Source organism: Poeciliopsis prolifica, unplaced genomic scaffold (assembly GCF_027474105.1).
Source record: "Poeciliopsis prolifica strain line A6 unplaced genomic scaffold, Auburn_PproV2 SCAFFOLD002, whole genome shotgun sequence".
Lineage (NCBI taxonomy): Eukaryota > Metazoa > Chordata > Actinopteri > Cyprinodontiformes > Poeciliidae > Poeciliopsis > Poeciliopsis prolifica.
The window spans coordinates 17,125,751-17,181,732 of NW_026562377.1; the positions used below are offsets into that span (position 1 = coordinate 17,125,751).

General features: G+C 38.5%; 3 protein-coding genes across 6 annotated transcripts; 1 reads left to right on the top strand and 2 right to left on the bottom strand.

The window, feature by feature from the left end:
- Positions 1–1,665: 1,665 nt before the first annotated feature.
- st6galnac5b (ST6 (alpha-N-acetyl-neuraminyl-2,3-beta-galactosyl-1,3)-N-acetylgalactosaminide alpha-2,6-sialyltransferase 5b) lies at positions 1,666–13,508 on the bottom strand. 2 transcript variants are annotated; one of them, XM_055052829.1, is made up of 5 exons: positions 13,277–13,508; positions 12,566–12,760; positions 4,227–4,636; positions 3,649–3,756; positions 1,666–2,556 (listed from the first exon to the last, which is right to left on the bottom strand). In XM_055052829.1, the coding sequence occupies exons 1-5, from the start codon at positions 13,337–13,339 to the stop codon at positions 2,313–2,315; spliced, it is 1,020 nt and encodes a 339-aa protein (XP_054908804.1). In that variant the 5' UTR covers positions 13,340–13,508; the 3' UTR covers positions 1,666–2,312. The 2 variants fall into 2 exon arrangements, with proteins under 2 accessions (XP_054908804.1, XP_054908812.1); XM_055052837.1 differs by having other exon boundaries at positions 13,211–13,504.
- A 4,142-nt stretch (positions 13,509–17,650) lies between these two features.
- slc44a5b (solute carrier family 44 member 5b) lies at positions 17,651–46,446 on the top strand. Of its 2 annotated transcripts, none has more exons than XM_055052514.1 (22): positions 17,651–17,908; positions 29,203–29,251; positions 33,182–33,255; positions 35,272–35,356; positions 35,643–35,727; positions 35,833–35,946; positions 36,587–36,647; positions 37,223–37,346; positions 38,153–38,236; positions 38,487–38,599; positions 38,699–38,830; positions 38,937–39,036; positions 39,115–39,207; positions 39,366–39,453; positions 39,695–39,957; positions 40,247–40,341; positions 40,431–40,534; positions 40,648–40,721; positions 41,191–41,261; positions 42,186–42,274; positions 42,763–42,847; positions 44,462–46,446. In XM_055052514.1, exons 1-22 carry the CDS (start codon positions 17,866–17,868, stop codon positions 44,608–44,610), a joined length of 2,175 nt encoding a protein of 724 aa, XP_054908489.1. In that variant the 5' UTR covers positions 17,651–17,865; the 3' UTR covers positions 44,611–46,446. The 2 variants fall into 2 exon arrangements, with proteins under 2 accessions (XP_054908489.1, XP_054908499.1); XM_055052524.1 differs by lacking the exon at positions 44,462–46,446 and adding an exon at positions 43,087–44,399.
- Positions 46,447–46,488: 42 nt separating this feature from the next.
- Positions 46,489–53,252, bottom strand: LOC129374351 (LIM/homeobox protein Lhx8). Of its 2 annotated transcripts, XM_055052743.1 has the most exons (9): positions 52,943–53,252; positions 52,123–52,200; positions 51,801–51,926; positions 51,521–51,642; positions 50,742–50,962; positions 50,467–50,570; positions 49,254–49,349; positions 48,609–48,798; positions 46,489–47,039 (listed from the first exon to the last, which is right to left on the bottom strand). In XM_055052743.1, the coding sequence occupies exons 1-9, from the start codon at positions 53,021–53,023 to the stop codon at positions 46,963–46,965; spliced, it is 1,095 nt and encodes a 364-aa protein (XP_054908718.1). In that variant the 5' UTR covers positions 53,024–53,252; the 3' UTR covers positions 46,489–46,962. The 2 variants fall into 2 exon arrangements, with proteins under 2 accessions (XP_054908718.1, XP_054908720.1); XM_055052745.1 differs by lacking the exon at positions 52,123–52,200 and having other exon boundaries at positions 52,943–53,250.
- Positions 53,253–55,982: the final 2,730 nt, after the last annotated feature.

The following is a 55,982-nucleotide window of genomic DNA, read 5'->3' on the forward strand; positions in this document are numbered from 1 at the left end:
GATTCCACCCGAGTGCAAGCAGTTGTGGTAAATGTGAATGAACAGGCGGCAGCCAGAGTGTTTGTCCCCAATTCGCCGTGCTCCTCCCCTTCCTCTTTTTTTGCAGGGCGACACATCATGAATGCTGCTAGACAGATTGTACCTGTGTGAGGAAATGTGGTTGGAGAACGACACACGACTCTGTAATAACAGCAAGCTCCCCTCTTTCCCACAGTCCTACACACTGAGACAGGATTATGGGTCTGGACTGAGGAGGCTGCTGGAGATGAGTTGATGTCATTTTGTTTTATCTCAGCAGCAGCTCTGTTTTTAACTGGAACAAAAGTCTCTGAGGACGTGTTCTGATATTTGGCTTTAATTACAGTGGTTTGGAATATGAGACACAATCTGCCAAGAAGAATCAATGGATACAAAACACGGGAACAAAAGACAGCAATTTTTATATTGATTAACAAATTGCACTGAAATGGGGCTGTTGGTGTTATTGCCGATCAGCAAGGACTTTGCAGAACTTGCTCATGTGTGGGTTCTCTCTGGATACTCCAGCTTCCTCCCACACTGCAATACTATGATTCTAAGGAGAAAAGCCATTGATAACCTTTTTTAAAATATCTTCTTCAGTGGTTATTATTTTTGTTTCGAGTGTTTGTGAACCACCAGCAATAAAATCACTGTGTCCCTGATAGTGGAGTAATATTCAATCAAAATCTTTGCCTTTGATTGCTTGCTGGGGGAACAACCAGTTTGTCCTCCTGTCCTGTTTCTCACTGCTCAAGTTATTTTAAAAAGTGTTTAAATGATGGCCTCACTTTATTCTTAAGCACAAAATTATTCAGTCCACCTGCAAATGTATTTTTAAAGTAATTGTTAAATTTACCAATAGGTTTCCTCTAGTAGGATGCAACTTAAAAGATTTCCAGCCTCAGTCTATAGAGGGAGCATAAGATTAATTTGGGGTTAGTAGGCCCCCAAATATAAATGAAGACTTTTATTTATTCTCCTTTTACACTCTTGTATTCTTTGACATAAATATTTTATTTGAATAAAAATAGTTTAAAATATAAAGCCAGCAGAGGTGTAAATATTTTACTGAAACGTAGCATCACAGGGATGTCTGCGCTTTAGTTCTGACTGCTGAAACACAAAGCTGTGCTTTACTAAAATGATTCCATTATGATATTCATCCTTGCATAGTTACAGTACGCTGCTGTTGTGACCCCATTCTGTCATGCTGCTACAGTCAGCCAGCAGGTAAAAGCAGCTTCTTCCAGCATTTAGTCATTTCCCGAGCCAGGTCAAGGCAGAAGTGAACTAAACCACAGCCTCGGGTCACTAGTCCATTACGGTGCCGACTGGAGCCGTTGGATTATCAAACAGAGCTGCAAATAGTGCAGTGAACAAGTATTTCACCCCGTACTCTTTAAGGAAAATCCACCTGAGGTAACCTGGGGCAGTCTCAGCAGCAACATCTGCCATAGCGTATTTCTGATAACTGTCTTTTTCTGTAAGGATGGTATTCTTTTTCTGAAATATTATTTTACTCGTTTACCCTCTAAAAAGTTTCACTTTTGTCCCATCAGTGCATTGAACATTATCACAAAAAAACATATATCTTTAAGATTTTTTTCCATTTTACTTTATTTTATCTAACAATGTTAGTCTGGCCTTTGCGGTCTTTTCGGTCAGAGGCGGTTTAGGCCTCTCATCGGTGTGACATCTGCCCAAGATTTTTCTTATTGTTGCATCATAAAAAACAACTTTAGCAGAGGCAAGTGAATCCTGCTTTGCTTTAGATATTGGAAATAAGTTGCTTCTCGCAGTGATCGGCCTTTCCAGGCCGATAACATGCCTATGAATTTTTTGCATTCCTGTTTGGTTTATTCACAATGAGTCCTGATGTGTCACTTTTTGCCTCAGAAATTTGCAGCACTGTTTCAAAAATACATAAAAAAGAACTGAATGTTATTTGACATTTCATTTACTAAAGAAATATTTACCTGATGTTTTGATAATTGTGCCATTTTTATCACATTTCACACACAGTAACAGTTTGCAAATAAGTCTAAAACAGAACCGAATAATTTTCAGTATATGATTGTAAGGAATTTATTTACAGATTACAGGTAATTTATCCTAAAATGTTTTTTTTTTCAACACATAAAAAGTCTAGTACTGTAGTATGATCCTATTTGAATGTGATGTCAAAAACCTAGTCCGGTTCAACCTTGGGCCAGCCCTGGTTGATCTGAGGGGGAATATTCTCCCTGGAAACTGGAAACTCTCTCCTGCAGGGATCGTCTGTGGAGACAGATTCAGGATCCGGCTGGACTCGGAGCTCGTGAGTTGTTCACATGTGTGAAGACGGGCGTGGGCTTCCAGTCCGGCTGGTAAAAGTGGATGTTCAGAGTTTGAGCCCAGTTTGAAAACACAGTCTTCTCCGTGATGAACCGGTGGTGGCTTCCTTTCCGACTCCTCTCGTGAAGGAGGTACATGGCGCACTCGTCTGGCCCCGATGGCTCGTAGTAGTGATACGGGACCGTGGGATGTAAAGAGGATCTTCGTGGGGGGAAGAGGGAGAGAGGGACGAGTTAGACTTGAAAGTGAAAGCGCGAGGAAGGAATGCGAAAACAGTGCGGGGATAATTATGAGATGCTGGGGTGGAGAGGGGGAGCAGAAGAGAGTCACAGCGGGGGATAAAGAAGGAGACAGGAACAAAGAGAAAACAGAGACATCAGAAGAATCTGAGCTCAAAGAGGCATTCATTATGCGCTGTCATCTTCCCCTGATGCCCTCAGTCAGATCAAGCCTGGTGGAGGAGCTCGGTGTGACACATGGGCGTCGATGCAATCTGCCCTACATATTTCAATTCGTCTCTTGTGCCCTTGTAACTTAATGTGAGAGCTGTAGTCGCAAACATTTTGTTGGCCCTGTATGTGACAAAGCCAAAGTAAACTCTGCTTAAAACTGAAAATGGTGGCTAAAAGATATGCTTTTTATATTAAAATTATTCAGTCTATATAAGTTAGAGGCATAATTAAAGATTTCCTTATACTTAAATGCAGATGTAAATGTCAGGAAACCGAGCTGGAAAAGAAGAGACACTTGAGCTTCATGTAATGCTTGGCCCATTTTTTTTTTCAAAGAGACTGCGACAGACTAAACCCACTGAGAAACGCGCCTATCATGAGGCTCAGTTATTCCCACCATCCTGGGAAAGCAGTGCAGCGAGCCGCCAAAATAGTAGTCATTAAATTTTATGACGTTCAAAGCAGAGCGCAAGGTTTATGAAGCTGGAGAACCATTTCTTTATCTTTGTATAATTCACTTGCTATGAATTGAAATATGTCACAACCTTAATTGTCAGTGAGTCCTAACTCATTGCGGGAGAAACATGCCAACAACATTACCCAGCACTTGTAACAACTCAGAACCTCTTTTTATTGTTGATATTTGTAGGTTTCAGAGTTTTTTTAGATCAATTTTATTTTTTTATTTATTTTTTTGCTTAATCCTTATGGTAGTAAGCCTGTTGAATGCAAAGGTATCCTACAAAATGTGCTTGTCATATTGCTAACAATTCTGGGTGAAAAGCTAAAACAAACTGCTTGGGAACCCAGCTTCCTGTTTAAATAAGATTTAGACACTGACCTACAGAAATCGGGGGGCACCATGCCGAACACGTCAATCCTGTCGCACAGCTCCAGGGCCATAGACATGGTGAACCAGCCGGTGCTCAGCCAGGAGTTGGAGCTCTTTCTGGAATAAAGACAAGCGAGGATTGTCATGTCTCAGTGAACACAGACGCGCAGCGTGCCTGCTTTTACAAACAAAGCGCAGCTGTTCCTCAGATTTTCTCTGCACTGTGCAGAACAGACAAAGGACATGAAGAAATGTGACACATTTGCTCTGACTGACTGGATTCTCAATCTAATGCACTGAGCTTCTCAACCTGGGGATTCGTTGTTTACTGCACATGCAAATGAGTTCATATGAATAGCTGAGTTCACATCAGTCAAATGCCTTTATCTATTTATTCCACTTTTTATAATGTTCATATTCAGCCGGTGCTTTTCCACAGTAGAACTGCCTATAATCTATATACAAAAATAAACCTGAGTATTATAAATCTTATTTTGTATTTTGTGAGCTGGTGTGCTCGCAAGTACTTCCTGGGTCCCACAGTTTCCATAGCTTGCAAATAACAGCATAATCTTGTGAACATTTACCTATCAATGCCTGTTTCCTTCTTGAATAACTCATCAAATTTCAGCATCTTGGACCGGGAGATCGTGTACACTTTAAGTTTGGGCAGTAGGTGTTTTAACAGTCTGAGGTTGTTGTACACATGGCCTCTACCGTCCCGTCTCATGCAGCTGCTTGGACCCCAGAAGATGAACACTGTGTCCTGGCTCCCGTTGAGCAGTTCCTGTCTGCCCCGGAGCACCCTCTGCAGGCTGGAGTGAGCCACGACGCGGAGACTCGTGCGCCTTCCCACGTCCAGGTGATGCCCTGCGCAGGGAGCGTCGTTCATTCGAATGACGCAGTCCGAGCGATCGATTTCCTCGCCCCTGTTGCCGCCAGTCAGGTGGCCAGAGCTGGTCACCAGGGCGCACGTCCTGCAGTGCATCTTCAGAGGCTGCAGGGAATAAATCGAAAGGAGATGAACAGAAGCAGGAGAGCGCTGATATTTAAAAAATTATTTTGGACTGTTGTCACTCAGGAGTATAGCACCTTCCCAAAATATTTACATCTGTAGAACATATTACATGAAGTCGCATTTCATGTAGTATTTAGCTGGTAGAACAGTCTCATGGCAGCAAATCTTCACACTGGACTTAAATGGCGCTGTCCAAAATGTTGAAGGTCACATAGTGATGGACATAGAGAGAATACCATGCAACCCCATAACTGGCTGTATGTTTGTGGTTGTTGTTCTGCTTTAAGGTGAATCTCTGCCCTCGTCTCAAGTTTGATTCAGCCTTCAAAATGTTTCCCTCCAGGACTGTCCGGTAATTAGCTTCCTTTTCAGTCTGACATCTTCCACGTTCCTGCTACAATAAAGTATTCCCACAAAATGTTGCCATCACCATGTTTTAATATGAGGAGGATTTATTCAGGGAAGCGTAGTGTTAGTTTTTCTTGTTTTTCTTGTAGGTCATCAGGTATATTTTTAGTCTCAGTTGACTAGAGAAGTTTCTTGCTCATTTTTCTATTTGGTGTCTTATGTCTTCACATCACAGTTTCACTCTTCCCTATTCCTACCCTCAGGGCAGACTCCTGACTCCTCCAGTATTTCCAGTGGTTTGTAATTTTGTCACAATGATTTAGTGATGGTGTCCAATGCTTTTTGTGTTAGCAGTACTACTACCCTAAAATGTAGTCTTTTGATTGCGGGGCATAGCATAATGAGGACTTTACTCAAGGCTCTATTTATTCCAGAATAACCACAGATCTCCTACCTTAATATAATAACCCACACCGAATCAAAAGTATTCTCTCACACTGCATTATCATCGCATATTCAAGTAGTCTTTCACCCAAAGTGTCCTTCACACTGATAAAAATGTAGTTATAGGAGAGCATTATCAGCATTGTGGAGAAAAGGTGAAAAAGTTGTAACACAGGCTTCAACTCTGTTGAAGAGAGGCTGAGTTTTTTTTTTTGTGTGTCCAAACAAGGTCTTCTGAGTTGGAAAAAGAAGCGGTCGGATGGTGAATGATCCGACAGCAAACACCCAAAGACTCCCCACATGAATTATTCCCAACCTTAATGGAGAGCTCCATCAGAATTCTGAACCGGGCCCCGAGCTTCACACTCCACCAGTTCACGAGGTGCAGATAGATGGGGGAGTCTGTCTGTCTGCATACACACGGGTGAGATTACAAGCGGCGCAGGTGCTGCCGCTCCGGCCGCTGTGTCTACAACACCGAACTGCTATCCAGGTGACTCATGCACTGAATGATTTTGTGTGGTGTGAGTGTGTGTCATGCGTTTCCCGGTGAAAACTTTAAGTGTGGTCGCAAAAAAAATGAAGTGGCTAAGATCCAGCAATTTATGATGTCTTCTGTAAAAATAAACAACATAATAGATAAAAATAACAAACAAATATCCAACCGCAGTCAAGCCGGACTTCCTCTCCAACCCATCTCTCCACAGGAACTATCTCATCAGGATGTGTGCTGTTCTGTGTGAGCAGACCTAATTCCTGAATACCAGGTAGGTTGGAACAAATTACACACCTCGCTGCACAAACCCGCCTATCCTCTCTCCAGCTGGGAGAAGTCCTGTTCATGTTTGTTCTTTTCTTTTCTACCAACAAAAGATAGAGGCTCCTTTTCCCTAATCACTGTCTTCCCAAATCGTTCCGAAGCATTTGACAATTTCAATAACTGGGAAAACTGGGACCAGCAAGCAAAAGCCAGTTGCTTGCTGGTCCGTACTGCTTCAGTTTGAGTCAAAAGAGTCCGTTGGAAACAAAAAAGTGTCCTTGAACGTGACTCTGCAGCTCCTTCTTCCTGAGCTCCTGACAGCTTGATAATTCCACATCAAAGGAAAAAGACCTTTCAAAATCAAGTGGAAAACCTGGAGATGCAACTCACAGACTGTTGAATAAATAAATGCTGGCTGTGCAGCAGCGCACTGTGGGGAAAACAAATATTCAAAGTTAACTTGAACATAGATAAAAATTTAAGAAGTGAATGCTTATAGAGTTATCGGCATTTATCGATACTCGCATCATTGTGTTAAAACCAGCTTAATGTTAGGAGGCCATAGAGATCAATATGGTTACGAGGAGAAACGGAAAAATAAGAAAGTTGGAGGATAGCTCTGGTTCCCATTTCAATCAACAACTCTCAGACTGACTCTACACATCTCCATCATCCCAAATACACATCATGACAGCAAACAAGAGGAAAACTCAACTGTCAGTATCACTGCACAGGAACCCGCACTGAGTCACAGTGAAACGCTAGTCAATTCAAAGAGGATGCTTGATGACATAACATTGCAAAAACAGTCTCCCTAATATAGGCTTTTGTGGAGATCAGAAATCAGACTAAAATGGAGCCTTTTTTATGACAACTCGATAAGACTCAAAACAAATCTTGTTGTTTTATTGTAAAAAATAATTGTGTGCTAAAGCAAAATGCTGAAAAACCATTAGTTTTCAAAAATCCTCCGAGACAAAATATGAAAAGAGACAAGTAGAACCAGCAACATTTCCTTTGAATGACCTCTAAATTTATTCTAGCCTCATTCCTCCCAGTTGTCAGTAGGATGTGTGTACAGCTTTGACACTGTGAAGCTGCACTATAAGAATGATTATCTAAATGTTTTTCTTTTAATAAGGTTTTTCTTCTAGTATTGCTGAAGACAACTCTGACAAATTCTTTTTCATCTTACGATCCATTTTCCAAAAATCTACATTGGATTGAAGTTTCTCTATAGATGCATTTTTTATAAGAAGCTCTTTCACAGTCAAGGCTTCTTATACAGCTGAGCTTAAAAATGAGGATGATTTTTTTTTTTCAGGTGGAAGAGGCACAATGATTATCTCTGCAAGAGCTTGTCAGAGTGCAGATATCTCATTTCATTTAATGCTGGTTTCGAAAACATCTTCAAGTGCTGATGTTCCTGCTTTCTGATTTTCTTGATGGATGGATGGATGGATGGATGGATGGATGGATGGATGATGGATGGATGGATGGATGGATGGATGGATGGATGGATGGATGGATGGATGGATGGATGGATGGATGGATTTTTGCAGAAAAAAAGCACAATGTTTGTTTTGGGATTGTACAAAAATGGTGCAAATGTGAAAAAGACAAAGATTTTCATTAATTATTTTATAAATGTGTCAAAAGTTGAGTAGTTTTGGCAGTTTAAATGAAAATGCATTACAAAACAAACTCTTAAAATTGTTTGTTATCTAAAGATTGCAACAATGTAGAATTGTCAAACAACCCATAAAAACGGGTACAAGTCTTTCATGATTTATTTTTTTTTTATCTTTTTGATCTTCAAGGACAATTAGATATTTATGACAATGGAATAAACTTTTCTGCAGCCCATAATCTATGCTCACCCATTTGTTTTTGGTTATAGAGTAAATTCAGCCTCATCCCAAACCTCTTAAAGACGTACTTTCACCCTCACTGCCCTCATCTTCTTCCTGAGTCTCGCTCTCATTCTCATCACTCTCACTTTCTCTCGGCAAGTATTCACGCCGCTCGTCATCTTCATTTTTAATTAATTTTAATTTGTCTTCACAATCCTCAGCTGGAACTATGATTTCCACCCTCTACTTGAAGGTGTGTAAAATGAGATGAATATGTCAAATTAGCCGCAGTAATAAAGAACTACGGAATTGTCATTTCCTGAACTTAACTTTACCTCAACAAACATTTATCATTAACTATAAGTTATTATAATGAAATTTCTGAACCTAACATCAAAACTAAACTAAACTATTAAGCTCTTGCTATCAACACACTTTCAGTTTCTATCCCTCCACTTCCAAATGTAAACGGTAATCTGGGCAAAAGAAACATTCTCTGTTGTTTTCCTTTTTGTCATGTCAAACTCGGTTAGAAACGGACAAGAGTGTTCAAAAGCTATTATGACCTTACTGATGTTCATTATATTCTTTAAAATTTCTCATCTAATGTTATAGTATGTCCTATTATCAAGATAAATTAATAAGAAAGTAGATTTCAAGTTGTTTTTGAGTAAGACAGCTAAGACCCACTTTTAAGTGGATTTAAAATGTGAACATCATGGGAATAAATCAAAGGAGCAAACTCAGTGCAGGGTTGGTAAATATTTATAAGTTCCTGCTTAAAAAAAATTGTCTTATGAGCTATTTCTGCACACTCAGAGATTGCTTTAAAGTGTAGATAGAAGAGGTTTCCTGATTTCATTCTGTACATTAGAATAACAACGGAAGAATAGACTCATCACAAAGCTTCACCTTCTTGCTCTAGCACAAGATGTGTGATTACCAGCGTTTCCTAAGGCCGGCGTAGATTGACTCTGATAACAGTAATTCACAGCTCGATACCTGTTTCCTACGATCGCTAAAACGTAGAAGAAAAGGTGAGGAGTGGAAGAGAGGACTCTAACAAATGTGTGTCAGGGAGTTCAAACTCCAGCGTGAGAGTAGGCACCCATTTGGAAGCATCTGGATGCTTGTGCTTATCTCTACAGCTCCTATTACCGCAGCTTGTCAAAAAGAAGACAGTCGGGTGGAACATCCTTCAAAAACCTGCAGACACTGCACAAGGCAGGGAGAGATCCAGTGCACAGTGTGTTGTTGGAGGGGGAAAAAAGCATTACATTTTGCTGCTAGGAAGTAAAACAGCTATAATCTACTAAATTTTAACTGATTTGATGTAAAAATAATTCATCATCTTTTGCAGTGTCATTGAAGAAAGCTTTGTACCTAATAAACTTTTGCACATCTTGTCATGTTGAAACCACAAACTCATATGGCATTTATATTGGATTATATGTGACTGGCCAACAAAGAGGTGTACATAACTAATCAGGAAGCAGAAGTTCACCTTCCCATAGGATGATGGCCATAAACAGTCATATTATAATCAGGATGGTCTACATCAATCACATAAAGTACACATACTTTAAGTGCAAATGTACAACATATGGAAATACTGTGCAGTTATCAAAAACTGATAATTTGTTTTTCTCTTTAGAGTTATCGACTACTTTATAAAGCCGAGAAATACATTGAAGTTAACTGTTGTAATGTGACAATGTGGAAAGAGGATGTATATACTTTTGAAAGGCTTTCTCGTCATGACCTATTCAAGCAACGCACGCTCATGAGTTGATTTAGAGCATTAAACTGGTCTAGACAGTGCACTAAACAGACCTCATTTTCAAGCATGAGCTTTGAAATTTTAATACTGTTGGAGCATTTGCATGGAGTTGTCTGCATTAGTGTTCTAGTGATACGGGAATGTGTGCATGAGAGTGTGTCTGTGCACTTGTGTCAAAGCCAAGAGTCCCTCAAGCAGCAGAAGCCCTCAGATGACACCGAGGGGAACCGCTCAGACGGATGGACCCACTTCAGAGCACTGGCCTTTCTGCATTCCAGAAAGACAGAGACAGCAGCAGCAGAAACTAAAAAAACTATCATAAGATAGAAGGAGAACGTCTTATAATATCTACAAAACTCCAAACATCATTCTAAACGAAGCAACAGAGAATTGAGCAGCTGAAACAAAGCTCCACCCAAATCAGCGGCAACCTCACGATCTCGTCTCGTTGTTCATTAGGCAGTCGGCAGCGTTAGCCAAACAAGTGCTCTCCTTCTAAATCCTCTCCTGCTTCAATGCTGTCTGAGCAACACTTCAGGGTCTAACTGTATATTTTTCTCTCTGAGGGGGAGGCAGGATGTGTGAAGACTTGGTAACAATGCACTGGGTGTGAGTGATAGGTTTGTGCATTCACGAGGCAGACATGAAGAACACAGCAGACATGTAGCATATTTAAAAGGAATTCCACTGGATCCATCCAGTTTTTGTGCTTTTGTTACTAAATAATGGATGGTGAACACATTAATTATGAATTGTGAAGGGGAGTAAAGCACAGGATGAATTTAGGGCTGGAAAATTCTACTTTTTACTGTAGATCTTAAGATAGGGGCTGAACTCTTAAAGAATGTTTTATCTCAGAAGGTTGTATTGAGAAATCTTTTTAGTATAATAAATTCCACTGGTTTTATTCGAAAATGTTGGAAATCAAGAACCTATAAAGTCACTTGCAAATGTATTCATTCCCTTTGAAATTGTCCATGCTATGACCACCAACCTCAGTGTATCCATTTGGAGAACACAACTTGTCTCTTATATGACCGTAAAAACATGTACTTTTGCATTCAGCCCTCTTTCCCCTGATTCACAGAAATAAGACAAAATCCAATCTGCCTGGATATAAATGCACATCAAACTTCTCAAATAATTGTCTGGAAAACACTGTGACAACCATCATTCAATGCAGTTTCAAAGTAGTAATTAGTTAATCTACAGTCATAATTGTGGCTGTAATGCAACACAGTATGAAAAGGTTCAAAGGGTATAAATACTTTTGCAGGATCATATCAAAATAAACTAGTGCAACAGAATTCGGTTTTACAGAAGTTTAATATTAGATATATTAGTCTTTTTGGCAACTAAACCGTTTATTCTTTGTTTGTTTTGCTTTTTAATAAAAAGTTGTATCTTAGTATGTTAGTATAAGCCATTTGAGTTGCTTTGTGCTTCATGTGCTACATAAATAAAGTTTCCTCGCCTTGAGGGATCCTGACTCAATCTTCAGTTTCTAATTTCTCATTCTTGCATGTTCAATTTAACAACCATTATATGACTTTGACCTGATTTGGCTTTAGGTCACAGGTTAACTGAGGTGAGCATCCACACATAAACATTGAACACAAATGTGTACAACTAAAAGCGGAAAAATAATTAGATATTTCAAATATGCAATAGTTTTTAAATTTGCTTCATAGCTACATTTTAATGCACCCATCAACATGAAAAATTTAAATACATACTAAATTAAATAAGATGTTGATTGAAGAAAACAAAACTTTCCCATTATGGCAGAGACAAACAGAGCCAATGTTTAAATGCAGATGATTTTTTTTTTGCACATTTTCTGTGCAGCACCAATCTGATCCATCAGTTGGTTTGCAAATGTTTCTCATTTATCTATACATCATTTTTAAGATATAACATGAGATATGAGAATACAAAACTTAAAAAATCTAAGGACAGATGTAAGATCAACATAAAAAAAATCTATATTATTAGTGACTGAGAAGGAAGACTACTTGTTGGTTTCTGTCAGAGGTGAAAAGAGTCAAAGTGTAGGAAAAGATTGCAGGCATAGATGGAAGTACAGAAAAAGAGAGGTTGGTTAGCACAGAGTAGATCAGTGTAGGAGAGGCTCTCTGAGGAGCCGGAGTTCACGAAGACTGACAGAAAATCACCGGTTCTGGTGGAGTTCCAGCAACGGTCCCCTCAAGGTGTACGACCGTATTTTCTTGAAAGGAATTACTTGCTTCCAATTCCGTGCAAAAAAGGAATAGATGCAATTTGTGGCACAACAGATTTGACTTTTTCACTGTGACCCTCACTAACATACACCCTGAGCAAAAAGCAGTAATTCCATTATCAACACAATGCAACTTGCCTTGTCTGCAGTGGTGGTCCTCGCATAAAAGGCGCCCTGAGACAGCCTCTCCGTTTGCGATGCAGTCCCACAAAAAGCACATAAAGTAGCAATACTCTCCACAAATCGCATGTGTCTAAGAACAGACGATAACTTGCTTACGATGCAACCTACAAATCATTATGCTTTTTAACTGTGTAAAACAACACCAACACTGTTTGCTAAAATTTGGACACTCTGTCATTTAAATTTTCTTTATCGCAAGAGATGGTTATACTTCAAAAGAATATCTCAAGGTGTATGTGAATCAGGTACTGTTGTGTGAAATTAATCAGATTTTCACTCTGCACGTGTGATGCATGTTTACCTTCAGGTCAGTGATACCTGCAACCCCTTCCAGAGTGGAAACTTGCACACTCTGCTTTCTCTTTGTGGCTGGAGCATCCTCGTGGTGGGAGTGCAGTGATCTGGACGCAGAGGAAGGCCGTCTCCCACAAGAGCTGCTGTTGTACACGACAATAAATCCTGTAACCATGGTAACGATGATGATGCCACCGACCCCCTGACATTTATGGGGGAAAGAAAAGGAGAGGGAGGGAGAAATAAATCAATAATCTCTTGATATTAACAGGAAGATTAGAAGACATTGAAACGACAGACATGGTAATTATGACAACCGCACATTAAAAGCTGCAAAAGAAACGTCAGCTGTGCCTCTCAGATGCGCTCGCCATGCTCTTGGAACAGGAAGCGTGTTTCAGACTGCTCAGTTCTAATGTGCTACAGGCTGATTATATCTTCACTCAACAACAACAACAACAAAAAAGTTCACAAGGATGAGCTCTTATAGGATTATCCTTCATGAATATTAGAAATGTGTTGCTGGACAGTACAATTAAGTAACAGTGGACAGAGAACAGTCTGCAACTCGAGTGGCACAGACGACACTAAGGCTTCACGCAAAGCAAAAAAGAATCCTTCAAGACACTTTCCCTCCCCCGGTCTGAATTACCACTCTCATCTTCATCTTGATTCCCTCCCTCATTGCTTCAGCGCACACAGCGAGTCTTCATCCTACCGGGACCGGGCGTGAGGGAGGGGTGCTCCTCGGCATGCGCAACGCCGGAGCGGTCGGCAGCATCACCGGGATCCGCGAACTGCAACCGAGAGCGACGCTCCAATAACTCCGCTGCCCGGCCCAGTCTCCTTCTGCAAAGCGCTCCTCATGGTCCTAAGCGCATCACACTCCCAGAATGCTCCTGGTTTCTGGTTTGACACATGGTGCTTTTTGCTTTCATTACAGACACGTCTCTGCTCCAGGAGCTCCAGGAGCTCCACGGTGAGTGTCTTCTGCATCAGGACTCTTCAATCATCTCAATGTGAAAGTATGCAGAGGACTGTAAGCATTTGTAAAGTAGAACACACAATCTATTATTATTATTATTATTATTTTTTTTTTTTTTATCAATTGCACTGATTGAGTCGGTCGTGTATGGGAGCATTTTTCGTCTAAATTGAATAATTTCGTGAAAACACGCACGCAAACCATTACAGGTAAATAAATAACAAAGCAGTGAAAAATATTTTCAGATTTTTTTTTTTCTTTTTTTTTGAGAGCGCAATAATCACACTGAAACATTTGTCTCATTTCTTCAACAGTGAGACGTGGACAGGTTTTTTCTTCTCCTTTGCCATGTTTGACATCATGTCTGCATATTTTGATGCTGATCATGCCGAGATCTTTGGAGGAGAAGGGATGCTCCCCGGGAACAAAATAATTTTAAAAAAAGTTAAAAACTCTGCTTTTGCAAAAACACCTGATTTAAGGCACTCTCGGAGGAAATGGCATTATTCACATGGGTCTATTTGGATTAAACTTCTCACTTGGAAAATTTCATGCAACCTTGGAAGATATTTAATGAGTCTCTGATGGTTGCTTCACATGCGTGGGGTCTGAGAAGCATAAACATGCAGCATCAACAGCAGAGAAAGTTATGTGAGCATACCAAACCATGAATATTTGATTTCTGCAGCAGTTTTTTTAAGAAATGACAGTGCTTCTCACACGCAACACAGATGCTCTTCTGAAAGCCCAGAGATAGATTCTGTCCCTCTGAATTTATTCCAATAACGCAGCTAAAGTAGGAAAAGGCAATAAAATCTTAATGCCATTCCTTATTTTAGCTGGATGTAAGTATAGCTCAGCATCTTAGTCTTTTCTAAAAAATAAATAAATAGTAATAATAATAAATAAAAAGATTACATTTGATTCTGTGTGCAGCCATGAAAACTGTCTATGTAGACCTGATCTTGTGAGGCCAAGACAACTGCAATCAAATGTTGGCTTCACATGAGTGTTAATTTCAGTCTTGCACAACTGCTATAGTCGGAGAGCAACTTAGCGACTCACTGCACTCACGTATGACTCATACTGAGCTTGCTTTACATGAAGAAATCTTCAAAAATAAAGAGAAATACCAAATTCACCTTTTTTTATGCTTCCTACCTCTCTCTATCATCCAATGGCAACATCATAAATGCAATCATCAGATTGCCTGCATCAGAAGCGATGAAAACATCCAGAATCTTCTGGTCGTTGTAAACTGGCAGAAATCGGTAGCTTTCAGTCAGTTGTTTTATAATTCAAGGAGTCCCTGAGGTCTAAAATGCATCTTAAAGCACAGCTCCAGAGGGAAGAAAGCCAGTAAGCTACAAGGCAAATGGCTAAGAACAAAAGCTTTTTTTTAATTAACTCCAACCTCTTATCAACAGAGGCACCAGTCAGCAGCTTGCTTTTGCTGAGCCAAATACAACACATGAATATGGTGAGCTGTTAGGCTTGTGCATTGCATTTGGAACAAGAAAACCTTGTTGTTACCTATTGCGTTGTTCATACAGAACATCAACCTGAACAAAACAAACAACAAAAGTAATAATCAAGAAGCTAATAGTATGTTGTCCCAAATAGTATCAGCCTTGCTGATACTATTTGAATATATGTCTAAATTTGCAAACAGGCCAAATAAAGTTGAACTTGCCTAGACAAGTGTAATGAGATTTAGAAGACAGGAAAATTCTCATTGTGAAGTTAATTAAAAAAAAGACATTCAAACTTAGAGACTTATCTAAAATTATGAAGACATGTTCTTTGGTCCACTGTTATATTTCAAGGAAAATTGGGGAAGCTTGTCAACCTCGGGTCATAAGGCAAAGTTCAAAGAATGGAGCTGGAAGCATCGTGTTGCTGGGGGTGTCTAGCACTAGCACGGACTGGGGCACTTTACTAAATCATTGGCATCGTGAGTGAAATACAAAGTTTTAAAATGTGAAGTGATGTGTCAAGCTATAAGATGATAAGTTAAAACAGTGTTGGCAAAATGGTCAATAATCCACCCACAAAATTGTCAGTGATGGTCCTCAAAAAGCCTCTTTTGTGAGCAGAGTTGAACAGGTGTGTAGAAGCAAGACAGTCTTCAAACATCTCTCAGTTACACCAGTTCTGCCAGGAGGAATGGGTCAAAATCCCAGAAACCACTGTATGTATGAAGTTAATCTCAGTACATTCAAAGTAACCAAGCCATGTAGTTTAAAAGGTCATTCTACCAAGTACAAAAAAAATTTATAAGAAGCTCTATATTTAATGAAATGGTCTTTTCTTATACCTGTGTAACCAATAAACATATTTTTGCAAATTTCTTTACAGACAGACATGGCTGGCAATTGCACTAGTTATGGATGCAATTTTCTAGGACTTGCTGAGTGTTCATTGTTTCTCAGATTTGCTGAGCATATCCAATTGGCAAAGAAAGAAAAGACTTTCAATGAACCTGTTTCATTTATACCCAGTCATTTAATTCCTTTTGGCCAAACAGAGCAGAGAAAATTGAATTTGAAGCTCCTATAACCTGATTTCAACAGAAAAGAAGATAGTGATCAGAATATTTTTGTTGGCAAACATGTCCACAGGTCCAGAAATTGAAACTTAATGCTTGAGCTCAGTAATACATCTGTAAGTGAAAAGTTTTTTTTAAAATCTGGCAGATAATACTGTATATTCCCAAACTCTATCATTTTTGTTTACTGATCTGTTTTTGGAGTCTGGAGCACAAAAAGTAATTTTACCCATAAAATGAAAGGGTGCATGTAGCAGTGGTATCCTTCTTTTTATACTATCAAAAAGAAGGTCATAGGGATAAACCAGCTAAAGAAAAAGTTCAAAAATAGAATAAATTACTTGAAAATGCCAGCATTTCAAATTCTACTTCATGTTGCCTGTACCCTTCAGGGCATTTATCTTTTCATATTTTACTGCCTTTCATACACACCAGATTTCTGCATTCTTAACTTAAGGTAGTAGAAATTCATTGTGGTCTGGAAACATCACATCTTCAACGAGAAGAGTTTTCTCTGCACTTAGCAAAAATATGACTGTGACTCCGTCTGTTTGCCATTGGCAGTGATCGTGCTACATCACCATCTGATTTAACTCTGGAAAGCACAGCCGCTCTACATGACCATCCTTTGGCAACTTGCACTTTCATCACAGTGCTCTGTTCCGCCCACTGACGGGGCACAGAGTGGGGCTCCTTGTTTTGAAATTAAACTTGGATGCGTATGAGCTCAAAACTGCCTGTACCCCACATTCTTTTACATCCCAACTCACAAAAAGGTGCGGCTATGTAGACGCTCTGACCCATTCACTCTCAAACTCATGTACATCTGGACTTTTGCCTGTCTGTCCTGTATCTGACACATCAACATTGTCAGATACAATGTTAATGTATTAACATGTTGCCGTATTGGACAGGTGCCACAGTGAAAAGATTCTGATCTTCTGGTCGCATTGTCATGCCTGATTGGCGCTGATATTCTCTTATGTCTGAAAACAGTGCAAATACATAAACAAATCTGAGGCATTCTATAAATGACGACTGTGAGTGTTTGCGATTCAGACTTTAGTCAGACTGTGTCATACAATATTTTTTGTAGATTAGTTTATTTTCTTTTGTTTGACTTTATTCATTAATACAAAGTCTTTCACTATGTATCAATGCATGGAAAGGGCAATATTTTTTAAATAAACAGGCATTAAAGAGGTAGGTATGAAATCTATTTTGGGGTTTGATAGGATTTGAGGGGGAGGCAAAGACAAAGAGACAAAGAAAACGATGCAATATCATAGGAATCCCGACTGAGGTCAGTGTTTCTCACTTCAGTTCACTCAGTTTCGGATAGTTGTCCGTGCCTTAAATGTTGTAATATGACATGTCTTCAGTCATTCCGAGAAAGACTCACAACATGTATTCAAAAGTCGGCTGTGGGTCGCATTTAACAAGCGAGCACTTCTCGTCCATTTTGGAAGATTACCGAGTCTCGTTCAGCAACAAAGAAGCACGGAGGGTGCAGCGGCCCCTTTAACGCCGTTTTTGGAATAATTAATGACGTCGCGCTGTAAACACGACCGACGCTCAGCTGCGTGGATGAAGCATCCTCAGAGCATCCAACAGCGCGAGACCGTGCAGGCTGCCTTTGTTTATTTCACGACGGGACTGCTGTCCCTGCTTCTGCTGCTGCTGCGACGGGATAAAATAACTGACCCTCACCTCGACTCTCATATGCAGTCTCCAACACCAACACGGCGGTGGTGTGCTTGTTCTACTAACTGCCATGGCTAGAAACACGGACACCCCATCTCCTTACCCTTATCATGGTGAGTTGGTTCGTCTTTGTTGTGAACGCTGTGGACGTGGGGGGGGAGGTTTTACTGTGGAACGCTGAAACAGCGGGACGCAACGAGATCTTTTTCTTTTTTTTTACGCCTGAACTGCAATTGAATGTTACCTGCGCTTTTTACGTGACGTTAGCTTATGTTATCAAATGCTAATTAAGAGATTGTAACGGCTGACATCTACTACGTAACGGCAGAATAACGTTTAAAACGCGGATAGTTTCATTGAAGGGAGACAAGTCGCGTCTCCTCTCTGTTGTCTGTTTAAATTAAGCGTTAAAAAAAAAATTAACAACCGCGTCGTTTTTCGCTCCAGTTTTGCACATTTATTCCTTTGCTGTGGTGTAAATTGTCTTGGAAAATATCACTTTTTGCGAAATTACTGCGTACATTACTTTGGGGGGGGGGAATCAGTTGGTTATGAACGTCTGTAGTTGTGAGACTCATTGATCACTCGATTGCAAATAAGCGGAAAAAACATTGACTCACTAGTTAACTTTGGTGCAGCAGCCACACCGCTTTGCTTCCCTGCGTTAAACCAGGGCTGTTATTTACGTGACTGGCATGGTGGCTTACCGAGGTTAAACATCCAGTTCAGTCGTGTTGATTTCTGTGAAGTGATTTTATGTAGTGCACAACAACTATAATGTCAAAGCACGACAGATTCGATTAATATTAATTTGTAGAGAAATATATTGCAGTTTTATAAATACACTGAAATTCAGTTATCTACTGTCCGATTTGATTGTAGAACTAATATAATGCAATCCACTTCTGTAGAAAATTTAACTTTTGGTATTTGTCAATAACAGTTACATCCAGGTAGTGAGTTTGCAGCAATTTCACATTCCCGGCACTGATGACAGTGGAAAGGAACAACTCTTTTAGTAGGAGAAAAAAATTTCAGCAGGGCATGTTTGGGTATAAATAAATAAAATATATTGATAAAACAAACAGGGATGTGCTTAAAAACATTTTCTCTATTAAGGGATAAATCGCCTTGAACAGTGAAGTACTAAGTGCACATAATTCAACCCCACAATGGCAGCCTCAATTCTCGGCCACCAATGAGTTTTTATTTAAGTAATCTATTTTGATTTCCTGGCTTTTTTTTTTTTTCCATAAATGCATACAATTTTTAGTTTGTTTTACATCTCAGTAACATAAAATAATAACCGACTGTACTTTACTGGATCATTTAAATGAATGAATGACCACAACGATTATGTATTCAGGGATAAAATGAAAGGCTTCTGAAGGGGGTTTTGTGTTCACCACAAATCAGTATATGTTTAAAAATCATCTTTGTCCCATCCTGAAGTGTTTTGTCAAAACGTTTTCTGCTTGAGCTATTTGTAGTCACATCAGCCATGTGTCCTCATGCTTTGGGCCCTAAATTGCCCTAAATTCAAGATTTGAATTGTTTCATGATCCTTGCGGAGTCCTGTGCTTCCTATGGAAACGTATTGCATTAAGAAACGTGTTCTTTTAGGCAGAGTGTAAATACCTCCACTTCAGCTGTTTGCTTTCATGGAGTTTGCCCACATTTTCTAGTTGCAAACGCTGTGATGAAAAGGATATCGCTTTTTTTAAAAATTTTTACAGAGGTCACACTTCCATCCAGCTTATTCCCATTAGAAAGTTCAAAAGAACAATCCATTCTTTGGCCAATGATTTTTCAATGGTTCAATATGTTACATCATCAATCATACATGGAATTGCGTCATGGAAGTTTTGAAGGGCTAACTCAAAAGATCCCTTTTCAGTCAGAGGTGTGCATTTTAAAATCACTTAGGCTATCTAGTTAAAAATATTGAACTATTGACAGACAGATTCTAATATATGTATATTTTTTTTCACATTTGATTTAAAATAAAATGTAGCCCTTCTCGATCTAAATTTAATCTCCAAGTGATGGTACTTGGCTGTTATCTTTTCATCTCGTAGATCTCAAAATGCTAAAAATATATTGTTTTTCTAAGGATGATGAGTGGTGAGGTGCTATTGCTCTGTTTCTCAGCACCTCAATACTATTGTACCCATTTACCTCCTCCATAATGTTTTAATGTAATCTCAGTTTTGTTTTCGCATCAGAGCAGTAATATTACCAGCCATGTGTCCTGTTTGGATTATTTTCATTTTTTTCTTGTCTTAGCACTGCTATCTGAAATTGATGGACAAAAGTGTTGCTTTTTTTTTTTTTTTTTTTTCAAATATTCAAAAACAAAGGATTTATAATCTCTGTAAGTCTGCATTTGCAACTCTTAGCTCACAACGATAGATTTAGATATATTTAGGCCTTATGCAGATTTTCTCTCCATTAACCCACTTTCATAATTACCCAAACAATGCAATATTTTATCTTTAGGCAGTAGTATCTTTTTAATGAAACAAAGCCAGAATAATGATTTTTTTCCCCCCGTAGCTGGTTTTCATTAAGTCCCCCTAGTTATGCTTAGATGTGTCTCACGTACAGCAATAGATAATATAAGATCAGCACAGTCATCTAGAGCAGTAATTGCTAAATGATTATTTTCTTTCACATTGTTTTGGTTCATAATGTAATGCTTCTTAGATTGTTGCTGGAATTTTATAATGTTTTATTGTCTGTGATGACTGTTTGGGTGTGAAAGGTTTGTGATAAACATGTCTTATCATGCCAGACATGTTTAAAGTATAGAGTTCAGAATCAACTACAGAAGCTCATGCAGAATGAAAAACCTGTGATTTAGAATATGAATTTATTTGGTTACTTCACTTAAGAAACGGAAACTAAGTTCATAGATATCCTATCCTTTGACACCACCGATCCTGTTGAATGTTTTTTTTTTTAATTCTATAATGCAACATATATTTGTACATTATTCATAGCAGTGGAAATGAACATGCCAGAATGAGTACGGTTTCTTTGAGGTCATATACTTGATCCTACAAGTATACGATCCGGAAAAGTTTAGGGCCGGCTATCACAAAAACTGCAAATTTAACAGAGGCATTGTCAAATCGCCCTCTGACGGATCCCCAGATGGGGATCGCTTCTGTGTCTTCCTGGCACCCACCCCCCAAATCCTGACACAGTTATACCCCTTAGAGCTCATGACTCCAGCAATCTGCCAGTCAAGACTGCAGCCTGTCAGCTGCAGTTGATCCTCTCTGTTCTCTGCAGACGAGCAGCTCACCATGGGGAATGTCGGGCTCTGTCTCTCCTCTTTCACAAGTTCAGCCTCATTCTCTATAATCTACAATAGATTTGACATTGGAGAACATTAGGTAAACTGTAGATAAAATAAGACATTTTTAATTCTGTCACATTGAATAATTTGGGGGCATGAAGGACATATTATGCCATTGGATCTCAATTAAATTTAAATCTGTTTTATTTTATTTTTCTCATTAGTTTTTTTTTTTTAATTCTGAGAAATTCAGAGATGGGCTTGCTTGAGATCAGTCCCCTGCTGCACAGCTCAAGTGAACTTGTGTTCCAAATGCCTTTTACATCAGTATTTTTTGCTTGACAGGTGAATGCATGGCTCCATCAATAAGTTGTCTTGGTCCTGAAGCAGCGCTGTGGTTCACAAGAGTCCCCAAACATAAGAATGGTTGGCCTTTGTAACACTTTCCACAACGATAGGTGTCAATGACTTGGTTTCTCATCACGTCTTTAGATCAAATAATATACTGCTTGTTGAGCCTACTTCCGATTGTCTGTTTATGAATAAATAATAAATGAGCAATAAATAATACAACATACTTTCAGTTTATTTTTATTAGACCTTTACTTATACAAGTTAAAATAGTGTTATAATTACTTTTGTTGCTTTTATGATAATGATGTCTACACATACCTGAACAAATACATTGTTTAAACATTATATTATGTTGCAATATAATTCCCTAATCAAAAACACATACCTGGAGAATTGTAGTGTCAGAAAGAGAAGGAGCTTTTTAAAGAGACGCAGGCTAATATCAATGGATCGAATAACGCAAAATCTGATACATTTTTATAACAACTGAAGGTAACATATGTACTTGACTATGCTATAAAAGGGGTCTATGTGTATATAATACCGCTTATAGATTGTCATCTGTAGTTTTAAAACAGTTTTGTTTTAGGACCAGACACTTTGTCTGTAGCCTTTTATCACCCAGCTGCATGTCAGGGAGGAGCATGGCAGTGTCACTCAAAACTTCATAAAACCAGACTAAATTCTGATCACTCTGGCACTTTTCTGGAAATGGCAAGAGCAAAAGTTTTAAATAATACTTCAATACTTGTAACTGGCCCTGTTGTGGATTCTCCGAAGGTCTTAGAAGAGGATATAGAACCGAAGTTGTCTCAACTGCTTTAAGATTTAAGAAAATACTAGGGATAAGATTTTACTGGTGAAATAAACATTAATTTTTTATTAATTAAACATAGAAAATATTATGGTACGGTAATTTGATTTTAAGGAATTCATTTCCCCTGCTTTCTTGAGATGAAAACTAGAATGTTCACTACAAAGAGTTAACTTTTTAATTGTGGTAAATGTGGGTTATTGCTGCGGAATGATTAGAAAAACCAAAAATAATAATTAGGAGGGCGTCATAGGGAAGAAAACCAAAAAATATGAACAGTGTATCATAACTTAGGAAAGTAGCTGCTAGCCTGTTATTCATATTCCACCATCATCCACTCCACATCCAGATTTAAATGTACCCCGGAGGGCAGTGTGTTATATAATGTTTCTAACTTTGTAGCGAGGGCCCTGTGTGCATATATTGTGCTGGTGGAAATGCTCAGCCAGTCAGAAAAGTAGGAAAGTAGCTTATAATCATTCTGTGGCAGTTTTGTAAATGACAATGGAGATATGAGATCCATTCACCATAGAAGTGTTGAGTTGGGCACCCTGTTAATTAACAAATTTCCCGCATGGGTAGCTTCCCTAAACACTGCATTTTTATAGTCTTGACAGGGCCCTGAGAGCAATGGTTTGGTATCACTGCATTCTTAGTCTGTTACTATGAGCTGCAGTTTTAAAACCTGGTGGCTTGATTCCTAGTTTGCAGGCAGAAATAAGTATTGTTGTTCCCTCCCTTCAATGCTACCGTCTCCTGCAAAACTCTTTTTCAGCTAAACTTCGCCGTGACAGTGACAAGCTAGTTTAGATGGTAATATGACAGTAATATCATGTAGTTGTGGATTGGCTGCGTCACCTGCTGGCACACAACAAACAGGTAAACGGTATTCTCTCCTAATCATCATCATCACACCTGCATTTCAATGTAACACATAAGGATATGAGTAGTTTGGTATTTACCCCTTTACTTTTGGCATATTTCAATGTAAATATCATTGTTGGTTTTAGTCGTAATAAATCCTGATTTGAGCCATATGAGCCTGTCACTGATCTACTACCGAAGTAGTGGGCCTCGCTTTACAAAAACGCAGCGCTATCACTTGCATGCCTGAAGGTTCCCACTGAAGTAACCAAGGTCACAAAGCCCCAGCCACAAAACTACTCTTTCTCAGCTCAGAGCAGTTGCCTTGTTGTCAGCATTTGACACTGATGGTAATTCCACACTAGGGAGCTGAATCCCAGCCAAGATCCAGCAGTCTTGTTATGTGAGGGAACGTCAGTTAACTCTGTATCATTAGCACTCTCAGAAGACACGCACAGTAAAAAGTTATCATGCACCAACAGGAGTTAACTGAGGGAGTTACTAAGTCATGTGTGCCAAGAACACGTTCATCCACTTTACTGGATCCCAAAGGACTCAGCTAGGTAAAACTACACTGAGATTCGGATGTTGTTGTTGTCCTAAAACATAGACAAGCACTTTAATGATTGATATGTCCTCCAGAAGAGGAAAATGCATGAAAAGACAGAAGGACAGAAAGATACCTGGACATTACCACGCGATAAACAAAGAAGAAAGAAAAGAAGGTCTTGATGCTTGATTGTTTGGGCTTGATTTTTCCTGTTTGTTTTCAATCTTATGTTGCAGCCATCTGGAGATTTTTAAAAAATACTTTAATCAAATATGAATGAACATGACATTTATAGAATTCAGACTTATGTCCAATTGGGGTGAGAGGGGCTTTTGTGGTTTAAATCTGCTGTTGTTCTAACGTTTTTTGATAATCTCGATGTAGATTAGTTATTTATTTATTCATCTATTTACTTTGTTTTTACTATTTTTATTTTTTTACAACAAAAAATGAACCAATGAAGTTAAACTTGTGCATGCATTTTGTTTCATTGAAGAACTGCCTGTCCCATTTGCCAGTGAGATGAGAGTTTCTTTCCAACTAACTTTATTCGGACTGTCTTCCAGACAGACCTTGATAGCTGAGGATAAAACATCTGGTCCTACAAAGTTAATTTTCTTTCATTTCAGAGTTTATTTGTACTTAATTTACAATGTTTTTGCTATTACTTCCAAATATATCAAGTTCAAAAATACAAAAACAGCAACAAAGATTTTACATTTTATATGGTGTAGTGCATGTAAAATTATCAAAAATTGAATTCATTGAAAAAATGAACATATAGTGAAAATAAAGTAGTTTCCTTTTATTCTCATAGTACACAGTTTTTCAGAAATTGATGTTTTATTTATGTATTTTAGTCCTACACTATAGAGTGCCTTGCCTGACCAGTCAGTATATTTTTAAAGGATTTTAGATAGGAGAGACTATTCAAAGAAGACACCAAATAATCAAGCAATATTTTTAGGTACGTTTTTTTTTTCAGCCTCTGGTAATTTAGACAGATGAAATTAACTTGAATCCAATTCTGTGCTTGAACATTAGTAACATGCCAGCATTTCTCTACTGAAGCAATAAAAGAAACTTGCATTTATTTTTAGTGCCCAGTTGCTGCCCATCTCTTTCCCTGAAGGACTGACTTCTGTTTCTGAACAAATGGAAGGTAAATTCACTTGTCAAAAGTGACTCGGCTGCATTGTAATAGCACAATCACCGTAATGTTCCCAAACCACTTTAATGGACAAGTGACCGGACAAAAGGCAGTTCTCAAATGTCCGCTGAAGTCCTGCTGGGAGAGTGCTGAACAGACCTTTTTGTTTCATCATGAACGCCATTCCTGCAGACAAGAATAGGGATGGCAGCGTTAGAACATTTTTACAATTAAAATGATAAGACTCTGGCAAATTGGGAACCTTATGAATTGAGAGGGTTTTGAAAAGTGTTTGCTTCTTTCAGATTTATTCTGGTTTTGCTTTCCTGATAGACTTTTAAGTTTCAGATCTTCGAGCAAATCAGGCAGTAAATACCAATTAAGCATTTAATTGGTGATTTCATTTATTAAAGGAAAGGCTTTCTAAACCAATCCAATGTTACATCAGAAATTTGTTTGCTGCCCTAAAACTTATTTTGCCACACTTGGCAGTCTGGACTGCTATGGCCATTGGCAATAACTGTCAAAAAATATTTTATATCACTATGAAGGAGTTGTAGCCCACTTTTCTTTACAAAATTGTTTTAATTTAGCCATACTAGAATGTTTTTGAGCATGAACATTTAAGGCCACATCTCAATCAGATCCAAATAGAAGACTTTGACTTTACGCCCTTAAATCCTTCATCTTGTCTTTCAAGAATTTCATAAAGGGACTGGTCAGCAGTAGATGCCATTTATGCCTCTCTTTGTTTCACTGGGCTTCTTTTTAACCTATTTCAAGCTGAAAAACGTCACAAACCACAAGATTGGCATTAATATATTTTCACATAAGCCCAGGTTGGTCTGGATAGCTATTTTTTTTATCCATGATAAATAAAAAAGTGTGAAACAAGGCAAAGACAGGAAGGAGGTGGGTGGGGAATACGTTCTCTCATCTCTGTAGTTCTAAAATATGTTCAGTTCAACGACACTTCACATTCTCTTCATTGTGGAAATGTATCTAAACATAGTGAGTAGAAACAACAAAAAAACAGTCTCTTTCAAGTGACCCTTTTGACCCAGGGCTTGCAGAGCACCTGCACTATTTGAGCTGTTTGCCTAACTACAGTATGAAAGAGGCCTGTGTTGGACGGTGGACCTTAGGGGACACTGATGCCCGTGTCTCCTAGATGGCATCAATATATATATATATATAATAGATATGCGAATATAAAAACAAGCTGGGAATGGCTAGGTATCTCGGAAGTGTGATTGTGGAAGCAGAACATAGAAAGTGCAGAGCTTGTCAATGGATGGGGCGCTTTATGTTCATCTGTCTGAATGCCCCACACAAAATAAACATTTTAAACATAGTCTGTCTCACTATCTTCTTTGAGAGAAGATTACTTGAAGTTGTAACCTTTCGATGTTTTAAAGATAAACCAATGAGGATGTTACACAATATAATTGTATATAATTGCTTTTTCTTTCTACAAAGTATTAATGCTAGGGAATGCTTAGCTAAAAAAATAGTCTTGTGTTGATTCTTTATTGTGCACAGCTTTATTATCTGAAACCTTTTGTTTTGTCACCATGAATTCTTATGCTTACATTCAGAAAAGGACATGCTGCCGTTGTCCAACTTAATGTCAATAGCGGAGACTAACTGTTAGTGCTGCTAACAGCGATACTAGCTGTCACAGCATTGCGTGCCTGCCAGGCTTTTTCCGAACAGATTTGACTACGGACTCTTATTCTGCCTGACTACAACCAGCAGCACACTTCCAGTCCACCCTGCAAAGGCAGACTGCAGTGCAGTCTAAACAGCCGTCATCTAATGCAGTGTCTGCTGGTGGCCCAGCATCGTTGATGATTTTCACCACTCACGCTTAGCCCCTCCTTTGTGTTCATTTTTGGGTCAGAGAAAAGTACATCAGACTTGTCTTAAGTAATTAGGGTCATGAACAGGAATCATACCTGGGGCTAAATTCTCCTTTTAGCTGAATAAGCACATGATCTGTCCTCCGATTGTGACTGTATTAGAGTAATGAGGAGTGAAGTGATCCAAAATAGTTTTAGTGGGAGTGAAATTTTCAAACATTCTGCTGCTCAAGATCCCACTTGTAACATTTTTTTTTTGCAGAGAAATGTGTTTAACTCATATTTTCTAAGTTAAACAGTCTCTTATTCTGTGCTTTGCCCAGTTTGTTCTTTTGATAATTTCTCTGTATTGCAACTTATTGACTTATACCTGGCTTATATTGACTCATATCACATACCAGATATTCTAAGTCTCTCAAAGCTGTTGAGTAGTCAGGATGCCACTGACATGACTGCATCCCCTGACATTTACTGTTCTGCACCACAATCTGTCCTCTCTCCACTGGCTCCCCTTGATCTCAGTATGATTCAACTTCCATTCACCATATGGGCAGATTTTTGTCATAAAATAAAGAAAGTAAGTCTTTTCTGGTGAAACTTTTGCATCTAGTTGGGCTATGAAGTCTGTCTGTCCCTTTGATGAAACCTTCGTTTTGCATAGAGCATTCATATTTAAATGAGGGGTGATCTCAGTGTTTTACTCCATCAGGGGAAGAAAAATTACTTTTGCCATGATGTCACCATCTCATTCTTTTTTTCATACTTCTGTGCCAAAAGTTCAGTGTTCCCCACACAATCCGAGTGCCTTCAAGTGATGAAGTTGCTGAATTAATTAGAAAGGAGGTCATATTGTATTTGACATGGTGAGACAAGCGAGTATTCAGCAATGTGGACAAAACTTTTGCATAGCATAACATTAACTGATGGTATCATTGGGTCATTACTGACACATAGTCACACTTGTGTAAGTTTAGTCATAGTGGTGCATATGTTCTATACATTTCATTGTGATTCTCTGTCATGTCAAAAACATCGTTAGCATCCTGGCTTAGCTGCTGCTAAAATTGTGTATGGGAAGGTGATGCTGTAGCACTGATTCCCAAAGGCAGCATATATTTCTATGCCATTGGAACACAAAACAGGTGCACAATAGTTTGATGGGATATTTGATAAATAATGCAGCTACAGTAAATACACAATACCACCCTTTAGCAGGGTTCATTTAAAATTTTTCTGACAAATTGAAAGTCATTACAGTGCTTTAATAAGGTGTTCTCAATATCTGATAACTTCTAATGCCTCTGTTAAGAAGTGCTACATTGAAGTGAGTCGAAGCAAAAAGAGAACAATGCAGCAAGTATATTTTTGGCCATGTGTTTTTCTTTTGTTGCTGACTGTGCAGCTGAAGGGCACACTTTAAATTTAAAATACCTGCAGAGCAGAGTTTTCGCACACCTGCAACACCCTATTTTACTGTTGACCCATGTATTTAAAATTTTTTCCATTCACAGTTACCGCTTTAGATGCAGTTAACGGTTATAGAAAGTGTTTGAAAGGTCATAGCTAATGTTCACTGTATTTTAGCTGGTAGTTTTGTAGATATAACTAATAATCAGGCTTTGCGGGTCTAAGGAAATTTTACATTATTGATACACTCAAGTCCTTATAAAAGCATTACATTATCAGCAAAAAGTACATTTACTTTAGCAGTTCATTAAAAAAAAAACTATATATTATTTAAAGATTCTAAGAAACAGAATTGTCTTTCTTTGCTCTATGAAAATAATCAAAATTAACAGAAATAAATTATTTAAGTATGTCTCTGTGTGTCATAAATGTTTAAACTTTTGAGTTGAATTGCTGAAATAAATCTTAGAGTTGCTGAAATAAATCTTAGAGTTGCTTCAGTTAATAGCCATTCAACTGAGGTTGCTTCGATGTGTAAGGGAATTTTATTACAGGTTCCTTTATTCATTTAGAATATAGAAGAAGTCTGAACCAACAACCGAGTTTTGCTGTTAAGAGTGTACATAAGATTAACGTGCTAGAACTGGACAGTGGCAGAGTTAGTGGTGTTGCTTTCCAGCAAGAAGGTCTCGGATTCATGTCCTGGCCTTGGGCAGTTTGCATGTTCTCCCTGTGCATGAGTAGCTCCTCTTCAGGTACTCCAGCTTCCTTCTAAAGTCTAAAAACACGACTGTCAGGTAAATTGAGCTCTCTAAATTTTCCTTATGTGTGTGGGTGTGTGAGTGCATGGTTGTTTGTCCTGTCTGTCTCTGTGTTACCCTTAAGAGGGCTCGGTGCAGGTGAACACTGCGTCTCGCCCAATAACTGCTGGAGGCACCAGTCCCTCCTCACAACACTGCAATTGTAGGGTGTTTGAATAATGGATAGATGGATGGAAGGCCGGGAAGGTGGAAATGAATGTCTTGGAGTTCAGGCCTCTGTTATTTATCATATTGATTAATTGTGATTGTATTTATTAATCCACGTTGCTGTTCTCTTACAGGTGAACCAATCAAGTTTGACCCAAACTTCAGAGGGCCTGTTCAGAACAGGTAGATACTAATCTTTACCTAAACTGACATTCAACACATGCACATTCTATAAAATATTAATACTCACTGAGTAGCATTTATATCAAAAACATGTATTTCCGTTGCACTTTATTGCAAAAATAAGAATGTTTTTTTTTGTAATTTAGACAACCTGATCTGATCCCTACTTGAGTATTGATTGTCCCGGTTGTGTAATCATTTTGGCCCATACTTCTGTCACAATGTGTATGGGATACATGGATTATTCTTCATGCCACAATAATAATATTGATGACTACTCTGGTCATACAACCAGAGGGAATTATGGACGTAAAGTCAGACTGACAACTGGAGTGTTACTAAGGACACTCATTACACAGTTTGTCGTCAAAATCAATCAAAACAAAAACAATGTTGTGTTGCGATGAAACTAGAACCAGTATTTCTGTGTGAAGTGTGAAGGTAGTTCTGTTATAGTGGCACCAATATCTGCTGAGGGCAGCAATGCAGGACACCATTAGGCCAGTCATGCTAACACGGGTTTTCTGTTGACAACCTGGATGTTAGGTTGATCTTTGACCTTCTAGACACCTAAAACCTACCGATTTCTGCATGTTGCGTTTACATCAAGGATTGAGAAAGTATTTTAAATGTGTATATGAATAGTTTCATATACTGTTTATATGTACATTTACAGGAATTTATTTGCTGGGTGATAAATTGCCCCAGAAATTATTTTTTATCGTATATTGTTGTTTGAGACCCTTTTCAACTAATGTAGTGAGAATAGCATAAGTACACCCTCTCAATATCAGTAGACCAATTTCAAAATAACATTTGAAATGTCCAAAATAAATAAACCATAAACAAATGAATTATGAAGTCAATGTAAACAAGCATTCCCTTCAACATATAGTAATCACAATCACAATAATCACAAAAGGCAGGTGTGTCACTTTTATCATTTTTATTTTTGTTACAGCTGCCGTCATGTGGTGAGAGTATGTTATTTGATAGAGTCATCCCAACCAAAAACAACCAATCAGAGCAGTGCCACACAAACTGTGATTGACAGCGCTGAAACCCGCTTCCTGGTTCTGATTGGTTGTTTTTTGATATCACTGGGTTAAAGCAGAGGAGATCTTTTTTTCCAGATGATCTCTCATCATACCATACAACAAATATGTAAAAAAAAATTTTTTTTTTTATAATTGTTATATACTGCAGCTTTAAACATCAAAAAATAAACATAAGCCGAAGATGTAGTAGTGTGAGAAACGCTGCTATATCTTTACTATTTATAGTAGAGGTAAATAAAACAAAGTCTAGAAATGAATTTTACATTTAATACTGGTTTGATTTGTTTTAATATCATTTGAATGAAGTACACTTTGCAATAGTCTTTGAGGTTTTTATTCTCCACCTGTCTTTGTGAGTTAGTCTTTTCTTTTTCTTACCTGAACAATTTTATCTTTTGACCAATCTTTTATCTTTATTGCCAGTTTGGCAGGTTGCTGTGCAGGCATTTTCCAGTCCTGTTGTTTCTCTGACTCCTACTCTCCGCATTACACATTACTGCGATGTGGCTGCTTGGAGGAGCAGAGCACACTTTGATGTTGTTCTGACCCACAGGCTTTTCTTAATGAGAGCAGGGAGAAGAGTAACTCAGCGGTTGTCTTTTTTTTCCGGCCAGGCTGAATATGGTAACTTGTGCAGTTACTAGGTCATTTATAGGTTAGATGTTGTGAATGTTTACCATTTTAAATGTATAAAATCAAAACAATACAACAGTGAACAGAGCCCTATACTGTGTGTCACTGAGTCTAAATGTAGATTTTAAACATAAATCAAATTGTCTTTTTCATCGCTCTTTTTCTTCATTCAGAGTGTTTTATTTGTTGGTACAGCTGCCCTGAACAGCTGCCACTCATGGATTTTTTTTAAGCATGTAAAATATTCTTTATTTGAGCAAGTCTCTCCTTTTTTGTTTTGTCCAAATGATTTTGACAAAGCTGGGACAATCTGGCAGATTCCTGCCACGATGGCTCCCCACTATTCTGTTAAAAACCTGCCATCTGTGTCACTATGGCTCCCGCAGAAAACCAGCCCTTCACACACAATGCACAAGTTTGCCACTTCACTCACGATGCTTCAAGTATTTAGTTTTTTGTTTGTTTGTTTGTTTGTTGCTGTTTTTTTGTGTTTTTTTTTTTTAGTTTTCAAGCAGAGTTCCTGCCAACAGGAAGTAGGAGAGAGGTTTTGTTGATTTCTGTGCAAGTGACATCTGAGCAGATCTGAAGTTTTGAGAGTGCAGCCATGTTGGAATCTACTTGAAATATAACAGAGCAAAGCAGAACTGTTTCACTCTCCTCTTTTTATCAGCTTTCTTCCAGCACTGACCTTTACTTGCTTCAAAGGTGACTTTGTTTTAACACTCTGGTGCTGTGCTTGCTTTTTTCCTTAAAAAATGCAGTCCTGTCTAAATGTGCAGATGAAACAGACAAGAAATTCATGGAAATCTTGATAAAAAGACAGGAAAGGCACTTTCACCTGAGGATGATTGGCTTTTAGATATTCTTCCTGTAATTATGCTGAAGAGTGCCATCTTAGCTATTTGCCATCGAGGATGGAGATGGATTTTAAAATTATGAATGCTTTTCTCTCCGTAGAAACCCAGACATTTATTTTTTGAAGAAAAAAAAAAAAGAAAGAAAGAAATAAGTGATACTTTGCTTTACTATCTTCTTTTTTAGACCCAGTATCTTGAAACACTTTGGGGATAGAGTAGCATAATATTATAATTATGAACCTTATATTCTGTGTTTGTGGCTGTCATAAACATGCCTAGAAGTGACTAATTTTGACACCATTATTTTTATGCCAAAATAAAATGGTCCATATCACGAGATAAAAAAATATTTTAAAAAAATTAAGAGTGTAACTGGACACTATTTCAGAAGTCAAAATGTTGTGAAAATTCAAAAACAAATGTAATGTTGGAAAATAATACGCTTGACCATATTATAGTATTACAGGCATATATATAGACAGTTATATCATTATAAATCACTGTGTATACTTCAGCTTTTGTTCTTCTCTACATGGGTTTCTCCACTGCTGTTACCTCTACTAAATCACTGTGAGGTGCAATAGAGTCTGAATGCATCGATGTAGTCCTCCTGCAGAAAAAAATAAGGACAATTCATTGCCCAAAGAGAGACTCAAAGGAAGTACTGTTGCATTTTTCAGCTGAGGCCTCCTATTGACCTTGGCTTTGAAAAGTGGAGGAGATGAGAGCCTCAAGTCAATTTCCCAAGCAGACGGCACCATGGGAAGGTTTTGAATTGTCCTTTGCTTGAATGGTGCCACTTGACACAGTGGGCTGGACTTTCCTTCATTTGCGGATGGGTGTATTCCTCCAAGCATCTGAATGGTTTTAAAATGAGCTAGCTGCACAGCCCCTCACTGTGCAGGAGGGAGGGGAAAGCAGCTCGTTATGCAGCAAACCTATAATAGAGTGAAAAAAAAGACTTAGAGGGGATGAATTTCTTTTTTATCTCTGTTTATTTTATATATATTTTATTTTTGGCAGACTGCTGTGAAGAGAGAGACAATCTTCAAATGTCTGTCTCTGTGCCGGTGGGACAGTTAACCCTTTGGAGAATTGGATTATCATCAGGAAGTTGGTTGAGAACTACAGCAGTTCTTTTGAAAATGCAGTATAGAGATAATCCTCCCTCACTATGTGTACCTCATATATTTGTAGAGCTGTAATAAACCTACTACTGTGTAAGAGAGTTACTCTCAAAAAAAAAATCCAAGGGCGCGTAATTTGGTTTTCGTTTGCTCTTCAAAAATAACAGCAAATTGTCGGTTCACTGTAAAACTAAACTCCCTGTTTCGGGTTTTTATGTCCCTCTCTGTTATTTATGCTTGTGTTCTAATTTACAGGAAGTGCACCGATGTGGTTTGCTGCATTATCTTTCTCATTGTTATCCTGGGCTACATCGCCCTGGGTACTGTCGGTGAGTTTCCTACATTGCTGGTGATTACATCACAAAAGCCCTGAATTAACAAGCTTGTTAATAACCCAAATATCTGGTTGTTTGTAGTGAATTGAAATAAAACATCTTCACTCAAAGAATGTGCTATGTTCTGGTCATGTCTTTGTCTTGAAAAAAAAAAAAACATCACAAAATAACAGTGTGTTGTTTCAGATAAGTATTTAATTTTGCAATTATTTGTTTAAAAAGAGATTTAATTTCTTTAACAGAAATTGTGTGATAAATTTTCTTTCCGATTTATCAGACATACACTCTCCTAATTTGTACTGTTTTACCTTTAATGTAAAGTGTAGTGATTATTATACTTCAAAATATTACCTGGACTAATCCAAACATTCTCCTCGTCATTGTGACAAGATTGCCCAAATGTTTGCATCATCTACCAATCTAGCATCTTTCTTGAATGCAGATGTATTCAGTAAAATAATATATTATTAAAAAGTTAATTTATTTCAGCAACTAAATTGGCTAGGTGAAACACATTATAAAGACAGATGTTTTAAAGCCTTCAGTTCTGATAATTATGATAAATTTCTGCCTTGAACTAGAGAAAGCATATTTAAAATAAAATCATCGGATTATACCAATAAAATAACTTATACAATGCATAGCTTAAAGGTTATTTTACAAAATTTATTTTAATTCATCAAATGAGCCTCGTCAGAACACACAACCTAATTTAGTGTTTACTTTGTCCATATATCTACCTAAACATTTCAGTCACAACTAAAAGACCTGGTTTTTGAGCAAGGCATTTATTTTTGTTCTGCACTTTCTTAGAAAGAGACGTTGGTGTTAGCAGCTTTTATGACATACTTTAAGCTTGTGTGGTTCCTGGTTGGTGTTTTTTGAACATCTATGCCAGTTTTGCTTTATCTGACAGTGAGACTTTATCAGATGGTTGATACTTGGTACAATTTGGTGCTCTTAACTTCTTTGGCCTGAACTTCATTAAACTGACCACAGTCCTACTAAAAATCTATGCACTATATTTCAAAATTAAATGAACTCTAAACATTTTACTAAAAGCAATAGTCAAATGTGCTGAACAATATCATAAGGCTCTATGATGGTTACAAAAAACATGAGGTTACTCCACAACTTGCAAGGAGACATTTCCCCCAAACATATTGAGGGCAGACAAGAAGGAGATGTAGGGAAAATCCATGATAGAAACTCTGCACCTAATTTTTGCTTGTAAATCACTAAAGTTGTGTGTTTATATGTTCATTCCACTTTGGACAAGGTTTAAAGTCTAATTAGTAGTTTACATCACATGAGTCAAATTCGAGGCCCAGGGTCCAAATATGGCCTGCCATAGCTTTTTTTTTATGACCCTCTAAGCTCCAAATTGCAACAAGAACTCTCTCCAGTTTGTCACAAATCTGCAAAATTCACACACACACAAAATCATCAATAGATACCCATATTTTTCTAATTTTACTCACAATTTTTCTCAAAATTGGCCAAAAACCATTGGGTTTAAGAGATTGCTGCCTCAACTTCATTTAATTTCAAGTGATGGTCTGTGACCGATACAGTGAATAATAAAAAGTTACATTTACCGTCACACATTAGTGCAAATATTGTATAAATTCCTTCCAAATATTTCTTAATTAGCACCCCAAAATCTCTGATTTTGATTGCAAAAAAAAAACAATCACAAAATCTTGGATGGACTGTCCAGTTTGAAAAGCTGTTCAAAATTATTTAATTTTAACACTTATTGAATGCTGGAATAGCTATTTATTAATATTTTACAAAATGAATGGATTTTATCATTATATTCTGGCACAACCCATCTAAGAACACTCAGATTTTGAAATTAAAATAGATTATGGTTTAGATAGCCCCTGGTTTAGATTATGTAATATGACAACAGTCCCTAGCAGTCCTTTGTTGCTGTCTAGCTTCTGAAAAGGCGGGTACTGATCTTACCAGTGGCATTTGAAATGACAAGCTGTTGTTTTTTCCTAGCCTGGTTCCACGGAGACCCCAGGAAGATCATCTCTCCGACTGACAGCCAGGGTCAGTTTTGTGGCCAGACGGACACTTCGAATTCGTGAGTTACAATACATTTGCCTTCAAAAACTGACATTACAGTGAAATAATTATGATGTCCATGTTGTCTGTCAGCTTCTCATTGTTATCTTTACACTCTAAATAGGCTTTGTCAGCAGCACAGTACACAAGAGATGATTTGTGATTAATCCTGACAAATCTTAATACACAGAGCACAGCATGTGTTTGTTTTTCTGTGTGTATGTGCTTATAAATTGTCGCTCTGCCATAGACTTTTAGATCTCTCTAATCTAAATCCCCTCTTTGTCTGTCTTCTTTGTTTGCAGAAATAAAAACATATTATTCTACTTCAATATGCTGAAATGTGCCAGTCCTGCAGTTTTAATTAACCTCCAGTGCCCTACAACTCAGGTACGAGACTGTCAGGTAGAGCATTGAACAAAACAGAGCATTTTTCTCAATTTTTCCTTCAAAACTGATGATGTTTATCCTCAAGAGATGTGTTTTCTCCCTCAGCTCTGTGTCTCCAAGTGCCCTGACAGATTTGCCACGCTATCGGAAGTTTCAGTTAACAACAGCTGGGAATATTACAGGCAATTCTGCAAGCCTGGCTTTGTGTTTGGAAGTAAGGTAGGAAATAGTGACCGATGTTTGTTGTATTCTTTCCCACAAACGGATTTATAGTTGAAAACAAACCATTTATTTTCAACCGAAAGTCTGTTTCTGTAGGCTTTTTCAGCATCAACTTTAATATGATTTAGGTTGTTAACATTCCATGTCTGTAGTTATGTTCTAAATAACTGATGTACATAGCTTTGATAGACGAGCAGAAAAGGATCAGCCTTTACTCATGCTCACCTCGGCTGTGTTCTCTCGACTGACAGCAGCTCAGTCCTGATGACGTTAGCATGACGCTGTGTAAGGTGTTGCGTGGGAGCAAAAGACACCACACTCGTACTGTTTGCAACTGAATCATCATTTTCCTTCCCAAATCATTTCAAGTGTGAATATTGTTCAATTGTGTCCGAACTGAACTTCAGTTTTCACTCAGGATAAATTATGATGGCAAAACCTGTTGGTCTTTTTAGTATTTCATTGGTGATGTTGAAAGTTTCTGTACAGCATTAAAAGAAATTGTGTTAACAAAGAGCCCTTGAAAATCATAGTAGCAATCATTGTATTTAAATCTCTCTTTTAAACAACCGCTTGGTCGATGACTGTTTTGTATTTTGAGATGGTTAAAACACTGTCTCGTCTGTTACTCTTTCAGTCAGTTGCAGAGGTCATTCGAGATGAAGATTGCCCTCTAATGCTTGTGCCAAGCAAACCAAGTAAGTGAAAAAATTAGTACTTGTCTGGGCTCCCAGCCACAGACAAGAAAATTGGAGTTTGTCTGAATCGCTTCACAACAGACTTTTATAGTTTGCCAACTTTTTTTTATAGTATTCATTGCAAATATGCAAATTAAACATGATTACCTCTCAAAGGCTGCTTGCTGTATCCTTGATGCCCTGACTCAGGGTCAAAGATGTGCGGTTGTACAATTGCATGTCTTTTTGCAGCCATTTTCACGTCAGCGCAGAGTTGTTGGCTTGGTCATCACCATGCTATTTGCATAACAGCTGTGTAGCTCTAAAACAACTCATTCTCAAAGGAGCTCAAAATAGGCAGAACCAAGCAGGTGAAATCTCATCTGAGAATAATTTTCTGCAAAACGTGTAAAATGTTGCTTTCTTTTATGTTGTTCTATTGTCTTCTAGGATATTTTTTGTTATTTTCTACCAAAAAATAAACTTCTTGATTGAATGAAAGTAATTTTAAAACTAAATCTTCCGGGAATATGACAAGTTTTGGGCATAACAGCAAATACAAACGTTGAATATTTCCTTTCCAAATTTTTCTTCAGTACTACAGCGCTGCTTTCCTGAGTTCAAATCAAAGGAGGGATTATTAACTGTTGCAAATCAGACCACCTTCAAAGACCGTCACAACAACACGTGGACTGTCAACGATCTCAGAGATGCTGCTATGTAAGATCTGATTCCTGCCAGCCTGAATCTTTGCCTTTGTCTTTCAGAAAACTAGATTATAGTTTAGGGTTAAATTTCACTTTTATTCATAAAATTTGCTAAATATTATGTTGTTTTATAGGTTTTATTCTGCGACACAAAGTAACTTACATTGACTACCCCTCTCTGTTTACGAACACTCTCTGATTACTCTCTGTGACACGTAAAAATAAAATGCCTTATTTTTTCTAAAGTCTTTTTTTGTTATTTCATACCAACAGCTATACTTTTTAAATAATGGAAAAGGGTGTAGTGCTCCCTGCTGGTCATTGTTTGCATCTCTTCAACATTTTAAAATCTATGTACTATGTGTTTACTTTTGATGTTACTATATAACATGGGATTTTAATTGTAAATGTTACTTTATTATTCACTGAAATCTAAGTAAGTGATATAAAATGACATATAAAAATATAAAAATGACATAACTTTTATAATAATTTATAAAGAACTTCTTTTTTTCAAGAAGAAAAGTTTTTATACATTTTCCCAGTATTTAGTTCTTCTTGACTAAGGCTGTATCTTCCTGTGGTGTTAATACTTGTGAACAGTTATTTTTACTGGCCTTTCCAAATAGATTAAAGTCAAGGCAGTCTGAGTGCATGTAAACTTCTCCTAATAAAAAAAACAATCTCTAAACCATTCTACATAGTAAATTATATCCAACAAACACTAGTAAAATAGTAATATATGGATTGCAAACCAGGTGTTCAAATGAGTTAATTGTCTCCTCTTTCTCTCTCTCATACATTATTACTTCACAACAGGGGAATAGCCAGTCTGCTGAATGCCAAAGAAATTGGCGTAAAGATCTTGGAGGATTATGCAAATTCCTGGGTGTGGATATTAATGTAAGTATAGCAGCATGTTTCTTGCAAATTCTTTAAATAAAAGTTTGTACTGTTCACTTGTCAAATATTTGGACATATTCCGCTATACACAGTGACCAATCTATATTCAGTGATTTGAAAAAGTATGCGTGCACTGTGCTTTGGACAGGCGAAGACGTAATCCCATCTGAAAAGGCTGCCACAGATGACTGGCAGCCTCTGGCGTAGTGTTTACTTTTTCTCATGCCATCCTGTCTCTGTGTTGCCACAGAGGCCTGGGAATGACCATGGTGTTCAGTCTGAGCTTCATTCTTTTGATGCGCTACATTGCTTGTGTGATACTGTGGCTCATGATTTGTGGTATCATCATTGCAGCTGGCTATGGTGAGTATGCACAAGTCGAATGCAGCTTAAAAGTTTTACTTTTAAGCTGGTCTTACGATGGCTTCACTTTTTTTGTTGTTTTTTTGTTGTAATTTTCAGGTGGCTGGCGGTGTTACAAAGAATACGTCCTTCTGTTAGAAAAACCAGATACAAATGTTGCCATCTCAGAAATTGGCTTCCAGACAGATCTCAGCATTTACCTTGAGATGAGTCAGACATGGCTCGTTTTGAGTACGTTACAAACAACTCCCATACTGTACTTGGCGGCATATGCGTTAGTACCGAAGGTGGTAATGAAGACCAGATGAAAGTGTCTCTCTTGTTGTTTGTGTTTTAGTGATCCTGCTTATTTTGATTGTGGTTGTCATCGTTCTTATGCTGATTTTTCTGAGAAAGAATCTAAGCATCGCTTTTGCACTAATGAAGGAAGGAAGCAGGTGAGTGTGATTATAAGCTTTAACCAGTAAACTGTATATGTTCACCTTGTTTCATACAATGTCTGATCTTGTTTCTAGGGCCATCTTTTACATCATATGTACTCTCTTCTACCCGATCGTCACCTTTTTTCTTCTGGCCATCTGTATAGCCTACTCTGCTGTCACAGCAGTGTATCCTTTATTTTTGTGTGTTACGTATACATGTGAAATTAATTAACTTCTCAAATATATTCAAACTTTTTCAGATGCCCCTGTTCTTTTGCTTTGTGTGGTAGTTTTAATTTAGTTGAGCGTTATTGGGTTTTCTGCCTTATCTGGTGTTCCCTCAGCTTCTTGGCCTCTTCAGGTAACGCCATCTACAAGGTGACTTCCCCTGATGATAAGTGCATTCATAGAAACCTCACGTGCAGTCCAAAGGTTAGACCCAGACTCTCACACACATCAGATTAGCACTGTGAGAAATGATTTGTTTGTGTCAATAGGTTTTACTATGCCTTTCTAACTTGCAATAGTTTTTATTTTAAAGGACTCCTATGCAACTTGGTCAGACAGTGTTTAGTAAATACATGATTGCTGCAGATGCAGAGTGACGTTATTCAAAAATCATGTTCTGAGCGTCTCACTAAATACCAAATTCTCATCTGTTTCTATGTTTTAGACCTTCAATCAGACCGAAATAGCCAAAGAGTGCCCTGGAGCACAGTGCATGTTTGCATTCTACGGCGGAGAGACTGTATACCACAACTACATCCTCCTCCTCCATGTTTGTAACCTGTTTGTGTTCCTCTGGCTGGTCAACTTTGTCCTGGCCTTGGGGAAGTGCACTCTGGCAGGGGCATTCGCCTCCTACTACTGGGCCAAGAGGAAGCCGAAAGACATCCCTACCTGCCCTGTTTATGCTTCGTTCAGCAGAGCCATGCGGTAGGTTTCAGACTCACTTTGAAGGAAATTGTGTAAGCTAATAACATTGTGTATAAATCTATATTTGTATGGTTGGTAAAGAGTTGCAAATGTAAAAAAAAAAAAAACATCTCAAAAGTGGGAAAGGATTATTGGTTTAGGATTTCTGCTGCTTACAAAACAGCAGTATTTTACTGTCAGTAAAACATAGAATGAGATGAATCGTCTCATGAGACACTGCTTGGTTTTGATCACTTCTGTTCCAGTGTTAAAATGAATCTCAGCTAAGTGTTTTGTGTGTTCTGCGCAGGTACCACACGGGTTCTCTAGCCTTTGGTTCTCTACTCCTTGCTATGGTGCAGATGATCCGAATTGTTCTTGAGAACCTTCATCTCAAATTGAAACGTAAGTTTGAACTCTTTTACAAACTGGCATTCTTACTCTGAATAAAACGAACAGCTATTTCACATAAAGTGACGACGTTGGCTTCCCAGGTTCTCAAAGTTGTATGAGTCGGTTCCTGCTTCACTGCCTCAAGTGCTGCTTCTGGTGCCTGGAAAGATTCATCAAGTTTCTCAACACAAATGCGTACATTATGGTAGGTCATTTCCATGAGTATGGTTTGTTAATTTGTCTGCTGGGGTTATAAGCTGTTGTTTGGCCATGCTTGTACCCTTGTGCTGAACTAACTACAGACTTTGTCACCAACAGATAGCAATATACGGGCACAGCTTTTGCAAATCTTCCAGGGACGCTTTTGATCTCTTGATGAGGAATATTTTGCGGTGTGTACCTGTGTTAGCTTTCTATTTGTTCCAGCTCTAAAAGCCATTTCACTTATCAACAAATACAGCATACCGCACTTTTCAGTTTGTTTTATTTGTAAAAAAGAAAGTTTTGAATCGTGTATAATTTTCTCTCTACGCCACAAATGTATGCCACTTTGTTTTGGTCTTTCACATAACATTCATTTCCAATTAAATATATTTATGTCTGTGGTTGTAATGTGACAAAATGTAGAAAATTCAAGGCGTCTGAATACTTTTGCAAGGCACTGTAAGTGTCACAATTCCTTTTGAGTTGGATCTTTTTTTCTTTTCTTGCAATTAAGTAAAAAAGAAAATGTATTGGAAAGTATCTTGATTTACCAATGACTTAAAGGTCGCAACTCATGTTATGGTGCTAAGAATAACATCTGTTTTAAAAAGTCCTCTGCATCGCTTTGATATGTTTGTTCTTACTTTTCTTCTGAAGGGTGGTTGTCTTGGATAACCTCATCGCCTTTCTGCTGTTCATAGGAAAACTCGTCATTTCAGGAGGAATTGGTAAGTCTTTCATTTGACTTCTGTAAATAGTGACATGTAAAAATCTGCTTCAAATTCCTGTTCTGTCTTTGTTCTTTTGAAGACATTGTTTCACTTTAAGGGTAATTTTTTTCCATAAAAGTATGTTTGATACTTTTAATCAAACATAAATCATATTTATTGAGTACCTCTGCATAGAATGCCTTGCAAAACATATCTGTGCATCTTGAATTTTTTAGTTCATATTGTCCAACATCAAACTTCAGCATAATTGTCAGCTGGATTTTATGTGATAAACCAGCACAAAATAGTTCACATCTTTAAATGGAAGGAAAATCTCTCTGGCGTTCTCTTTTTTTTTTTTTTTTTTTTTTTTTTTTTTTCTTACAGATAAAAATCAGGAAGGTTTGACATGAATTTAGTTTAGAATTTAGCTGCTTTTGTCCCTAAATTAATTGTACTGTTGTGTTAGGGTATTGATTTCACTTGACAGTCTTAAGACTGAGGTTCTCCCTTGTTCTGGTGAACCTTTTCTTGTCACATTTCTTCTTTCCACTCAACTTTCTGATAATATGCCTGGATGCAGAACTCTGTGAACAAACACCTTCTTCATCAATGAGCTTTTTGGGGATTACCATCCTTGTGAAGGGTGTTGATCATTTTCCTCAGCAAATACAAGTAAGCCAGTCAGAGTTGAAGGAAGGAAAACCTGACGGCAAAACGATTTAATCAAGACTGAGGCAGAAGTTCACAGCTAAATTCAACTGGGAACCTGTAGTAAAACTTGAAAGTTGTTGTTTTCCTTCTTGTCCGAGTGAGTTGCAGAGAAGAGGGGAGAAAATGTTGAATTATGGACATACTGATCATTTAGCATTATTTTACCTGTATCTTTTTAACACATTCTTTAGATTTTATCCTTTAGAAATAAAATGTTTGTTTTTTCAGGGGTTCTTGCATTTCTCTTCTTCTCCAAAAGAATACCAATGGTTCAAGATATGGTACCTCAACTAAACTTCAATTGGGTCCCCCTTCTGGTGAGAAGTTAAAATGTCATTGTAATGCAAATGAATGCAGATTAACTCCCACCAATTAAAGCTATTGGCCTAGAATGTTTCTAAATTTTTCTGGCAAAAATTATTTTGAATATACTGAACTTAAAAATAACTTTACATTTCACATGTAAATGAATTAGAGAATGACTGAATGTAGTGTGAAGAGCTTTGGGGTCCTTTGGACTTTATAAAACTCTAAACAAGTACTATACTCTGCATTAGAGTGCGCTGCTGAATATAGTTTTTTTTTTTTTTTTTTTTTTTCGGTAGAAAGATACCGAAAATTCTAAAGTTAAATTTAAATCACTGGCTGCACATACATCATAGTGTGTGTGATATACAACAACGGGCAAGGAGAGCTGAATTTAGTTAGGAACTCATTCTGACCGAATCTGACCCATTCTGTTGTTTGTTGCATAAAAACAAAATGATATGCAAGCTAAACATCTTTTGATTTTTTTTGTTTTCAGACGCTGATAATTGGGTCGTTCATGATCACAAGTGGCTTTTTTAATGTTTATGCCATGTGTGTGGACACGCTGTTCCTATGCTTTTGTAAGTATCCAGTATTTTTATAAACTTCTAGCTGTAGATTACGCGTGGGGATGCGGGAGCTCTACAAAGCTATCTCTAAATGACTAATAGCCATTCCTAGTTATTCACTGCTCCACTTTTGCCTATTCTGCTTTTATTTACTTTCTCCACTAAGCTTTTACCTATCTTTCTCCTTCTATCTCTCTTGCACTGCTCACCTGCCTCTGCTGTTGTCCCTCTGTGCTGCGATACGGTCTCAGGTGAGGACCTGGAGAGGAACGATGGCTCTTCTTCCAGGCCCTACTACGTATCTCCAGGCCTGCACAAGATCCTCCGCAAAGGAGAGGAGCGTGCTAAATCGAGTGCTTCCTCCTGAGCGGTGTGCAGGCGCTTCTTTCCTGAACTTTCGATTCTGACTCACTTCTCCATATCTGCTTTGTGTGTGGAGGCTCTGCAAGTTCTCGAGGGCTAAACATCTAAACTGGATGCAGGGATGATCTGAACATGAAAGGACATGTGAACAGTTCAGGTCCCAAAGCACAGAGGACTGAAAAAATACAAAAAAAAAAAACACTTGGCTTCACTTCCTCTCATGAGCCAGTTCAGATACTTGCCTTTTTGTCTTCTATGCTTTTCTTCATGTTTCTCTGTATTTTCTGCTGACCTCTGCCTTACTTTGAGGATGCACATCAGTATACAGGATGGATGCACAAGCGGAGACATGTTGTTTTTCTGTTTTGTTTTGTTTCTTCTCAAAAGAAACGAAACAAACATGGGGACCTTAAATTGTACAGATGTCACTGATGGACTATGATGTAAAGCATCACCCTGAACAGTGTTGGAATTCTGGGGCACTTTCTTATGGCACTTTGGTCTTTTGGTGTGAAATCATGACCTGTTTGATTCCCCTACAGTAAAGGAATCGTGTGTTTAATTTACTGCCTGCAGCATGATTATTTTGCTGTTGTTTCCCACGTTTGTTTTTGGTGATTTTCACCCTTGATGATTGTAAACACAAATCCGAATGTGATTTGAACACTACACCCAGCTAAACTCTTGTTTTCAGTTCACCACACAATCATTTCATTTCATTTATTACCCCCTTGTATGTACTGTAACACAAAGACTTTGTGGGAGGTTAAGACTTTAGCAAGAATTTTATGGCTATTGCTTAAAATCTGGACAGAACCTGAGTATTTTCAGGACAAGTGATTGCAGCCGCTAGTTTATGTGCCTAGTTGTCGAACAAAGGGATAAAAAAAATGATCCTCCTTCTGTAATTTTAGACTTAACACCAGGAGTTTTTGGGATAAAGTTTATAAAAGGATTTCAAAGCCATTTTTGGTAGTCTTTTTATTTGTATTATTATTATTATTATTGGATTCTTGGATGTTCAGATGTTGTGCTGTTTTAATATTCAGTATAATACACACGTATGTCTGGAGGTTAATCTGTGTTTCGGTTTTGTACAGGACTTCTTTTTTTTTCTTCTTCTTTTTTAACTTAATGAAACAGACGAAAATGTGATCATTTCTTTTTGAATAAACATAAATGGATGACGTATCACCACGTAGAGGTTTTCAATTTTCAAAGTGTTGCATTGTCACAAATGTCTTTGATATTGTCTCGCTGTAGTGTGTGATCTGGAGGTGAACAACGGCTCGCCAAGCAAGCCCTACCACATGACCCCGAACCTGATGAAGATCTTCCAGAAAAGAATGATTGTAGAAATAATGGAAAGACCGTCGACACCACTGCGCGTAGTTGCAAGAAGAAGACGATGAGGCGGTAAACGGTCAAATGTCAGTTTAACTGGCAGGAGCTTCTCGAAAGAAAAATAATGATTTGATTCAGACTCTGCAAGTTTACACCAAGCCTAAACCCTTTAAATAAGATAGCTGTCCTTGGACGTCTGCTGTCAAATTATTATTACTAATCGTATTAGTTACAGTTGCAGTCAAGTTTCACTGAAGGTTTCTTGTGGAACAACAAATTTCTTTATTGGGACTGCAGTAACCTCAGCTTTTGTTGCACTTTAAGCTTCTGTAGTTTCCAGTTTTTGCCATGTGAGGGAGCCAGTAATCTTTACATGCCATATTCTGTATTTACTACTGATGAAGGATAAATGCACTGCTGACCTTATAGCTCAAAATATGTCATAATATTCTCCTAAGAATGTGTGTGGTAACATTTTTATGAATGGCATTGTTTACATTTTTGATGATTGTTTTAAATTGTCCTGTTTTATTGCTGTTTCCCTGGTGCTGATACATAGGTATGCAAATGTGTGAACTGGAGAAAAATATATGAAAGTTAATGAATGTTAACTATTATGGGCTACAGAAGACGCTAGAAATGATTAAAGATTGCACAAAGGCTTATTTTTTACGAGGAGACATGGCTTTTCTTAGCCAGCTGACATCCTTACCAAACTGATGCCACTTTAAAAATCAGCTGAATGCTGTAAGGCACGTGCAGTGCAGCACAACCAACCCCTTTTTTTATTGCGACTGCAGTAAAGTATATCTAAAACTGTGAATATTTTACACAACTTTTCAAAGTCTGATACTATTCTATCACTGCATCCTAAACGGAGCTGCTGACTTACTCTTGTGGGAGTTCTGAGCCCAGTTCGAAGCAGTTTCCTCCCATCTATGTGCTAGATGCAGTCGGGCGTTCATTTGTTTAACTGCGTTTGATTGTAAAACCCAGTAGGAGGCATCTTTTTTATGTCTTTACCCTTTGAGACTAATTCTAGAAAAGAGAATAAGATGTAAAGTTTTGTGTCCGTTATTTTTTGGAAAAAAACGTTGAATAAATGAGCATCTTCACTGTCCTCTGAGTCTCAAAACACTCCACTCTGCTTAATTTATTTCTTATGGAGGGTGGACTTACGCGTCTGTCATTTAAATGATTTTAATCTCTGACTCTTGAAAGTCAACTCACGCTTGTGAGCCTTCGCCTTGAGTGTGTGTCACACATGAGAGCCTGCCCTCCTGGTACCTCGGGAGTGACAGCGCTGCCAGACTTTACACACCCACGGCACCCGTTTGGGCTGGACACGCCGGGACATGAAGGCGTTCCATGAAAGCACAACACCGGTTCTTGTGGATGAGGAACAGGACAAACGAAGCATGTAGCGTGTCAGTGGGGCATGGCGCACATGTGACATGTTGTCATTTTCGGTGTTGCTCTGAATAGCGGCTGCACCCCCAGTTGAATCGTACGCCTCTCTTTGTTGTTGTGCGTGTAGCTGGGACTTAAGTCTCGTTCCCACCGGGGGGGAATACTTCAGATCTGATAAGTGTTGTAAAACTTTTGTTTTTATATGCCCTCCGCTCCCTCCCACGTCTGAAAATAGGATTCTTTTGGTCAACCACAGTCTGCAAGTAGACACAAGTAAATCCTCCCTGCTGGCAAAATTGGACTCTGTTTTCTTCCAGAATCTCTTGAAAAGGAAACGTTGTGAAGACGCAGAGCTCTGAGGTGTCTGACGTGAAAAGAGTTCAAATGTATGTAATGTGCAGAGTTGACATTCTGGAATTGCATGTGAAAAATGTTCTTGTAGGATTTGTAAGCTAATATGTTTTGTAAAACAATAAAATGTTGTGCTGTGCAGAGATGTCAACACAATTTGTAGGTTTTCAATCATTTCCTTAAAGTTTGTGAAATTAGTCCTTTATTCTTGAAACAGAAACTTCACATACAATAAATTAAATTGCAACATTTATACAAAACAAATTCATGTTCACCTTCATACGGAGTTTCAAGCCTCTTGGCTTTTAACATGGAGTAGCACAGTCAGACATTGTCACCAACAACATGAACAAATATACTGCCGTGTGTCACAGCTCTATGAGGTACACTGAAAATTTTGCATTTCCACATTATACAGTACACAGAGGACTGTAAGTCATGGTCTTCAACAATGTTTTTGTTTTTTAAATACAGACATGGAAGGATGAATTTCTTGAAGTTTGAATGAAATTATGTGATGAACATCAAATCATATTTACCTTGAGCATCAAAATACTGCAGCTGGTTATGGAGAAGAAACGCTGGTGAGGTCTGAAGCTGTACGGGGGTGTGTGTGCGTGTGTGTGCGCGTGCGTGTGTGTGTGAGAGAGAGAGAGCAGCTAGGCGTGAGACACAGGCAAGGAGGTCATGGCGTGGGCAGGCAGCAGCGGCTGAAACATGGAGGGAGGAGAGTGTACTGCAAACAGAAAACGGAGTCCGAGTTATTACGACATCATTACGATGCAGGTTTGCTTGTGAAGTAATAAAAAAACAATCGTGATATTTCAAACTTGTTTTACTCTAAAGGTTTTGGGAAAGAGCTTTTATATATCTATAATACAACTGTTTGTTTAATTTGCTTGAGTTATTTAATTCAAAAAAGGGAAAAACTTCTTCAGTTTCATTACACACAGTGAAATCGCTCATTCTTATCATTTTCATTATTATGATGAAAACTCAAGTTTTCATATCAGACTCCATGATGGCGAACACAAATCATGGGGACAACTGCTGACATGCCAGCAGTCAACTGCACTATCAGATGTGTGGCAACCCACAAGGGTCATTTCTACAATAATAGCTAGTTGCAAACAGAGGGCTATATCCGAACATAACATTGGAAAGATGAGAGGAAAAAAAAACAACAATATGCACAACAGGGATAACTACAACCTTGAAAGAATTGTGGAGCAACGCCCACGAAAGTTAAAGAACAAAATCCTAACATGCAAAAGAGGAAGTAGTGTTGCTCAGGGACCTTGAATGCACTTTTAGATACAGTGAAAGTTTCACGTTTAATTTAGACCCCAATGTTGGAGGAACAGAGAGGAACCACAGAATCAAAGCCACTTGTGAGCCACTTTGACGTTTCCACAATCAGTTATGAGCTGAGTGACCTTCAGGTAGCCTCACTGTGCTTTATGAAGGTAAAATGCAGTTGACTTGGATGTTTTAGACGATTTCACATTTATCTCTGCTGACAAGCTTCCTGATTTCCTTTTTCTGCAGGACTTAGATGTTGCCCACATTGCCAAATTAGCAATGCATGGTTTGCACTACGCTCGACTGGCCAGGAAACTGGCTTGATCCGAGGTCCAGGAAAATCAGAGCAACCGGGCCGTCCTGAGCACAGACTCTTCGTAGTGTATAGACTGCTCAGTTCAAAGCCTACATTATTTATATCTGAGAAATAAAATAGAATAATAGTAACTATAAGCCGTAATAATCAAAATTAGCATTGACATCTAATCTGATGTTTATTTATTTATTTATTTATATTAGATGAGTCTCCCTTTCCACCATGTTTAGCATTTTATTTACCTAAGATTTTTCCTTTTTATAAGCATTCTTGTTTTCTGAGTTTTCACAACCAGAATTAAAACAGAGGTGCACATTTTAGTAGCAATAGAATAGTATAATGTCAAATTTTGTTTGTGTAAAACTCGAATTCAACTCATCAATCATTATTATTATTATTAGTAGTAGTAGTAATAGTACTAGAGTTTCTAACACGAGCAATACTAACAATTGATTTTATTTTTATTGTTTTTAGGATAGCCCCATTATTTGACTATTGAGTGCCATTAATGAGAGATACTTAAACTATTTATCGGTAAAAGAAAATACAAAAACCACCCTTGACCATAATCATAAAAGACAAAACCACATATAAAAGGCACAAGTAAAAAAAAAAAATCGGTTTTTGGTCAAATGTTTAAAATGCTCTTATTGTTTTTCTTGCTTAAAAAAATAGTCTTGTTCTCACTGTCAATGAAGGAGTGTAGCGCTGAGAGCATTGAGCCTTCTGGGCCGCCGTAGGCTGTGTACTGCAGCTCTTCAGGGGTCGGGGTGGGCTGGGACAGGCGGCCGGTCTGCAGGGAGGCCATGGCAGTGCTCGACGTGTGATTGGGGCTCACGTGCTTTTTGTGGCGAGCTCGGCAGTTCTGGAACCAGACCTGCATTACAAATCACATTGATAATAAAAAATAATAACTGCACTGTAACTGGACATGGATCAACTATCATCTCAAATGACAAAGAACAGCATCTCGCTGTAGGAACCAGCAGACAAGCTCACAAAACAGACAGTAATTTTGAAAAAAAGTCACTAAAATGTCTATGGAGGAAGGAAAAACTGCTGTTGCACTCGAGAAAGATTCAACGCAAACAAATATGACTGAGATATGCCTGACCTAAAAGGCGGAAGAGATTTAAATCATGGAATTCAGCACACAGCTGGAGAACATATAGTTTTCAGCCAAAGAGTAAAAAGTAACGCTGACCAAGCAGCCATGCAAATATAAATCCATTCGACACAAAACACACCTTCGCCAAGCTCAAAACCCACGTACGTTCCTACCGACCAATATCTCGCGATCAACCGTGACGTGTTTTGTCTTTGTGCACCAACCTGTATGACTCTCCGACTGAGGCCAGTCTGCTCTGCCAGCTTCTGCAGAGTCTGAGCATCGGGGTTGTTGTCCTGAGCGAACTGAGCCTGCATCACCTGCATGTCAACAAGCAGAGGAAAGTCACTTCTTGTGTGGCCCCACAGAGCCGCTCTGCCGTGTTCGGCTGAAGCCCCTTCAGCTGACTCCACTTGTCTCAAACGCATTGCAAACAGGAGGAAATTGGTGGAGGAATTATTGTTAGGCTTATATTCAGTGAGAAATAGAGGCTTCGTGTAATTTGTGGTAACTTTCTGCATTACATAAATTTTTGGAACTCTTGGTTCATTGATAATAATTGGAAATGTCCAGGATGAAAGTTGGCTAATTGTACTAGGAGGTTTGTTAGTTTATCGTTTGCTTGAAGATTACTGTTGTTTTAATAATCGATACTGAAAACAATTATTAATGCCTGTCGTTGGTATTGACAGTCATCCTCATTTAACTTTTATACAGGATCTTATGGGGGGTTTTTCACTGCACTGACTGGATAAAACGCCAGGCGTAAGTTCTCTTTTAAGTCTGACCTGCTGGCAATTCATTTTTATTTCTGAGAACTACAAAAGGCCAAAATGTTATTAGATCTGAACGTTTTAAATTTAACAAAAAAAGAGAAGAAATTACTAAGCATCAAAGCATATGTAATATGTAAATATACAGGAATTTTGAACTTTTCTGTCAAATTCAAAAAAGGGGCATCAAAATGAGGTTAGGTTTTGGTTTTATTCCATTTAAGGAATAAGGGGAAAAAAACTATTTATCTTAGATTTGATTTGCCAGTTAAAGGAATAATTTCATATTCCGCTCTCTTGACCAATACTTTGGTGCCTCTCTAACGTGAACGTCTGTCAGTCAGAAGCTTTGACTCATAAAACGTAAAACAATCACTTAAAATACAAATACAAGGGGTCTGATGCAGGCCTCCCACTTTAGCCACAGTTGTAAGAAGAAGCAAACCTCAGATTGTTTACTTTATTGCTTTTAATTAGGCCGAAGTTATCAATTTGTTTATTTTTCTCAACAGAATAAAAGGGGGTGGGAGTTTGGGGGAACTACTTAAATATTACCTGAACGAATCTTTTGAATGAATTTGTTCAGAAACTAAAATACTGAATTGCAAAAAAAAGAAGAAAATATATTATGAAGCTATTTCACTATTGTTGTAATCTTACAAACCTGCAGCTGGTCGGCTGTGAAGCTGGTTCGAGCTCTCTTGGACGGTTTCGGCTGATTGATTTCTTGTTCCGTCGGCACGGCTCCCTCCATGTTAACGCTGCTTCCTGCAGCAGAAGGCTCTCATCAGGACCATCCAAATAAGACTCTCTTGTTCTCCAATTACATTAAACTACTTTTTTTCTTTTTTCTTTTTTTTTTTTTGTGAACGCTGCAGAGGTTTTCCCTTCCGGTCTGGAGGCGCCGCACCGCGCCGCGCTCCGCTGCGGCCCGCTCACCTTTCTCCACGGCCCTCTTGAGGTTGTCCAGCATGCAGTCGTAATGGACCCTGCAGAGCACTTTGCCCTCCACCAGGGCGAACTCCTCCCCGGTGGAGAGCTGCCTCTTGCAGGAGAAGCAGGCGAAGCAGGCCAGGTGATAGACGTTGCCCTTGGCCCTGCGGACCCAGTCCGTGGAGTGGATGTTCCTGCCGCAGCACGCGCACCACGTGCCGTACCGTCTGCGAAAGAAGAGCTTTCGACGTCAACCGCAACTCCGAATAAGGCCACAGTTTTTTATTTTATTTATTTATTTATTTATTTATTTTTGTGACAGTTTGCTGACTTTATTTTTTATTTGCATTTTTTTTTGTGGTACTATTCCTGCAAAATAACATGACACGATAATAAGAGAAATCCTGCATCCTTACTGGACATTTGTTTATTTATTTGTTTATTTTTATTCCAATAGTTTTTAATTCTGAACACATTTGTTGAGATTTTAGATTTATTAAGAATGCACACAAATCGAAAATATTTTGGCATCATTATTTTATTATTATTATTATTATTATTATTATTATTATTATTATTATTATTATTATTATTATACAAAGACAAGTTGAGGTGCAAATTCTCTATGTAACATGCAATATAAGTCGAATTGTTGTCAATGCTTTTTTTGTTTTTGTTTTTGTTTTGTTTTTTGTTTTCTTTTGTTGTTGTTTTTTTGGCAATAATTGGGATTTTACCCAACCGTAGAATGAAATCTACAACAGCGAAACGTGGAGCGCGCATACCTGAAGTAATCCAGTTTGCAGAAAACCTCCTTCTCCTTGATGTAGCAGCTGGCGTGGCTGCCAAGCGAGGTTTGGCACACGCTGCAGGAGAGGCAGCGCACATGCCAGCACAAGTCGTTAACCTAAAGCAAAAAGATGCGATGAGTTAGGAGGAGACGCGCTGTCTGAATGTGTAGACAAACGCCGCCGCAAAGCAACGAAAACAATTTTTTTTCTTTTTTTTTTATTTGAAATGCATGGAACCTCGAGAACAGCGTCTGTGTTTGTTTGTCTCTTTCACCTTCAATAAATACTTGTCCACTATCTCCTCGTTGCAGTTGGCGCACACGCTCCTGCCCAGCAGAGGCGCGGAGGCCATCGCCGGCGGAGATGAAGTGTCTTCATCCAAAACTTCCACTGGCGCGCCCTGCGGGACACCCGTCACCACACCGGTTAGAAAACGACGCACAGGCTCCTGAAAACTTTTTTTTCTTTACATTTATTACAGATATATATATATTTTTTTTATATATATATATATATTCTTTCTTTTTCTCGAGGCTGCCAACCAAACGCCCAACTCCAAGCGTGCGCGCGTTTCACCGTCCAGGACTCCAGCCTACCATCATGTCCCGCCCGTCCTCGGCGCGCTCGTCCGGCAGCTCTCCGTCTCCCTTGCAGTCCTCACACATGACGAGAAGCTGCGCGACAAGAGGAGGATGTCGGCGTGTTGGAGCCTTAAATGCCCCCCCACCCCCGCGCCCCCAAAAAATGCATTTCACCTTTCACCTGACAACGCGCGCCTACGGAAAACAACAGCTTTTGATTACCATTACTTTAGATTACCATTACTTAGAAAAAAAAATAAAAAACCAGAAAAAACATTTGAGCCCGGCACTTATGTTCTTGGGTTTCAGAACTTGTGATTCGGCACTAATAATAATAATAATAATAATAATAATAATAATAATAATAATAATAATATAATAATAATATGAAAAAAGAGACAAAGGTTAAACCAACCAACAGACCCGTTTCACGCGTCAATCAGGAAACCTGCGCGAAGTCTGGCGGAGAAAAAAAAAAAAAAAAAAAAAAAAAGAAAAAAGGGAGGACTGATTTTTTTAATAACAGCAATTAAAAGGAGCTTAAGTTCGCCGCAAACGTTCCACCCGGAGCAACCAAAAGGTGAAGAGGTCTCATTAACTACTTGAGTTTTAATTGCAGGATTCGAGGGGAGGGGGCAATTTTCTTTGACATTTCTTCAAATTGCGAAAACGCCGAGCCGTCGGGGTGGAGAGGGCCGGGCTTTTTCACCATGACACGCCGGAGCTCTCGCTCCGGATTCATTGGGCGGAGAGCAATTTCCACTCGCGTTTTATTCCGCGGCGCCCGTCTGGACTGCAGCGGCGCGGTGGGGAGAGACGCGCGTCGTGCGCTCACCTCGCCGTCGGACAGCAGAGATCCGCCCTCGCCGTCGCTCACCGCGCAGCATTCCACTTTGACTTCACTTTTCCAGCGCATGTCTGCGTCCGGCACGGGAAAAGAAAAATAATAATAATAATAATAATAAAAAAAATATATATAAAAAAAGTCCCTCTTCCCAAAGTTAGGAGCGTTCTCTTCTTTATTTATTTTTTCCTCTCTTTGCGTCTTTCTTTCTTTGCTCCTTCCTTTCCTTTCTTTTCCTTTGTTTCTTTCTTCCCTCCTCTCTCTCTCTCTCCTGCTGGTCTCCTGTGTGTTTCGGTCTGTCACTCAGTCTCCTCCGAGCAGTTCGTGGAGGGCGGATCATAATTCATATTTGCTCCTGGCCGCGCCTCCATTTCGGAAATAAGCTTCTTGTGTTTTTTTTTTTTTTTTTTTTTTTGTTTGTTTGTTTGTTTATGTTTCCGTATGGAAGGAGCAAAAAGACTGACTCCAAACTCCAGTCTCCTGGACTAGGTTTTCATCTCGGTACCGATCCCATCAACTCAGACCACAGCATGATGCTGCCACCGCCATGTCTCACTGTGTGGAGGGTGTTTTCGGTCTTTTTTTTCCACCGCCCAATTTATTTCGGGAGATCAAAATAGAGGGGGTCAAATGTAAAGCCACAGCATGTTGTTTTTTTTTTTTCCCCATGTTTAATTGTAGAAAGGTGTGAGTTCTATGTAACGTTTTCTCTCCAATGCAAAACCTCGTGTTACTTTTTTTAGTTAAATATCATTGTGGATCCAACACAGCGAAGGCTTGAGGTCCTTTTGGAAGGCGCTGAACACTTGCGCAATAACATTCCTAGACGTTGAATGTCAAGATGCTGTAAGACTCTGAGGTGCTTTTATATTTATTTCAAAGACGTTCACAGTAAGCGCTATATTGAGTCGTATGGAAAACATATAATTATCAAATAACTGTTATATTCATGTACATTAAGTTACTCACAGCAGTTCATGTGTTTCAACAACATGCTTTCAATGAGGCCCTTACTTCTTCTATCCAAGTACTTTAGACACCAAAGTTGCTGATTACAGTTATCCAAGTACTGCGAAATGTTCAATGGACTGTTTTTTTTTTTGTTTGTTTTTTTTATGTCTGCATCAAAGATACTACACTATACCGCATCATTAAAGACTGTTTTGCAGTATTATGGCTGCTACTAGAATAATCAGTGACCGACACTTTTTGGACTGATGAATATTAAGAGGGTTTTTTTGGATATCATTATTGTTTTGGGTGTAAAAATGATTTTGATTCAATTTCTTGCTACGTCAACGACACCAAAGTTGCTGATTACAGTCAAGTTTGGTTGAAGAGACACAAAGACAACGTTGCCTCCCATTTATTTAACGTCAAATTGGGGTTCAAAGGTGAAAATGGCCAAATAAACGTTAAGACTAATTTCATGCATGCGGCTTCACCTTTGCTGTCGCGGCTTTTTGAGAGCTTCTTTCTAAGTATTCAGCTGAATTTGTCTTTCGATTTTGTTTAATGACACAAAATCCCAACAACATGCACTGGAGTTTGTGGCTGTAAAATCCGGTGGTGTGAAACACAGGTCATACCGGAAACAGTCATTTTGCCAAAACCCTGTATTTAATACTCCTGATCCCTCTTGAAATCTTTATGTATGTGGAACTGCACCTCCAAATAGTATATATATATATATTTTATGTATTTCTGTTTTGTTCTGCATCATTAACAAGTAAACCACCTTTGCCCTTTCTGTGTATTTGCCAGAACACATGAAAACTACGGAGGCCTCCAGGGGATATGGGAACTTTTTTTTCCTTTGCATTCCCTCGCAATAATCTACTGATCAGTTAGGCGGCATAATTGAATACTGTACGCCCTTCTTATGGTGGCCGCCATACTTTCTGCCTTAATACAATCTCCACTGTGAGGTCCTGTTAATATCTCCTGGTGAAATATCTGACATATACCACAAACATATACATAAAAAATGAACATGAAAACGGCCCTTTAAGCCATTCAGTCTACGGACACAATAGAGACACAATCAAAACTGTCAGATTACTTATTACCTGCGATAATAACTCAGAAATAGTCCAAATAGTTTGGATGTATTTTTGTTTATTTCCTACTTATGTAAAGTTTCTGTTTACATCAGAGGTTCTTGGTGCCTTTCTATCCTAAAGAGAAAGATATAAAACTTCAGATATTTTATGAGGAGATATTGACATTCATGGAAAAACCTCACATAACCTCATATTAAAGCAGAAACTGCAACAGCCACCGTAAGAAAGGCTCACAGTATTCTATGATGCCGCATGAACTGATCAGTGCAGTACTACGAGGGAACGCAAAAGAAGAAAATAAATCCCCATGTCCCCTGGAGGCCTCCGTAGAAAACATAAAACAACAAAAGAAAGCGAAAAACTACAAAACTGAAATAAATCTCTTAACAAGAGCTTACTTTAAGCGATCTGCAACCGCTCATTATCGCCCCAGTCAGTAATCAGTGGTTCAACCCCGATCACCATCATCAAACACCAAACACCCTGCGCTCACAATTAGCTCGGTCCCTCTGAGTATTTAGATGTTAGGTGGAACTTCTCCATCCCTGCTGGCGGTGACAGGCATTAGATGAAAGTATGCAACAAAAGCGTCCTGAATAAGGGGCGGTGTGTGTGTGTGTGTGTGTGTGTGTGCGTGTGTGTGGGGGGGTGTGTATGGGTGTGTGTGTGTGTGTGTGTGTGTGTGTGTGTGTGTGTGTGTGTGTGTGTGTGTGTGTGGTGGGGGGAATGTTTGCAATTTTGCCGTTTACTTCAAAAATAGTCAGATCACTTGCTTTGGGGTTGTATGCAAATAACATGAGTGTTCACTCCATTCAGGATCCATCCGGAGACAGAAGACAGAGTATTGTTTGCAGTACAGTTTTCATTCTCATATTCATGATTTTTGGTTTTTTTTTTTATGTTTTCTTTTTTTTAACCTCTGTCCACAGCTGCTTTGTTGTGGCTGGATAACAGTCGGACCTGCAGCA

Bases quoted from the DNA above. Each gene is read 5' to 3' on its own strand.
- LOC129374351 (XM_055052743.1), bottom strand. From the start codon at position 53,023: ATGCGCTGGAAAAGTGAAGTCAAAGTGGAATGCTGCGCGGTGAGCGAC. The intron at 50,571-50,741 runs GTGAGCGGGCCG...CTTCTGCTGCAG, and splicing joins CAAGAGGGCCGTGGAGAAAG to GAAGCAGCGTTAACATGGAG. The intron at 47,040-48,608 runs GTGAGAACAAGA...TTCTGTTTGCAG, and splicing joins GCTACACTCCTTCATTGACA to TACACTCTCCTCCCTCCATG.
- st6galnac5b (XM_055052829.1), bottom strand. From the start codon at position 13,339: ATGCTGCCGACCGCTCCGGCGTTGCGCATGCCGAGGAGCACCCCTCCC. The intron at 3,757-4,226 runs GTAAATGTTCAC...TCTTTATTCCAG, and splicing joins AAGGAAACAGGCATTGATAG to AAAGAGCTCCAACTCCTGGC. The intron at 2,557-3,648 runs GTCAGTGTCTAA...CCCCCCACGAAG, and splicing joins GTGCCCCCCGATTTCTGTAG to ATCCTCTTTACATCCCACGG.
- slc44a5b (XM_055052514.1), top strand. From the start codon at position 17,866: ATGGCTAGAAACACGGACACCCCATCTCCTTACCCTTATCATG. The intron at 37,347-38,152 runs GTAAGATCTGAT...ACTTCACAACAG, and splicing joins GATCTCAGAGATGCTGCTAT to GGGAATAGCCAGTCTGCTGA. The intron at 40,342-40,430 runs GTAAGTTTGAAC...TTGGCTTCCCAG, and splicing joins CCTTCATCTCAAATTGAAAC to GTTCTCAAAGTTGTATGAGT.